This window comes from Balaenoptera ricei, chromosome 15 (assembly GCF_028023285.1).
Source record: "Balaenoptera ricei isolate mBalRic1 chromosome 15, mBalRic1.hap2, whole genome shotgun sequence".
NCBI classification, from domain to species: Eukaryota; Metazoa; Chordata; class Mammalia; order Artiodactyla; family Balaenopteridae; genus Balaenoptera; species Balaenoptera ricei.
This window is the reverse complement of record NC_082653.1, coordinates 49,605,692-49,676,835: the sequence shown is the minus strand read 5'-3', so window position 1 is coordinate 49,676,835 and position 71,144 is coordinate 49,605,692. Positions and strand designations below refer to the sequence as shown.

At 50.9% G+C, this 71,144-nt stretch overlaps 1 protein-coding gene and 1 long non-coding RNA gene across 4 annotated transcripts; both read left to right on the top strand.

The window, feature by feature from the left end:
• Positions 1-671: 671 nt before the first annotated feature.
• On the top strand, positions 672-9,058 carry BANF2 (BANF family member 2). The gene is made up of 2 exons (XM_059898195.1): positions 672-797; positions 8,912-9,058. Exons 1-2 carry the CDS (start codon positions 672-674, stop codon positions 9,056-9,058), a joined length of 273 nt encoding a protein of 90 aa, XP_059754178.1.
• A 40,488-nt stretch (positions 9,059-49,546) lies between these two features.
• LOC132348734 (uncharacterized) lies at positions 49,547-65,275 on the top strand. Of its 3 annotated transcripts, XR_009497537.1 has the most exons (6): positions 49,547-49,655; positions 57,917-58,017; positions 58,645-58,763; positions 59,065-59,239; positions 62,403-62,539; positions 64,008-65,275. It is a non-coding gene; the product is annotated as an uncharacterized LOC132348734 (long non-coding RNA). The 3 variants fall into 3 exon arrangements; XR_009497538.1 differs by lacking the exon at positions 59,065-59,239; XR_009497536.1 differs by having other exon boundaries at positions 58,645-59,239.
• Positions 65,276-71,144: the final 5,869 nt, after the last annotated feature.

Genomic DNA, 71,144 nt, shown 5'->3' with positions numbered 1-71,144 from the left:
CAGTTTCTCTCTCTTTAGAAACTTCTTCTTTTGGGGTTGAGATGTTGGGGGGGGGGGGGCATGAGTGCTGGAGCAGCCATTTCATCACCATGAGGGGAACCAACCCCAACCGAAACCAACACAGGGAAGAAAAGTTGAAAGAATCAGAGAAAAGGATCTGCAACCCTGATGGTACCAGACCCACCCTCACTCTTGGGCTTCTGACTTATATCATGTCTTCTTTAATATTTGAGCCAGTTAGAGTTTTCTGTTCCTGCAACCAAACAACCAGCTATTACAGAATGAGATAAAAGCTAAAATAAAAATATGAAAAAAATGTTGGAGAAGGTAGGTTCACTGGCTAAGAGAAGCAGGCTGTTTCTTTAAGCATTTAGGGTGGGAAGGTTGGCAAGGAACCCATCAGAGCTCTTAGCATCAATCCCACCCTTTTCATGGGGATTTATTGGGCTTATCTGAGACCATCACTAACGTCCCCACCTAACCCGTGCAGGTGGGGATGCGTATGTAAAGCTTTCAGAGCAGGGCGTTGCACCTGGTATCTAAAAGTCCCCAATAAATGTTGGGTGGTGGGAGGATACTCGCCGTCTGTTGGCCCCAGCCCCCCACACCCGGAAGGCCAAGGGAGTTCCCCAGCTTCCTAACCATCTCCCTCCCCATGGCTGTTGCAGAACATGGACCACATGTCTCCCAGGCTGAGAGCCTTCCTCTCTGAACCCATTGGAGAAAAGGATGTTGCCTGGGTAGACGGGGTCAGCCGTGAGCTTGCAATCAATCTGTGCACCAAAGGTTTCAACAAGGTAATTCCTCTTTTCTTGTTTCTCCAACTTCTCTTTCAACCTGTATTCCCCTAATCCTGCCAGATGGCAGCCGGTGCCACGTGTCCCTGCCAGTGGCTGTCAGAGAGCAAAGCTGCCACTTGGCCGGGCGCCACATGCTTGGCCAGAGGCTACTGACCCTGCATGCTTGGGCAGCCGCCAGGGTCCACAGATAATGGGCAAATCGAATCACTGTGGCTCAGGGCAGCTGGGCTGTGCATGATTCACTTGGTGTTCAAACACCCAGGGGTAGACAGAAGTGAGCCGGCCGCCGAAGTCTGGGGCCGAGCTGTCAGGATGGATGATTTGGGTGCACTCCCCACCCCCATGAAGAGACTTGGGGGTCTCTTGTCCTATCAGGCCCTGGCAGGTGGAGTCATAGCAGCCTGGTGTCTACACCAGAGTACGAGGAAGTGAGTTATTCTAAGATGTCACTAGCAGTCCGAGAACAGCCTCAGTGATGGCCAATGGAATCGGAACGTTCTCTTCTATGCAACTGTTTCTATGGTGCTATATTATATAAAGCTGCACGAACCTTAGGAGAGGATGGGAGATATTCCCAAAGAGAACCCAGAGAAAGTGAGCGGGTGGGAATTCACAGGAGCATTGCACACTCGGTCGAGAGAGGCACCACCAGCAGAGGTACTGCTGCTCGTTCCCTTCGGCTTTAAAGTCAGCCCTCACCCCTGGGCGGGAAGAGGCTGCAGAGACGCCCAGGGAGGCGGGGAACCGCTGAGTGCACAGCTGACGGTGAGATTGGTTTGCACCGGCCCAGCTCACGGCCATGTCCAGGGGGCAGCTGGACGACTGGGTCTGTGGTTTTCTGATTGACACGCTGCCCTGCGCCACTTGTTAAACATTCTGAATATCACCCGAATCTACCACAATCTAATACCCAATAGGTGGGATTGTCAGGAGGACGGATTGAGATAGATTTGCTTCTTTCCTCCCAGATAAAGCAGAGAGGACCATTCCCAAGCAGAGAGTAGAGCAGGCAAGCCTGATTAGGGAAGACATTTTAAATTAAAAATTATTTTTTAGAAGAAATGATCGTCCCTTTTACTTTTCTATTGTGGTGTAACATATCCACACTGATGTGATAGGTTCAGCTCAGTGAGTTTTTACATAGATATACATGCATAGATCCACCACCCGGGTCCGGTGATCAGGATCCTCGAGAATTCCAGAAGGTTCCCCTGTGTCTCTTGCCAGTCAACTCCACCCCCCACTCCCAGAAGTCACCGCCATTCTGGCTTCTACCACCATTGGTTTAATGTCTCCATAGTTGTGAGGTTTTGTTGTTGTTCAGCCATACTCATCGTTCAAAAAATATTTTAATTTACATACGGTAAATTTCACCTTTTTTAGTACACAGTTCTGCAAGTTTTGACAAATGCATGTAGTCAGGTAGCCACTACCACAATCGCGGCCTAGAACAACCCCATTATGCCAACATGTTCCCTTTACCCTTCACATTTCCCACCTTCAGCCCCTGGCAACTACTGATTTGTTTTCTGTCCCTATAGTTTTGCTTTTTCCAACTTGTTTCAAGTGACTATAGGTAGGATGAGAGGCATATTAAAGATAAAGGAATGAATGAATAATGGGAAATTTTCAGGCATCCGAGAACTTGCTACACAGAGTCAGGGCTATAGGGAAGGAGGAACTGGCCAGGTCCCTGGAGATCTGCTCCTCTGTGTTTCCCACCTCCTGGCTAGCTGTGACCAGCCCTCCCCTTTTAGGCTCTACTCATTCCAAGGGCCACTCATTCCAAGGGCCACTAATTCCAGGCACTGATGCCAGGGGTTCACCTTTTCCTTTGCTTTGAGCCCCTCACCCACCTGTGAAAGAGATGAGAGGTCACTGTCTCCACTTTACAAACGAGGAGACAGAGGCTCTGGAAAGTGAGTGCCTTGATCAAGGTCCTGAGTGAGGACAAGAACGGCCATGGATCATATGGTCACAAACCACGCAAGAAGATCAGGACCAGGAGGTCACCCTGGCAGGGAGGGGGCTTACACTGAGATTTGGTGATGAGACCCTGAATTGAGTGCTGGAGTCTGGCTGGGCCTATAAAAGTATTCAGGAGGAGACCCCAGTGTCGCAACCTACAAGATGAGCAGGTGCTTCTGGGGGGGCCGGGGCTGTGGGCGGGGCCAGCAGTAAGAGGCAGGCAGATCCCGGCAGGGCGGCCGGCTCAGATGTAGCAAAAGAAACACAGGTTCCTGTAGTGCTGTCCATAGGCTTTATTTTTTAGAGCAGTTTTGGGTTTACAGCAAAACTGAGAAGAAAGTGCTGAGAGGTTCCGTATACCCCTGCCCCCATACACAGCCTCCACATTATCGGCATCCCCACCGGAGTGGTAGGTTTCTTACGGGAGAACCTACACTGACATGTTATCTCCCCGAGGCGCAAAGTTGACATTAGGGCTCACGCTTGGTGTAGCGCACGCATCCTGTGGATTTGGACAAACGAGTGATGACAGGTATCCACCATGGTGATGTCCTACAGATCGCTTCTCTGCCCCACAATCCTCTGAGCTCCTGGGTTTTCACGCCCTGCCTGCAGGAGGCCTGGGCATGGCAGGCCCCTCCCCAGGCTGGGGGTCCCTGGGGTTTCTTGGCTGTGAGCAGAGATCCCCTCAGGCTCCACTCCTGCTCATGGTGGCTTCCTTGGCCTGTCCCATGGGTACTGGGACTTTCCGAGGACCTGCTGGGATGCAGATGTGTGAGGCTGCCCTCAGCCCTGCCTGCCCTCAGCCCTGCCTGCCCTCAGCCCTGCCTGCCTGGACCCCTCACTCACCGCTCCCGAGACACCGGATGCTGGAACCCAAGGAGATGGGACACCAGCCCCACCCTGGGAGCCCAGTGTGCATCTGGGGGGGTCGATCGTCCCTCTAGGGCTGTGGACCTGGACAGGGGCAGGCATGGAGTCACCTTCTCAAGCTCCCACCAGCCTCTAAATCAAGTAATTTCTCCTCGATGCCTGCCCCACACAAGTCAAACTTTCATTTCTTCTTCTACAGAGGCATGAAGTGCTTGGCGGGGTTGCCCCTATATCTCTCTACACTTTCCCAGAACTTTGTCTGTGGCTTGAACAGTTCTCTGGCTCAGTTGCAGTCCCAACTTTCAAAACTATGGATTCACCCAAGTCTCAAAAGTCAAAAATGTGGCTGCATTTTCTCTGGGTTTTTTCATGCCTGCCCTTCCCTGGGGCTGACAGCTTTGGCCTGACGACCTACATCTTGGCCGTCCAGCACGGCGGCCATGGGCCACTTGTACCTGTTTAGTACCGTCTGAATTGAGTTGTGCTATAAGTATAAAATACACACGGCCACGTTAAAGACTCAGTGCCAAACAAACAAAAAAATGGAAAGCATCTCATCAATAATTTTTTAATTGATTACATGTTGAAATGATAATAATTTAGATATATGGGAAAAAAATAAAAATTATTAGAATTCATTTCACCTGTTCTTTCCCCCTTTTGCCGTGGCTTCTAGAAAATTAAAAATTACACGTGTGCTGGCCCACGTTAGGTTTCTACTGGACAGCGTTGGTCTAGATTTAACGACGAAAGGACTGCAAAGGTGAAAGGAATGACCAGAAGAGGGAAAATACATCGTGCTCAAGATGCTCAAAGTGTCTGCGCCGGGTCTAGCTCCGCCTTATATTCTTCTGTCCCTCCACCCTCACCCCCATGCTCCACCAGACTGTTCATGAACCACAAACACATGGGGACCACCCTCCCGCGGACCCAAGGCCCCTCTTAAAATGAACTTTTGTCTCCTTCATGGGCCCACTCATGGCCCACCCCCTCCAGAAGCAAGCCCTCCTTCCGCCCACCCACTCTGGCCAGACAGGCTGCTGTTTCTAAACACTGAGTACCCGGTGGACCCCTTGCTGTCACATCCAAACTATTGATTGTTTTTTCCACGCGTTCTGTTAGAGGCACAGCTCCCTTTGGTGTCCTCCCGTATCTTCTCTGAAGAAAGGATTGTTCTGGGTTTCTTGTACTCCTCCTCTCCCTATGAAAACCCAACGGGAGGGGGGTGAATTTCCAGGCGCTCAGTAAATTCAGAGTCATGGGCAGTGCCCTGTGGGGTTACTCCAACAGCGTGGAAGTAAGTTTCACATCCCACAGAATCTGATTTGGCTCAGTACTCTTTGAAGACCCTACAAAGTCATAACCATGAGCCTAAATCTTCCTTCTGAAAGTTACTTGGAAGATGAGGGAGCAGCAAATGTTCTGGATGCCCACCTGCTCCCCGAGCCTCTCTCACCTAATAGAACCAGCACCTGGCGTTTGCTCCATGTCAGGCACTGATCTGAGTGCGTTACATATACTTATTTCATTTAGTTACCAAAACATCCCATAAAGTATACTATTTCGTCTCTATTTTACCGATGAGAAAACAGGCACAAAGCAGCCAAGTGCATCACTCAAAGTCACTCAAGATTAGAGAGACAAAATCTGAATCTGGCAGACAGGCTCTGGGGTGGGCAGTAGGGCAAGGGACACCCCCCCCCCAGCCCTGCCTGATGCCCAGACCCTACAAGGAGTCAGTCACAGAAGCTTGGGGTTACCCTATGCAGGGTTGCCAGGTAAAATATAGCACGCTCAAATTAAATTTGAGTTTCAGTTAAACAATGTCTTAGTGTAAGTGTGTCCTAGGGAGACAGGCAGGAGGAAGAAAGCACAGTGGATTGAACATTCACGCTTCAGCCGAGGAGTTTTACACTGGAAAGACTGACAGAGGCTGGATTTGCGAGGTTGTCTTTGGCACTCAGTGGCCCTGAAGGCTGAAGAGTCAACGTCCAGTTAGAGAAAAAGAAAGTTGTTCATCACACAACGAAGCCTGGTGGTGCTGTAAAGTCCATTCACCACGGGCGCTGAGGGGATGGGAACTGGCAGGGGGTAAGCTTGACAGTGAGGGGCCGAGACTACGTGTCTCTGTTTGAAAGGCCGGGTGTCATAATGGAGGTGGAAATTTTTTTTTTGGCCGCTCCACGCGCCATGGGGGAATCTTAGTTCCCTGACCAGGAATTGAACCTGCGCTGCCTGCAGTGGAAGCACGAAGTCTTAACCACTGGACCGCCAGGGAAGTCCCTGAAATTTTTAATGAGCGTGGACCAGGACCTAATCTGCGGGCCCAGTGCAAGATGAAGATGGGCGGCCCCTTGTTGAAATTCATCAGGAATTTCAAGATGGTGGCAGCACAGCAGCAAACCAAGTGGGGCTCTGAGCGCAGGGCCTGTGTGACGGCATGAGTCACTCACCAGGGACCCCGGACTCAAATATCGCTACTGTTTCGCAAGGAACAGGCACGGCACACCGGAGGCTGGTCCAGACCTGTTCACGACTGGTATGCGGAGTTGACGGAAGTCTTCCCTCGAGCTGCCATCCTGCCACACGGGCAAAGGCTGCCTCGGGAAGGAATGAACGTCCCTGGCCAGGGTGGCGGGAGGTGGGGACCGTCTGTCAGGGTATCTGTGTCACTCTCCCTGCAGCCAGGTTTTTGTGAGCTTTGGCCCGAGGAGGCAGAGGGTGGCTCCTCTTCCTCCTGGTTAGGGGCTCGCTCTCTAGAGCCCGCAGAGAAACCCAGAGGGCTTCCTTCCCTCAGGGCCATGATGGGAGCCTACGACTCCTGCTTCCCTGGGGAGCAGGGAGAAGCAGGCCGACTTCCCAAGAGAAAGGGCGGACGGCAGCATCAAGTTGCCACTTGGATCTGGAGGCCCTCTTGCCTGTGGCTTTCCTGGAAAGTTTGCCTCTGGTCCTGCGAGCCACGAGGTCCCTGGCATCCTGGCTGCGTGGAGGGACGTGGAAGCTCTGGTTACCAGAGCAGCCGATGCCAGACCTCAGGATGGCGGAGGTGCCAGGCCAGGCCGTGGATGGGTGGGGTGTGCTGGAATGGGGCCGAGGACAGGAGTCTTACCTCCAGGGTTCTCAGTGACCCATCTGGAGAATGGACGGGGCGCACGTCAGGATCCGAAGCAGGAAAACATATCAGGGGTCTGAGCCTGCCCACGGTGCTCAAAAGCGTCACTTACTACTATTATCATCGATGTTCTCTCTCCTGGGACAAAGCTCTGCACCTCCCATACCTACTGCAGCAACGGGCTCAATCAACATTCAGTAAATGTTCATTTTTTAAAACGTTGAATTAAAAAACATCTCAGGGACTTCCCCGATGGCGCAGTGGTTAAGAATCTGCCTGCCAATGCAGGGGAGATGGGTTCGAGCCCTGGTCTGGGATGATCCCACATGTCGCGGAGCAAATGCGCCCATATGCCACAACTACTGAGCCGGCACTCTAGACCCTGCGAGCCACAACTACTGGGCCCACATTCCACAACTACTGAAGCTTGCGCGCCTACAGCCCATGCTCCACAACAAGAAAAGCCACTGCAATGAGAAGCCCGCACACTGCAGCGAAGAGTAGCCCCGACTCGCTACAACTAGAGAAAGCCCGCGTGCAGCAACGAAGACCCAGCGCAGCCAAAAATGAATAAATAAATTAATTAATTAATTAAAAAAAAACACACACAGTAAAATCACCCCTGAAAAGACGAGGATGCTGACAAAGTAAAATGAGATCATTCTAATCAATTACACCGCTTTTTCAAAAAGATGATTAAAGTAGCAATTTAAAATGACCATGAAATCCTAGCTTTTGTCTCTTTTCAACAACTGGATCTGGACTAAAATTTTTTTAAAACCCCAAACTCCAATGCTTGGGTATATTTTATGACTGGAATTCAGCTTTTATTTAATTTGTCTTTTAAAAAATGCGTTCATTTTGGTTAAGATGAAGTTTGCTTGGTTTTATGTAAGTGAAATACATAGACGCCAGTGGGTTTTCCTGGAGGGGGCCCAGGACTCAAGGCCTGGACACTGTTTCCCATTCATTCCAGGCCGGAGAGCCGGGCACTGAACGTGGCCTTCCCTGTTCATGTCCCGGCCAGTCTGTGGCCTTGGATGTCTCTCTCTCCTTGTGGCCCTTGCCCCTCATGACTATCAGTGATGAAACAGCACGAGAGGAATGAAAAGCTGTGGGACCAGGACTCAGAAAACCAGAGAACACTGTACGACTTTGACTTGTGGGGCACTTAATCTTTACATGTGTTTTTCATCCAGAGAGACCCTTCAGAAGGGGAAAAGGGGCAAGGTTCAGCATGTTTGATACCTTGTCTGCTCCTCCCACAGGGCTGCGTCTTCCAGGACAAAAAAGGAATTTGCATTTCTCCACTGGTCTCACACTGAATTCACTTAATCCAAATTGCAGGGTGGGGCGGGGCAGATGAAGGGCCTTCGGAAGATGCAGAAATTGAACCCCATGCTCTGCAGGTTCTCACTTCGGGTTAAGTGAGTTGCCTGGAGTCACACGGCGGGTTTGCAAAAACAAACTGATACTAAGGTGCCCTTCACCTGCCGGTCCCAGGTGCAGTGGTTCTCAGTTGAGGGAGATTCTGGCCCCTGGGGGACGCCTGGCAATGTCTGGAGATGGTCATGATTGTCACAATTCAAGGTAGGGGGTGTACTGCTGGCATCTAGTGGGAACAGGCCAGGGACGCTGCTAAACTTCCAGCAGTGCACCTGAACACAGAATTATCCCAAATGCAACAGTGTCAAGGGTTAGAAACCCTGTGCTTGAACCATTGAGAAAGTGGCAGGGTGGGGAGCACCTCTAATTCCTGTGTGTGTTTCAAAGAGAGAAATATTAGATCCAAGGCCTGAAGGGAGCATCAGAGGTACACGAGGCTCTTGCTACTCAAAACATTGTTCCGGGACCAGCATTAGAAATGCAGAGTCTCAGGTCTCACCCCAGACTTACTGAGTCAGATCCTGCCTTTTTAACAAGATCTCAAGGACATGTTCAGGTTCCTTCCAGGCTAGACAGCCCCCCAAAGCCACCTGTAGAGATGGACATTAAACTTGACCTCACATCTCACCCAGGCCAGTGTCCGAATCCTCTTCGCCAGGGTCAGGGTTTCAGGGATAGCCCTTCTCCCTTGAATCTGACCTGTGCCCCCTCCTTTGATTTGCCAGGGGAGGAAGAGCACAGCTGAGTACGTTTCCCGTGTTCCTCCATGCAGGCCTACACCCTGTTGGGACAGTTCCTTCTGATGCACAAGAACGAAGCCGAGTTTCAGAAGTGGCTCATTTGCTGCTGCGGTGCCACTGAGTGTGAGGCCTGGGAGAGCTCGAACTGCCTGAAGGAGTGGTGCTCCTGCTTCCTGTAGACCCTCCCCCGGCACTGCCACTAGGAAATGATACCTCTGCACTGACTCTGGGCTCCAAGTCGTTATTTTTCTTTTCCACTTTATTGACACACACTTGTTATAAAAAGTAGTTCAAGAATGTAAAGAAAAAAAAAAAAAAAAAAAGAATGTAAAGAAGGACAAACACAAGAAAAATGACCCCCAGATTCTACCACCCAGAAACGGCCATCATTCACCTTATTCACCAATATCATGCCAACTGTCTCTTAGCATAAATTTATCTAAAGGAATGGATAATTTTATTTAAAAATAGGAATTAAATTTTAAGTCAGCATAGCAGTTATCTATTGCTGCATAACAAATGAACCCAAAACGTAGCTGCTTCACGCACACAATCATTTTGTCTCGCTCAGTTTCTGAGGGTCAGGAACTGAGAGATGCTTAGCTGGGTGGGTCTGTCTCAGGGTCCCCTGTGAGGTTACAAACTGTGGGCCGGGGAGCAGGTTGGTGGGGACTAGGGGACCCACTTCCAAGGAGGCTCCTCACGTGGCTGGTGGCCCAAGGCCACAGCTGGTCTCCGAGTGGGCCTCCCTCGGGCTGTGATGACCTGGCATCTAGCTTCCCCCAGAGCGGGTGACCCAGGAGGGAATAAGAGAGCAGGAAGCTGCAGTCTTTCATGACCTAGACTCTGATTCACACAACATCAGTTCTGCCTTGTTCTAGTTTTAGAACCAAGTGCCTACATCCTCAAGGGAGAATTAAACTTTCTTGAAATAGCAAATAGTATGCAAACATTTTTAAGAGCATCACAGACAGATTTTTGAGGTATAATTTACATATGGTAAAACTTGCCCTTTTTAGGTGCATAGTTCTATGAACTTTGACAAATGCATTGTCCTGTAACCGCCACCATCATGGAGATAAACAGCATCTGCGTCACCCCAGCGAGTTCCCTGGAGCCTCCCTGTAGTCATCCCTCACCCCTCCCCAGCCCTTGGCAACCAAGGGTCTGTTTTCTGTCCTTAGACTTTGGACTTTTCCAGAAAACTGTATAAATGGAATCACACAACATGTAGCTCTTTGAGGTACATTGTCTTCTTTCACTTGATGTAATTCAGTTGGGATGAATCCATGATACAGGCTTCTTAAACTTAAGAAATGTAACAGGTGTTGTCGGTGTCCAGCCCATATCCTGGTGGCATTCACTGTTCTAGGAGAGTCTGTTACTTCCCTCAAAAGCACCTGAATCCCCTCAGCTTGAGGGGTTCTCTGGCTGCAGGAGTGGGGTCAGCCCATGCACAGGGCAGGGAAGAAGTGCCTGGGAGTTAACACCCAGGGGAGCCGTTAATCATGGGTGGAGGTTGATGGCCAAATGCCCCAGGTCCTCTCCCTGTGGGTGGGACAGCTCTGAGGCAGTTTTCCCCAGCTCTCCACTGGGGCTAAGCCGAGCTCCCCGTAAAGAGTGGCCCCTGCTCTTTAACACCCGGCCTTGCTTCCTTCCCCTCCTTGCCTTGATTTCCCACTCCCCTACCAGGGCTTCCTGGGACCACCCTCTATACACAATGAAATACTCAAATTTTAGAGTCTGCTTCCAGAAGAACCTAACCTAAGACAACAGTGTTAAGATTTAATTTTATTTTAACAGAAGGAAAAAAGTGGAACTGAACTGAAAGGATTGCTGAACTTCAGTGAATTTTTTTCTTCATCACTAGATATAGTAATTTCTAAATCAATTTCTTCTGAGTTTAAAGAATAATGTGGAGAAAACAGTAAGAGAGAAGTTAGTACCATTAGGCTTATTTTAAACTTTGTTTTTCAATATTAGATGGTATAAACTCCTACCAAAGAAAGAAATAAAAGTAAAAAGAAATGAACACTTTTACTTCTTCCCTCTCATTTTTTAGTTGGTTTTATTGTTACTTTTAATTTGTGAAGGTTTAGATAGCATATGCATTCTTCCCATAAGCATACCCCCTGCAGTTACTTAGTTTCAGTTGTATATTTAAGAGCTTATCATTAATCTTTGTATCATTATTTTAAAAATCATAGCTTTGTCATTCCTGAATTCTTTGTTTTGATACACCACTTTGTTTGTCGAGTTGGATCACTGTATCAGTCAGAATAGGCCACAGGATGCTGCTATAACAAACAAACCCCCAAATCTCAGTGATTTAGCCAACCAAGGTTGATTTCTCTCTCATGGTACATGTCCAGTATATGTCATCAGGAGAGCTCAGGAGCTGAAACGTCTGTGAGGAAGAGGGGTCGACACTGACTCTTGGCCCAATATCTGTAGTCTGGGGGCATCCATGACTCAATACATGATTTCAATGAGTATTTATGGAGTGTCTAAGGTTCTGAGCATGGTTAGACACTGTGGGAAAAGCAAGGGAAATAAATATGAGTTTCTGTGGTTTCAAGGAGCTTACAGCCCAGAAGTGATGGGAGAGGGGAGGGCAGAACAGCCCAGAGGTGGTGGGGGAGGTGCAGGTGGGGGTAGGGGGTGTGGCCAGGGGGCAAACAGCCAGTAAAGGGGTCTCTGTGTCAGGTGCGGGTCACGTTTTATCACTATGGGCAGCTGACCTCAACCCTGCTGGGGACTCAGGAGTCAGTGTAGACACGTGTTAATTCACCCCACCCTGGGGTGTCCATCACACATTCTATCATTTGTTGAGGGCTACTCCCCCAGGAAGTTAATCACTCAGCTCCCAAGCCAGCCGCGTGGTGAAAATGAACCCCACTGAGAAGGTGTTCAGGCCCAGAAGGGCAGGCACGGGCAGCCAGGTGGCGGCCAGCCGCGTGCACCCAGGCAGCGACGGCAGGGCACACGGCGGGGCAGGGCACAGCTCTGCCGCAGGCGGGGTCTGGAGTAGCCCTGGCTTGGAGAACAGAATCCACCCCTCACCACTAGTTCTAAGACCTTTGGAAAGTCAACCTCTCAGCCCAGCTTCCCAGCTGTCAAATGGTGATAATAACAGTATCTACTCAAGTGTCCAGAAGATTAAAATTCCTGCACCTGGTAAGAGCTTCATGTGTGGTAGCTCTAAAAACCTAAGTTTTAAAATGTGCAGCACTGACTGTGTATCGTTACTGAAAGAAAGGGGAGGTGGGTATGGATGAGTGTGGCCAGGGAAGGCTGCTAGGAGGAGGTGTTAAAAGGGGAGGTCAGGGCTGAGTGAGCTGAGGATGGAGAAGAGGGAGGGGAGGAAGCAGGGGGGCCGGGAGGTGGGGAGAGAAGGAGCTACGAGGGGAAAGACCAGCCCAGCTGGCCCAGAGTGAGTGAGCTGAGGACGCTGCAGGAGAGGTAAGGGGCAGGGCTGTGGGCGGCCGAGTGCGAGGCTCCCCCGCCCCTGCCGTTTCCCCCAGACAGAGGCTGAGTGTGAGCTGCTAGCCGGCCCCATTTCAGAAGCCTCCGTCTTGAGGAAGGCTAGTGCTCTCAGCAGTTGGCAGGACCGGGACACATCTGGGCCGGTAACCCAGGATAATGGACCCTGCTCCCACCCCTAAAGAAAGACACTGTAGCAACTGATGTGAAAAATACCCACAACCCTCCGCTCCTCCTGGTACCCACACGCTTCACAAAGACTCTGCAGCTCCGCCTGTCAAGAGTCCATCTCCCTTCCTGCTGCATCTGGACTGACCCTGTGACTTGCTTTGGCCAAAGGCATATGGCAGGGGTGACACCGTGACAGGTGTGAACCCCCTGTGACCACCACGCAAACAAGCCTGGGTTCGCTCGCTGGAGGACAAGAGACACGTGGCCACTGCCTCGGCCAACGGCCAGCCAACCCCTCCAGACATGCAAGTGAGGCCTTCCTGGACCAGCCCACCCATCAGCTGACCTCAGACCCGTGAGTGAGTCCAGCTGAGGTCAGAAGTGCTTAGCCCAGATGAGAAAAACCACCCAACTAACCCACAGACGCGTACAAATACATCTCACTGTTTTAAGCCACTGTGTTTTGGGGGCAGTTTGTAGGGCAGCTGTAGCTAACTGATAAATTCCCATGTGAGGCCTGGGAGTGTGGAGTATCTCCAGGTATAAACTGAGAACCTCCTACTTTACCTATATTTTAGAAAGCTTCCTGATGGCATCCTGGTGGGCGGTGATAAGGAGAGGGGTCACCACGGGTCACACACAGAAGCCAAGCGACTGTGATGGGGGTGGAGCAGGAGAACAAAATATTTTTTTAAAAGTGTGTCTTGGGGTGGGAGGAGGTGGGACAAAGCTGTGACAATCTCAGGGCGAGAACGGAGTGTCCATTGTGTGACCAGCTGTGGGTGGTCTGGGGTGACTGATTCCTGGACACCTCTGAAAGGAAGCTGGAGACAAACATTTAAGCAAGTGTTTCTGGAAATATATATAAATTTTAACCGATAGCTGCTCTAAATCTTTACAAGTAGGAATACAAGGGGTTGATTCAGCACACACTACACCAGCACTTCACTCACATTCCCCAAATCCTCCTGGGGTGAGAAGGCGGCATTTTCTCTGTCTTACAGGTGGGGGCTCTGAGCAGCAAAGAGGTTAAGTAACCCGGTCACACTGACGGACTGGTGGTTTCAATCTGGGTCTGTCTGAAGCTGTGCCTGCTGCCTGCAGAGCCGCCTCGGGGGTGGGAGAGGGAGTGTATCTGGTGATTTCAAAGTGCTCTCAGGGACTCAAAGGCGGCATCTACCAGGAACAGACAGACATTGGAAGGAGTGAGGGAGACCTGTTCGAATGGCCATGCAAAGCTGACGATGAGGTAGTGGGGGAAAGAGGTCACTGAGAAAGAATCATTCAACTGATGTTTGCTGGGCACCTACTCTGTGCCAGGTGGTTCTTGGTACAGGAGAAAACACAGCAGATGAAACTATCTTCTAATGGGAGAAGGTGGGAAACAAAGGTGAATAAGTAAAATATATATTAATCTGAGTGGTATGAAATTGACATGGTAGGGGTCAAAAGTGGTTGAATATGGACAATTTTACGTGGTTCAGCCTTATAAATTAGTTTCAGGATGAGTGAAGAAAAGAAGGCAAGGGGGACTTCCCTAGCGGTCCAGTGGTTAAGACTTTGCCTTCCAATGCAGGGGGTGCGGGTTCGATCCCAGGTCAGGGAGCTAAGGTCCCACATGCCTCGTGGCCAATAAAACCAAAACATAAAATAGAAGCAATATTGTAACAAATTCAATAAAGACTTTAGAAATGGTCCACATCAAAAAAAATCTTAAAAATAAAAAACAGAAAGAAAAGAAAGCAGGGGAAGGGGGTCAAGACTGTTAGGGAGATGGGAGATTTTAAACAGGGCAGCCAGGCCAGGTAAAGGCCTGGAAGGGATGAGCTGAGAGCTGTGGGAAGCCTGGGAGGAGGCACTCCAGGTGGAGGGAAGAGCCGGTGCAAAGGCCCTGAGGTGGGGTGCGCCTGCTGACTTCAGGGAGAGGAGCGAGCCAGGTCAGGGGCAGCAGGAAATGAGGTCAGATCGTGTGGGCCTTGTGGGTCATCAACAGGACTTTGGCTTTAATTGGGATAGAGATGGGACCCCACTGGAGAACCACGTGGTCAGACACACGATTGAGAAGATCACCCTGCTGTGTCTGGAAGAGTCTCAAGGGGCCAGTTAGGAACCCAGGTGGGAGGTGATGGTGGGTCACCAGATCTATCCTGAAGGTAGAGTCGACGGGGGTGAGCGACGATAGAAAATGGGACTGGATCAAGGGTTGAGAAGGCAGAGGGATGAGAGAGAGCTACGAAGGGATGGGGCGGGATCACCCCAGAGGTTGGAGGTTCCTGATGCTGCAGGAAGGCGGTGTTTCCGGGAATGGCGCGGGGTGGGGGGGCACCTGTGTCAGATGCTGCCGACAGGTCAGGTGGGTGAGGATTGGGAATCAGGGCCGGAGAGAATTTTTGCACGCTGTGCAGAAGACCCCAGAGAGGGGAGCCCTGGGGATGCGGGAGAGAGAGGGAAGCGTTGCTGGCACTGCGTCCTCAAGCAGGTGCTGGGTGGAATCCAGGGCACGGGAGGAAGGACTGGCCTTGGCTGGGAGCGCACAGGCTCCTCTGCAGAGGACCACAGGAGGGGAGGAAGAGCAGGGGCCTGACGCAGGGAGGTGGGAGATATGGAATCTCTCTTCCCACAGCCTCTCTTTTCTCAGTGCAATAGGAACAAGGCGGCAGGCTGCTGACGCAGACGGGGTGGAGTTAGTTGTCTAGGACAGTGGAAGGATGGGTGGGTTTTATAGAGGGATTCAGTTGTGTACATAATGTAGACAGATAGATGGATAGGAGATCAGATAGATAGGTAGATAGAGAGATAGATAGATAGATAATCACTTGAGCTTTTTATCAGTAAGTATTACTTTTGTGATCAGAAAAAAACCAATAAAAGACATTCCATTTTGGAACACAAAGAACGAGAGCTCTAGACACAGGTGGACGAGGCCCTTGGGACAGCCATCCTGTGCATCAAACGCCCCGTCCTTCCCCTGGATTCTCCCACATGGTTGGTCTCACATCCCGAGCTCTGTCCTTCTAGGCAGAGAGAAAGCTCCACTTAGAATTCTCCAACTTGGGGCTTCCCTGGTGGCGCAGTGGTTGAGAGTCTGCCTGCCAATGCAGGGGACGCGGGTTCGAGCCCTGGTCTGGGAAGATCCCACATGCCGCGGAGCAACTGGGCCCGTGAGCCACAACTACTGAGCCTGCGCGTCTGGAGCCTGTGCTCCGCAACAAGAGAGGCCACGATAATGAGAGGCCCACGCACCGCGATGAAGAGTGGCCCCCACTTGCCGCAACTAGAGAAAGCCCTCACGCAGAAACGAAGACTCAACACAGCCATAAATAAATAAATAAATAAATAAATAAATAAATAAATAAAAGAACATGAATTTCTTAAAAAAAAAAAAAAAAGAATTCTCCAACTTGGAGACTTTGGGACCTTCTTTTTCACTCACTTCCCCTACTCTCTAGTTCCCACTTAACTTCCTAAGGTCAAGGTTACCTTGGAGAACTGGAAGAGGGTAGTTGTCTTTCTGGATCCATTTCTACCAGATTCTCCATAGCTGTGCATTGTTTTCCCCTCTGGTTTATTTTAAGGACAAACCTTCCTGCACAAACTATGCTCTTTGATTGCTTGGCCTAGTCCAGTGACTGGATCTTCTCGGACCAGACTGAGGGTCTGCTGTGGCCAGGACACTGGGCAGAGATTCAGAAGACCTGGATAATGCCACAAGTGGGTCTGAGACCACAGCCAAACCCCTCGACTTGTCTGTGAAATGAGGAAAATATCTGATTCTCCTATCTCTCAGCTTTGCTTTAAAGAGAATGCAAAAATAGACAGAAAGCCATCTGAAGTGGAAAAGGCGCTGGGGTGCCCTCCGGCAGTGCGGTGTGTAGCTGCGGCATTACTTTATTGCGGCAGCGGCTGCAGGCTGGCGGCGGCGACAGCTCAGCTCTCCTTGTTTGCGCACATTGGTCAGTACCTGCTAGGTTGTGCTGTGACAACAGCAACGACAAACAAGAGCTCGGTGGCTGAAAACAATCAAGCCTTGTATCTCAGCCACATCACAGGCCCATTGCAGGTCTGCTGGGGACAGGTCTGGACGGCCCTCCCTCCAGGACCCGGGCTGACGGAGCAGCTCCTTGTAGAACATATGAAGGCTGCTGAAGCAGAAAGAGAGCCCTGGGGGTGTCACACCGGCAATTACATGGGCTGGCTCAGAGCTGACAGGTCCCTTTCACTAACAAATCATTGGCCAGAACACATCGTATAGTTTCACCCAGTGCCCAAGGGGACCAGGCAGTGCTGTCTGCCGGCAGAGGGGAGCGTGGAAAATTGGGGCAAACATCTCAATTCACTGCCACGGAGTCCTTCTGGGGAGGGGGTGAGATGCACAGAAAGTCCTCCAGAAGGCTCTGTTCCATGCCATATATGTCCCTTTTCTTTGTTTTTTTGAAAATTTACCACCATTACTCAAATATAGGAGAATTTATAGGAGAAAATTCATAACTCTCCCCAAAAAACTATCAATACCGTCCAATATTTTATTGTATTCCTTTCCACTCTTTCTTCACTGGCATAGGTATACATTTGTTAATAACAGCTTTATTGAAATATATTTCACACATCATAAAATTCACCTTCCCGAAGTGTACAGTTCAGTGGTTTTTTAGTGTATTCACAGAGTTGCGCAGCCACCAATGCTATTTAATTTCGGGATATTTTCATCACCCCCAAAAGAATCCCCATTAGCAGTTCCACTAGCGGTCACCCCCCACCCCCCAGTCCAGCCCCTGGAAACCACTAATCTACCTTCTGTCTCTATGGATTTGCCTACTCTGGACATTTCATAAAAATAGAATTGTACACTCTGCGGGCTTTTCTCACTGGCTCCTTTCACTGAGCATAACGTTTTCAAGGATCATCATGGGAGAGTAAGTGCATGTGTCCATTTAAATCAACAGATGGAGATTCTATCAAAGATCAGTTATCCTGTTTCCTTCATTTATATGTTTTAAACATTTTCCCTCATTATGAAATCTTTGAAAAATAGTCTTTACTGGTTATATAACAATTCATCAAATTTATGTGCAATCATGTATTGAATAGTGCCCCTAGTTTTGGACTTCTAGGTGGTTTCTGTGAGCAGGTAACCATGTTTTATTGAATGAATGAATGGAGGCTTAAATAAAAATCTTTGCAGCATTCGCCATCTTTCCTTCAGGAAGATGCCTAGAAATGGATCTACAGTGGGAAAACGGACATCTTCAAAGCTTTTGATTCTCACTACAACTGCTTTTCTGCCAAGGTCGACCCAATCTGCTGAATGGGGCTTTGAGGGGGTCTGACCACATCTCACTCCGTTTCACTCAGGGCAAAACCAGATTCCTTATGTGGCCCAGAATGTCCTGCAGTCGGGCCTGTCCCTCCCTCATCCCTCTGTCTCTGCCTCACTGGCTCTCACCGTCCGGCCAGGCCAGCCTCCCTGGTGGTCCTGAAACACATCGCACCCTCTTGCTGGCAGGGACTCTGCACGGCTGTTCCCCGAGCCCGGAGCCCCTTCCCCACTCCCCGCCCGGCTCACTGCTACCCTTCAAGGCTCTGCTTTCGAGACCCTTTCTAAGCAAGGCCCTCCTGTTAGAAACGTCACCCCCAGCATCTCCTCTCCCAGCTTTATTTTTATGTTTCCCCAGAGCATTTATCACCTTGTAATATACTGTATAATTTGCTTATTTTGTTTATTGTTTCAACCCCCTAAAATGAACAATTAGGGCCTGGCCCAGGGCCTGGCATGGGGAGGTGCTCAAGAAGCAAGTGTTGAATTGAGTTGGCGGCCAGCACGAGGGTCTCCCTATAAAATTGGGGGCCGTCCCGACCTCCTCCTCTGGATGTGAGTGCAGGCTCTGGTCTCCCCTCAAGTCCTAGTCAGCGTTCTTTCTTGATTCAGCTCGGGAGCCAGGTGGACAGGCGGCTGGCTTGAGGGCTGTTGGGTCTGCCCTGGAGTGAAAACTGGAAGGGGTGGCCCCCGACAGACTAGCCCCCGTGACTGGAGAGCACAAAGGCGTGTTTGGGGAAGGAGCCCAAATCTTCTTGTGTCCACACAGAGCAAGCCCATCAGTGACCCACCCGGCCCTCAGCCCTGGAGCTTTGGCCTCACCAGGCCTCCAGGGAGCAGGGTCCCAGCCTGGACACAGACGGCAGCCCCCGTTCTCTGCAGAGCAGGCGGTCTCCTGCACAGGCAGCGGGCACAGCACAGTGAGCGGGGAGAGGAAGCTCCCGCGGGAAGCTGGGACTCCCCGCTCGGCCAGGCTGGCAAAGCAGCAGGGCGTCCCTAGGAGCCTCCCATTTGGGGCTACTTCTGGCCAGGCTCCTGGGGCTTCCAGGGCGGGCGGAGGATCAGAAATGGCCCCAATCCCAGAGCTGCCCCCAGGTCACCTCCACCAGCAGGCTGGGCCACCTCAAGGGCCAAAGGGCTTCCCTCCTGATCTGCCCCATGAATCCATTGCCCACCCAGACCCCTGGGACCCAGCCACTGTAGGGGGGGGGGACACCCAATCCTAGCCGGGAACATTTCTGGAATTCTGCCTTCAGAATGACTGTTAACACTTAAAATGTTCTCTTAAATATTCTCAATATGTCAAATCTGTGTCTTCTGAAGGTCCATTTGAATTTTGGGAAAAAGTAAAGTTACTTAAAGTCTTATGAATACAATGGGTGATCGAGTCATGGAACATGGTCTTTTAAAAATTTTTTATTGACGTGTAATATACACACAGAAAGGTGCACGAATCATAAATAAGCAGCTTGGTGAGTTTTCAGGAATGGAATACCAGCCCAGGTGGAGAACAGGGCACTACCAACAACCAGGAGGCCCCTAAAGCCCCTTCAGACAGGTCCACCTCCCCAAGGCTATCCTGACATCTAGCAACAGAGGTAGCATATCCTGTTCTTGAACTTGATGTCACGGGAGCATGCAATGTGCACACTTCTGTGTCTGGCTCTTTCCATTATGTTTGTAGGATTCATGCATGATATCGCAGGCACAATTCTTTCTTTTTCGTGACTGTATACTATTCTGTTATACAATTGGACTAATTTTTTTTATTGACAAATAGTGCTGCAGAGAACATTCTTGTACTTGTCTTTTGGTGAATGTATTATCATTTACCTTGGGCATATACCTCAGAGTGGAATTGCTGGCTCATAGGTATATGTATATTTAGCTTTCCCAGATACTACAAAACATTTTGATGTGGGATAAAGTAACTTAAGTGTTTCTCAAGGGGCTGGGACCTTGGGAGGAGCATGAATACCTCTCATGCTGGCGTTTCAGGATCTCTACAAATAGTTTCAAACTCCCTCTCTCTCCCTAAACCTCGAGATTCCTGAGCGCCCATCCAGGGAACCCTGACCCCTGGTTGAGAAAGTCTGTCTGATGGTGGAGGGTGAGGGGTGGGGGTGCGTCCTTCCTCCAGAGGGTGTGAGCTGCTGTCCTAACATCCCAGGCAGGCTGGAGAGGGTGACAAGGGACAGCCCCTTTTAGGGGCATTGCCAACGGCTCAGCCCAGATGCGATCACCACTGCTGGACCCCAAAGGAGTGGTCTCCCCTTCCTCACACCCCCGTCCATTTCATCACTTGGTGCTGTCAACCCCAACTCCAAAATGCATGCATGACCTGCCCAGTTCCTGAGCTCCCCGCCACCCGGTACTGCTCTTGTCTGGAAGATGACAATCCCTTCCCCCCTGAGCCTCCTGCTTCCACGTTTGCCCCCCGTGGCTCATTCTCTGCCCAGAAAGATCATTTAAAAACAAGTTTAAAGACCTAAATGTAAGACCAGACACTATAAAACTCTTAGAGGAAAACATAGGCAGAACATTTTATGACATAAATCACAGCAAGATCCTTTTTGACCCACCTCCTAGAGTAATGAAAATAAAAACAAAAATAAACTAATGGGACCTAATTAAACTTAAAAGCTTTTGCACAGCAAAAGAAACCATAAACAAGATGAAAAGACAACTGCTCAGATGGGAGAAAATATTTGCAAGTGAAACAACAGATAAAGGATTAATCTCCAAAATATACAAACAGCTCATGGAACTCAATATCAAAAAAACAAACAACCCAATTTAAAAATGCGTGGAAGACCTAAATAAACATTTCACCAAAGAAGACATACAGATGGCCAAGAGGCACATGAAAAGATGCTCAACATCACTAATTACTAGAGAAATGCAAATCAAAACTACAATGAGTCACACCGGTCAGAAAGGCCATTATCAAAATATCTAGAAACAATAAATTCTGGAGAGGGTGTGGTGAAAAGAGAACCCTCCTGCACTGTTGGTGGGAATGTAAATTGATACAGCCACTATGGAGAACAGTATGCAGGTTCCTTAAAAAACTAAAAATAGAACTACTCTATGACCCAGCAATCCCACTACTGGGCATATACCCTGAGAAAACCATAATTCAAAAAGAGACATGCACCCCAATGTTCATTGCAGCACTATTTACAATAGCCAGGTCATGGAAGCAACCTAAATGTCCATCGACAGATGAATGGATAAAGAAGATGTGGCACATATATACAATGGAATATTACTCAACCATAAAAAGAAACAAAATCGAGTTATTTGTAGTGAGGCGATTGGACCTAGAGTCTATCATACAGAGTGAAGTAAGTCAGAAAGAGAAAAACAAATACTGTATGCTAACACATATATATATGGAATCTAAAAAAAATGGTACTGATGAACCTAGTTGCAGGGCATGAATAAAGACGCAGATGTAGAGAATGGACTTGAGGACACGGGGGTGGTGGGGGGAAGCTGGGAAGAAGTGAGAGTAGCATCGCCATATATACACTACCGAATGTAAAATAGATAGCTAGTGGGAAGCAGCCACTCAGCACAGGGAGATCAGCTCGGTGCTTTGCGACGACTTAGAGGGGTGGGATAGGGAGGGTGGGAGGGAGGCTCAAGAGGGAGGGGATATGGGGACATATGTATGCCTATGGCTGATTCACTTTGTTGTACAACAGAAACTAACACAGCATTGTGAAGCAATTATACTCCAATAAAGATGTATTAAAAAAAAACAAACTAGTTATGGCCGCACCTCCTTAAAGTTGCAGTGCCCTTTCACTGCACTTAAAAAACATCCAGACACCACCAGACTACCCCCCCGCCCCATGTGACCTGCTCCCGTTTCCCTCTGGGACTTTGCACTTCTCTCCCTGTGTCCTCATCAAAACTTTTCTGTTCCTTAAGTTAGTCCAGGATGCTCCTGCCTCAGGGTCTTTGCACATTCTGTTCCCACCTCCTGCTATGCCTTTCCCACGGATATTTGCATTGAGCTCAAAGTCACCTCTTCAAAAAGGCCTTCCCTGATCATTTACCCTAAAGTCCTCTCCTCTCCGTTACTCCCTGTCACATCACCCTGTTTATTTTCTTCCTGGTGCTTGTTTCCTCTAGAGAGATGGTCCTTTACCCTGAATGCCTGGTTCCCAGCACCAACATGTCAAGTGGTGCATCCCAGAACTTCCCGGCATATCTGCTGAGTGAAGCGGAACACAATTCCAGTGCAGCAGGCGTGGTCCTCTGGGTTCCCTCACCTCACGGGCTCACAAAACCCGCGGTGGCATCCCCACCACTGCTCGCAGGCTGCCTCACTCAGGGGCCCATAAGGGCACACGGGCACATTGGTCTTTCCCCCGGGCCTTGGCCACCCCTGGGAGGTGGGCTGCCCCTGCTCACGTGTTTGGGCGGCAAGTCCGTGACTCTGGGGCACCACTCCCCTCCTGCGGACAGTGCCGTGTCTGTCACAGAGCTGGAACTGCCCCCTCTGATAACTGGGAAGCCGAAGCATCAGGCAACGTTTAATGAGACAACTCTGAGTACCTGTGTGCCAGGTGCAGAGCTGGGCACTGGAGTTAGGAGCTAAAGTTCACAGGCCCTGTCCTCGGGAAGCTTACAATTCAGGTGGGGAAGAGAGGGAACCAGACAAGTGCAATGCTATTGGTTCAGAGGTTGCAAACATCTCACAGTGCAAAGATGCTGTGAGATGCCTTGCCCGGATGCCCTCAGCCTGCCTCGGGGTCACCGGCAGGTGCAGTGGACCACCCCCACCCCCCCGGGCACGCTGCGGGCCACTGCTTCTGTCAGCACTTGTGTTGCTTGAGCGCTTGCAAGCTGAGCATGTGGCCTTGCAAGCTGAGGGTGGCCTGCAACTGGGGAGCACAACAGTTGGTGGGTAAATACCCCGGCTTCCCCACCCTTGAGGGACCATCCTGAGGCAGGTTCTACAGTGTTTCCCGGAGCAGCCCAGTGGGACAGAGCCCATTTATCCACAGGCAACCCGGCCATGGACATACCCCTTATTGGCTTCCTTTCTCCCCACCTCACTCCTCCAGCCACTCCTTGTGCTGCTTGGATTCCCTTCCCAAATGAACTACCTGCACCCAAGTTCTCATCTCAGAGCCTGGTTTGGGAGGAACTAAGACAGTGAGAAGCAGCTGGGTGTCATACATTAGGGAGCAGCGGGGAGTGTGGCAAACTGCAGTGTCCACGCCCCTGAAAGGGAGCAGCTGACACTCAGCCATATTGCTAACTCCTTCAGGTATTCAAGAGTTACAGAAATCCAGGTTGTCATGTGAAGGCTCCCAACTTTTTAATGTTATAACAAATGCCAGAAGTCTGAAAAATACAGTAAAGAGCAAAGCACTTCAGTGACTGTAACCTGCCTTCCAGCCAGCAGTTTGCTGGCCCTGGAGAGCTAAACGAAGATGTGTCCAGGGAGCCCAGGGACCCAGCCCAGAGGGTGCAGGAAGGGGAGAAAGCTTTCTGAAGGCGGGATCCCTGAGCGAGGTCTTAAGGAGACAGCAAGGGGACAAAGGTGAGAAAGAAGAGGAAGAGGAGGTCAGGCAAAGGGAGAGGTGATGGGCTGGGCCACACGTGAATAAAAACAGAGCCTTGGAGCTTTGGGGGTGTGTGTGTCTGGAGAGCAGGGTATACGTGGGGATGGGGAGAGAGACCCTAGATTGTCCATAAAGGCGAGAGTCCACTATATGCCAGGCCCAGTATTAAACACTTGTGTGAAGTTTTCATTGCATCTTCAAAAGTTGGAATTACTCTTTGCTTTTTTATGGAGAAAACGAGGCACAGAGAGGTTAAGTTATTTGCCTAAAGTCACACAGCCAGTGTGTAGAGAAGTCTGGACTCAATTGGTTACTAGGTTACTAGCCTTGTTACTAGGTTGGTGGGGCCAGGTCTGTCAACACCTCATGTGTGATTCTTGGATCTTTAAATTTTATGCTAACCACAATAAAATGATCCCAAAGTGCCCGTGAGCTTTGGCAGCAAGGATGCAGCCTTAGTGAGGACCCTGCAGTGGGGATGCAGCAGACTGGGGTGCGCTGGGGAGTGAAAAGGAGGCAGGGGCTGGGGGACAGTGAGTGCAGAAATGATGCCTCACCCAGGGCCCCTGGGCGACCTGCGAAGCTGGAGGCCTCTCAGCTTTCAGGTCTGTGCCATGTGTGATGGGCTCACAGGCCCTGTGCAGCAAAGGCCGCCGGTGATGACCTTTCACCTTTCAAGGGCTGCTCCAGGGGAGGGTGTGGTGAGGAAGAGTCATGCTGGGGGAAGTGGCAACGGGATGAGCTGGAGCCAGAGACAGAAGCAGGGAGACGGCCTCCCTTCCCTCTCCGTGCAGAGACTCCTTAGAACTCAGGACCACCCCGAGGGGCATCTGGGAGGGTTTGCATGCCCTTGCCAGAGGGCCTAACCATCGCTCCATCAGATTTCAGGCTGGAGTTTTAAACCCTCCTGGGAGGGTGGATGGGCAGGGGCAATCTCTGCCAGCTTTTCACTTCCTGTGATGGAATCTAGAACAGCACATGCCCGCTGATAATCAATAACCACTTGCTGGGGTCAGAGGAGCCATTGGTTGTCCGTCCATCATGGGCTGTGTTACCGAGATCGCTGGGACACCCCTCACCCGGCCTGGGAAGGCCCCCACGCGCTGCACCGCTCACAGGTGGTCCAGCGTCTGCTGTCAGTGGCTTGAGCAGGAAGCCAAGGTGTTAGAAAATTCAATGTCTCCGCTCACTGGTTCGTGTCTGCAGCCAGGGGAGCAAGCAGCAGAGCAGACCGCAAGAAGGACCCTCCGGTCCAGCTGGCCTGGAGGAAAAGCACGTTTATCTAAGTGCCATCCTTTGGAGAGACTCTTCAGGATTAGCTTTGACTCCAGTAACCGATACCTGAGACCAATCACTTAAGAGACAACTTAATATAGATTCATCCATTCATCCATCCAACCAACAAATATTTACTGAGAACTACTGCAGATTTTTTAATGGCCACAAATTATTTTATATTCCTCTCATCAAGAATTGGGGTGTAGGCTTCCCTGGTGGCGCAGTGGTTGAGAATCTGCCTGCCAATGCAGGGGACACGGGTTTGAGCCCTGGTCCGGGAAGATCCCACATGCTGCGGAGCAACTAAACCCGTGAGCCACAACTACTGAGCCCGCATGCCACAACTACTGAAGCCTGCATGCCTAGAGCCCGTGCTCCGCAACAAGAGAAGCCACTGCAATAAGAAGCCCGTGCACCGCAACGAAGAGTAGCCCCCGCTCACCGCAACTAGAGAAAGCCAGCGCTCAGCAACGAAGACCCAGCGCAGCCAAAAAATAAATAAATAAATAAATAAACAAAATTTTAAAAAAAGAATTGGGGTGTAGATTCCCTAGTAACTACTTTTCCAACAGAGTGGAAGCTCTTCTTTGTAACTTCTGAGGCTGGCTGTGCAGCTCTGGTCTAGTTCACTGAAAGGCTAATCCGCCAGATAAACAATCTGATGACCCCGAGGTGGCCAGGCTGAGCCCCGCCTCCAGCCATTCCAGACTAGGCACCAGACCTGGGAGTGAGGAAGACCCGTTGGACGTGGACCCGCCAGCCCCAGCCAGTGCTTTGAGTCACCCCCAACCACTCAGTCTTCCCAGCTGAGGCCCCAGACAGTGTGAAACAGAAACAAGCCACCCTGCTGGGCCCTGTCCGAACCTGTGGGCATAATCACATGGTGGTTGTTCTATGTCTCTATGTTTGGGGAGGCCATTACGCACAATAGCTGAGATTATGCTACTGTGTATTAGAACCTGCTATGTATTCGGTGCTATTCCAGGCACTGCAGATAAGCAATAAGCAAGATAGGCCAAGTCTTATCCCGTGTGGGGCTAACACTCCATCTGGGGAAGACGGATAGTGCAAACAAACGCTCAGGCAGTGACTCAATGATTCAGAAAAATAAAACCAGAGAATGTGATAGGGACTGTCAGGCTATCTGAGGTGGTGGTAGGGTCAGGGAAGATCCAGCTGAGGAGGTGATATCTGGGCTGAAAGCTGAATGATAACAGAAGGATCAGGGGAACATCAAACACAAAGGGGCTGAGGATGTTGGAGGAGCAGACCAGCCTGTGAGGGTGGAAAGTGGTGAGGAAGGGCAGGATTGGAGGAGACAAGGCCGAAGTGGCAGGCCAGTCACTCCCGCAGGGCTGTGTGGGTCGTGGCGAGGAGGCTGGATTGTATCCTAAGAGCAATGGCAAGTGACATGGTCTGGTCATTAAAAAGATGGCTCTGGCTGCTATGCAGGGAGTGAATTGCAAGGAAAAAGGGAGGAAGCAGGGACTCCAGGGAGGAACCTTGTGTATAATGCAGGTCTGAGCTGGTGTGGGGAACAAGGAGGTCATGGTGGAGATGACCAGAAGCAGATGGAGTGAGACTTTGTTTCTGAGTTGGGCTAACAGCTCTCATGAATGGATTCATTGTAGAAAGAAAGGGAGAGGGAAGACTCAAGGATGACTCCTAGGTTTCCCTATGTCAAATAATTTTGGATTGTATTCTAGGCATTGTCAATGCTATTCTGTAGAGCCTCTGGATTCTGTTATATTCCTCTGAAGAGTATTGATGCTTGTTTGTCTGTTTGTTTACTTGTTTTATGAAGCAATAAACTTGGCTAGACTCAAACTGCAGATTCTGCCTTTTGGGCAGCAGTTCAAACCTCAGTTCAGTTCTCTTAGCCTCAGCTGGGCTGTTGGACGTCTTCCCCACATGTGCATGGTGCACAGTCAGCTGGAGATTTGGACAGAGTCAATACACAGGATAGGGGGATTTCCTTCCCTGGGCCTCACCTTTCTGAGGTTCTCCTCTCACTTGCCAATAGCTGTGGTTGCCCAGACTCTATCTTCCAGTTCTTCAAGCCAAGAAGACTGCAGGTTTTCTATGGGAGTTTTAGCTGCTCTGCATAGTTTAGTCTGGGAACTGCCCTTGGGCTAAAAGCCAGAAAAATAAAGAATGGGAGATTCTTCCTGTGCCACTCCTTTACGGCCAAGTGCAGAGCCCTTCCAGTTTCTGCCTGCTTTTGTTCACTCTCCAGTGCATTCAGGCAGCTTTTTAGTTTGTAAATTAAACTTTTAATTTTGAGATAATTCATTGGTAAGAAATAATACAGACCGTTTTACTCAGTTTCCCCCAATGGTAACATCTTGCAAAACTGTAGTACAATATCACAGTCAGGATGTCGACATTGATATAATCAAGATACAGAACATTTCACCACCTCAAGGATCCCCCTTGCTGTCCTTGGGTAGCCACACCCACTGCCCTCCCATCTTCACCCCTTCCTTAACTCCATCACCACTGTTGTCCATTTCTAAACTTTTGTCATTTCAAAAATATTAATATAAATGGAATCGTACAGTACGTAACTTTTAGGGGATTGTTTTTTGTTTTGTTTTGTTTCGGTTTTGCTTAACATAATATCCTCGAGATTCGCCCAAGTTGCACGTATCAATAGTTCATTCTTTTACTCCATGGCATTCCTTACTCCAGGGTTTTTTAACCAGTCACCTGTTGAAGAACAGCTGGGCTGATTCCAGCTTTTGTCTATTACAAATAAAGCTGTTTTGAACATTTGTATACAGATTTTTGTGTGGACATAAGCCTTCATTTTCTGGAACAAATGCCTAGGCATACAGTTTCTGATTTGTATGGTAGTTGCATGTTTAGTTTTTTAAAGAAACTGCCAAACTCTTTTCCAGCACGGCTGTACCACTTCACATTCCATTGGCCATGAATGAGTGATGGCCAGTGGTGTTGTCACTATTTTTTATTTTAGCCATTCTGATAGGTGTATAATGATACCTCGTTGTGGTCTTAATTTGAATTTCCCCACTGGCTAAAAATACTGAATATCTTTTCATGTGTTTATATTTGCCATCTGTATATCCTCTTTGGCTAAATGTCTGTTCATTTCTGAGCTTTGTCTTTTGGAAAGCAAAACAACACACGTAGTTCTAATAGCTGTGTTCCCCACAAGGCTCCACATTTGCAAGCTCCCCACCTTCCACCAGCTGATGCCTCCACAGTCAGGGCATTGCTGCTCTAGGGTTCCGGAGATCATCGTGGGTCTAAATCACCCACTGGATGATCAGTGTGGAGGCCAGGGACAGAAGGGGGAGCAGCCCAACTCTGTGGTGCCCTTAAACAGAGAGCCATGGATGGGACGCCTCCTCTCTCTCTCCGCCTCATTCCCCCTTTTCAGATCCAAGCAGAGGCTCCTGACCCAGTTGTCGGGGTCCCATCTCTTCTGTCTTCCTGAGGCATCCTCTCCCACAGCCCTTCTCAAAGGCACAAAACCTGACCGCACTGTGTAGCACATAGTAAGTGCTCCAAAAATATTTGGGTTTGGTGGATTGGGTTTCATTGGAATCCTTGGTGTGCACATGGCAGAAACCCACTGAGAGCTTGCAGGGCCCAGAGCAGGAGTTTGGTGGAAGGAGCCGTTTCTGAGATACTGCCAGTTAGCGTGGGAAGGGCAGGAGCCAGCCTGGGTCTCAGGCGGCTGGAATCCTTAATCCAACCTTGTCACTACCCTCTCTCTGCCTCTCTCTCTCTGCGTGGCTGCTTTATTCTCGTCAACCACAGACTGCAACTTCCCAGGGCAGAGCACACAGTCACCACCAGCCCTGGGGCCTCACATCCACAGCACCCAGAAACATGGGGCCTAGTCTTCGGTTGCAGGTTTTAAAATTCTGGGGGAGGGCAATGATCCACATCGTGGTGGCCAGGGCCACAGGGATTGGCAGTCGGAGGGGACAGTTCCTCGTGGCGGGCAGCCTTGCAGACCCAACCATAGGTGTCCCCGCCAAGTTTACCGCTAGCTTCAGAGGTCCGGACGAGACAGCTGGAAGGCACACAAAGCCACGCCTTCTTTGTTCTTCTCACACTCAGTCTGGAAGTTCTGCTCCACTCCAGCCCAAACCCCATCCAAGCATGACTGACCATTCAGGCCAGCCTTCCTGGGGTTTCTCTAACTCCTGATGACTTCCTCTGTGAGTCAGAGCAAAGCTAGCTGCTGTAACAAATAAGTCCCTGCATCACAGTGGGCCACACAGTACAAGTTTTCTTCTGGCTCACTTAAGAGGCCCGTGTGTGTGTTTGAAGTTGAGGTGGGCTTCCACATGTGGAGATCTAAGTTCTCCTTCCACCCCAGCCTCAGAGTCCTCTGCATTCGGCCAGGAAGATGGGGAGAGATGGGATGGGGAAGACACACCCATCACTTCTAGTCACATTCCCATTGGTGGGAACTGGTCACGTGACCTTTCTGGGATGCAAAGGCTGATGGGAAATGTAGTTACTGGCTGGACAGCTCCTTCCCAGCCACCAGTTTACACCAGGGAAGGAGGAGCACGCATTTTTTGTGGGCTGCTGGCCATCTTGCCATCCCTCCTCCTGCCCGTGCACCAGGCACCCACAGATGAGGCCCTCATTTTCCTGTTTCCTGTCTGCCAATCCCAATGTCCATAACACCTGGAACCCTTGTCTCTGCTGCTCCCAGGGACCCAGCAGGCTTCATGAAAGATGGTCAGCCTCCCCCAGTAGTTTTAGATGCCAGCTCGCCCAGCTCCAGTCTGCAGACCAGCTGCCTGCTTCTATGAATTAGGTTTTATTGGCACCAGGGCCGTAAGCAGAGTGAGGAAACGCAGGGTCAGGCAAGGGCAGGACTGGATCTTGCCTTCAGTTAAACTTTTGACACTTTGTTCATCGTGGATTTTTTGTATTACTTTTGATTTTTTTAAAAATCATGTTAAGTTCCTGAGTCTCTTGGTGGCCCCATAAACATGGCGCCCCAGGCAAGCTCCTCCTTGCTTCACTGTAGCCCCAGCCCTGGCCTTGCCTTCCAGTCAAGGTCCCTCCCTCCAAGAGCCTGGCCCGGGCGAGGCGCCCCACCCTGAGTGAGGCTGGGGCAGAGAGGAGAGGAGGGGAGGGGTCTTATCATTGTGTCCCAGAGAAGAACTCCAGTCTCTTCCCTCTGCCCCCACCAGGCCCACAGGACGGGGAGGCCGGCTGTCCGAGGAACGGGGCCAAGGGCAGGTGGTGGGAGGGTCCCCGTTCGTCCCCAGGAGGCCGCCCGCCTCCGGCCAAGGCTCTGCCGCCTCTGAAGTCGGCCAAGGGACCTGGCTTATCTCACTCCCCTGGAATCATTCTGAGTTGAGTCCTGTGAACCTTCCAAACTGAAGCCACATTTCACAACAGTTTGGTAGAAAAACACAATGGTCACCTGTTTGAAGCTACAGAATTTTCCCCAGAGCTGTTCGGTTTCACTTCACAGTCCCCAGGTTTCATTCCTTTTTGCTTTGCAGCTGGTGGTCTCTCTGTCTCTGTCTCTGTCTCTCTCTCTCTCTGGGCAGGTGTTGCTGCTTGGGGCTCAGTTGGGAGGGGCTCTGGCAGTTTCTTTGGAGGTCAAGGTGTCGGGGCAGGCAGCAGCTTTCTTTAAAATGAAAATCAGAATCTTTCCCAGCCAAGTGGGGCACCTTGCACCCCCCTGAGAAGGACCAAATGCCTCAGAAAACCGTATGCTGCTCCTGCCCCCAAGAAAACAAGCCCTGTTCTATGAATTAACGGAGGTTGACCTACCCCTTCACCCCACACCCCATGGTTCCCTCCCACATGTACGCTGAAGGGAACAGCAAAAGAAGGTTCACAGCAGCATGGATCACAATCCCCCAAACTGAAAACCACCCAAATGTCCATCAACGGTAAAATGGATAAATTGAATCAGTAATAACCAATAAATAATCATAACGAATAAATAAACGGATAAATGAATGCCATCCAGTGGAATAGCCTACAGCGACGAGATAAGCAATCTATAACTATATACACAGAACATCACATTGAACAAAAGAAGCTGAACACGGAGCACGTGCTGGATGATTCCACGCATACGAGCCTCTGCCGTCCACCCCCAGCAGCTGCCTCACAGGGTACAGGCTGGAGGGAGCGTGGGGCTCTGGGGCTGGCGTTATACTGGTTCTTGATCTGGGCCTTTTCCATCTGTGAAAACATGGCAAGCTGTACACTTATGCCCGTGCACGTTTTATTTATTTTTTCGGTCGCGCCGCACGGCTTGTGGGATCTCAGTTCCCCAAGCAGGGATTGAACCCAGGTCCTTGGCAGTGAAAGCCCAGAATCCTAACCACTAGGCCACCAGGGAATTCCCACACATGCACGTTTCTATGTATCTGTTACATTTAAATGAGTCAAGAGCAAAAAGCAGCTGTCCCCGCTCCTGACTGCCCTCTTGGACTTGATGAGCCGTGAGGAGGCGCAGGGAGGGGAGAGGGTGCCCCTAGGCCCCTGAACGCTCCCCTTTGAGGGGAGAGCCCTCCAAGCTGCCCCACCTCCCCGACCTGTCCCACCCCAGAGTAGCTAAGCGAGGCCGGCCACACGGACCGGGACGCCCTTCTTGCTCCCGGGACTCCAGTCCAGCCGGAGCCCAATGTAGGTCAGTAGATGCTGGGGGGGTGGGGGCAAGCCTGCCTCTCTAGGGAGGAGGGCCTGAGCCCTTTGAAGCAGAGCTGAGACAGGGCCGATGTCACCTGCCTGCAGGGCTGTTGGGCTCCAAGGCCAATGGCACTCTTCAGCCAGGTCAGCTCAGCCCCCTGTGGCCACCCATGTTCCTCACAGCCTCTCCAGAGGCCAGAGGGACAGGGGGCAGCTTTCCTCGATACAGTCAGCACGTGTGTCTTGAGAACCTCTTGTTGGCCAGACACTGTGCTAGATGCTGGCAATCCACCCCTGTCCGCACAGCACCAGCACATGAAGGGCAAACAAGAAAATAAACAAGACGATCAGTTCAACAGGACAGTGGACAGCAGACCGTCCCCTAATATCTGTGAGCCCCAGACAAGAGCTCACATGGAGGTCACTGGCCTACAGCCCACCCTGCTTCTCTCCCTACACTGTGCTCTTCCTGCTGCTGAAGGGCCCTCACAGATGTGAGCAACCCCAGTGCACACCCCCCTTCCGCCCCACCTCTGCACAGGTGCACACACCTGTGCTGTGATCCACCCGTGGGAGAACAGACCCAGAGATGAGGGAAGCGGGGCGAACAGCATCGCAGGAAGAGGGAAACAGTATTACAGGAGGAGGGAACAGCATCACTGGAGGAGGGAACAGCATCACAGGAGGAGAGGACAGCATCACAGGAGGAGGGAACAGCATCACAGGAGGAGGGAACAGCATCACAGGAGGAGGGAACAGCATCACAGGAGGAGGGAACAGCATCACAGGAGGAGAGGACAGCATCACAGGAGGAGGGAACAGCATCACAGGAGGAGGGAACGGCATCCCAGGAGGAGGGAACGGCATCCCAGGAGGAGGGAACGGCATCACAGGAGGAGGGAACGGCATCACAGGAGGAGGGAACGGCATCACAGGAAGAGGGAACAGCAGCGCCAAAGCCCTGAGGCAGGATGGAGTTCACAGAAAGAGGGCCAGCATGGCTGGAGCAGAGGGACTGGGCAGGGCAGACCACACATTTCTTAGAGAGATGAGTGTTTTACTCTCAGGGCTGTGGGGACCCAGCGGAGGGGTTTTTCTTTCTTTTGTGTCATATCTGCGTAACTGACACACAGTAAATTGCACCAATTTTAAGTGTAAGTGTCGATAAATTTTACATACGCATACACCCGGAAACTACCACCAGTGCAGGACAGAGAACATTCTGGAGCCCTAGAGGTCTCCCTCGTGCCCCTCCCCTTTATATCACCAAAGATTTGCTCTGCCTGGTTTTGACCTTCATGTGAACGGAACCGTATGGCCATGTACTCATTTATGTCTGGTTTCTCCCACTCAACGTTCCATCTGGGAGATTCACTCGTTTCGCCACATGTAGGAGCAGGTCATACTTTTTCACTGTTGTGTAGTATTTATGCTTTTGTGTAAATTTACCATAAAATGTTTATCCATTCTCCTATGGTTGGACACTTGGGCTATTATGAAGGAAGCGGCTGTGAATGTTCTTGGCTAAGTCTTCAAGGGTCGTGGGTGCCCCTCTCTGTTGGGCGGAGACTCAGGCGTGGAGCTGCTGGGTCTAAATCCTGCCAGCGGGTTTTCCAAAAGTGATCTGAGATTTTGATGAGGGCCTGGCGTGACCTTATCTCTGTGGATGAAAGACCAAGTCTGCCGCTTTGTGGAGGAGAGCTGTGAGGGTCTCAGTGGAGGCGAGGAGACCAGTTGAGGAGGTGGTGGAGTGGTCCAGGTGAGCAGGGACAGAGCCGCAGGTAAGGCTGGTAGCAGCGGGAACGAAGCAACGTCATCCCACTTCAATGAGAAGGACGCAGTGAGCCGACTCGCCTAAGCCCCGCGACTGAGCACAGAACCATCCCTGCCGCCCAGGGTTCACTTAGCCCAGCAGTCTACCTCCGGGGCCTCTCCTGGGCTCAGGGCCCCATCCCCTCTCCAAAGCCCGTTGAACTGTGGTTCTGCAGCCACGAGGGCTAACAAAGCTGGCACCGGAAGCCTCAGAGAGAAAACAGGCCTGCTGGGGACAAGCAAACAACTGCCCTCCCTCCCAGCCGGGAAGTCACTTGAAATCCAGTTGTTTTGCACATTTGTTTATGGCCCCCGCTCAGCTCCCCGAACACCCCATCTCCTGGGCTGCTCCCTAGGTTTTCTCTGGGGTTGGGACCCCAGTAGCAAACACCCAGCAGTTTCTCAAGCCTTCTTCACGCTCCACCCCAAGCTGCCAGCTGCAGTGGGGGACAGGGGGCACAGGCGTCCCCAGCTCACCCACCTGGCACCTTTGGGCAGCGTTGATGGTCGCCGCATCCATGCCTCCCAGCATGGAGTGTGGGGCATGACAAGCCTCCTCCACCCCTAAAAAACATATCTGGAAACCCAAGCACATGTGTGTTTCCTGTAGGGACCAGTCAAAATTGGCCAACCACCTAGTCAGCAGTCTAATTGGAAATGAGCCACCTTTATTACTCACTAGGTGGGGGTGAGGGCTGTCTACGTGTGGTTGGGTCCTCTGGGAGTGTCAACACAGCGTATCACCAGGACTATTTGAGATAGGAACAGAAATCCAGTTCCAACTGGGTTGAACAGCAACACAACAAATTCATTGGGTTATGCACCTGAGAGGTCTTGGGGTTTGGCTTCAGGAATAGCAGGCTCCAGGTGCTCAAAAATATCTCAGGCTCAGAATCCTCAACACAGCACTCCAGATGAAACTAATCATCATCCTTTTCCAATACACCACCTCCCCCCAGAACCTGCCCTCTTCCCCAGTACTGCTCAGCAGAAGTGTGTTGACTAGGTACCTCCCATGGGCTACCCCTGCCCTGGGAACATTTGAACAATCAGGTTTTAATGAAGGCCATCTGCTGCTGTTCCCCTTCCCTCTGCCTAAGCTCTGAGAAGTGTTGAGAGCAATCTGTTTCCAGAGTGCATCCACAGACATTTAAGAAGGAAGGTCCATGCTCTTGTGGCCATCCCAAGACAGAGACCCTACAGCAGTGGCCCAAATTTGCCACCCCAAAATGTGTCTCTTTGGCATATTATTTTAAGCTGGTTATTTTCTAAGAAACAGCAGGCATGGGGAAAACTGAAAACCAAGTAGGAGTTACCCTTTTGTAAGAAACAAAAATCTCCCTTTGTAAGGGTATCTCCCTAACTGTACCAGGAGTAGGAGGATGACCAAACGTCCAGAAACTCTTATCAATGGAGGAGACATCGATTTAAATCCACATAACACCCATACCCCTGTTCACTGTGCCTCTCCTGGGAACCTCTCCGAACTGACTCGCCCTCACCTTCAACATTCTCTTTTGCCTTTAGCTGAGGATGGTATTTAAGGTGAGCGCTTTGGCCATTTTGGTGAGTTACTCAGTCTTCCCAGGTCTCTCCCATGTATACACGTCATTAAACTTTTGCTTGATTTTTCTCCTGTTAATTTGTCTCACGTTAATTTGATTCGTAGTCCAGCCAGAAGGACCTAGAAGGGTAGAGGAAAAGTCCCAATCGGTAACATTTGCCAACTTCCATGTTGTAAATCCTCCCACTGTAGCCGATTTCAAGCTTCCAGCCTGATGTTGCTGAAAACAGAGTTGGGAAAAGATGCACACGATCTGCCCTCCAGAGCTGATGAGAGCAGCTCCAGCACCCCAGTCTTGGAGTACATCCTGCTTCCCATGCGATTCTAGAAACACATCAGAGTTTTCTTTGAGGCTGAGATTCACCAACAGTCACTCAAGAACACTTGTTTACAATCCAGGACAGAAACCTAAATTCTCTTCTGGAACTTAGAGCTACTTCCAAAATGGCAGTTAATGTTACTTTAGGTTCTAGAATGAAACATGCAGGGAGAGGCCTTAGCTGACCGTCTGTCTGCAGAGCCTCCTCTGGGCACTGGGTCCTTCAGTCACTGGGTTCTGCTCTCATCTGGGATGGTCACATTTAATTCCCTAGTTCACTGACAAAAGTAATACCTTTGTAAATTTTCCCACAAAATTTCACTATGGAAAATGCTAAACATGCACAAAAATCGTACATGAGCATCGTGACCCAACTTGAATTATGATGAATTTGTGACCGATCTTGTTGCATCTCCCCCGACCCATTCTCCACCTCCCGCGTTACTTTGAAACAAATCCCAAACAACCTATCATTTTACTTAGAAAGAGCAGTCAAAAGCAATACCGTTTTAACCTGGAAAACTCATTTAAAAGGGGGTGTAAGTAACTGAGAGGTCTAAATTGTCAGCCTTCACTTAGTGGTATTTTTAACTAGGCCAAAGGTGAAGAATGATGCAGGGATGGCGGTGCCCAGAGCGTTATTTCCCCAGCGGGGAGGTGTGGGAGGGGAAGTCTTGGAGGGGGCTGCTATTGGTGGGCTGTGAACCTCCACCTGTTCACAGCCAGTCCCCCTCACCCCCCCACACCGCTCTCAAGGCCATTCTCGTTACTACCCTCCATCAGATTCTCGCGCAAAAGGGTATTTGAGTTCAATTCAAAGAATGCTCCAATTTTGTTCCATTCCCCTAAGTTTCACGTATATAGATCTGGATCAGATGGATTCATTAGGATTTTTTACCTGCGGGTGGAGCCAGGCGGAAGCACCGGCCGCTGCTCTGAGCTCTCTGGCTCTGCAGACCCCTCGCGCTGTTGGGAGGCCTCCCCTCCTGGACACCTGGGAGGCAGCCCCTTGGAGGGAGGGCAGCCGGGTCTTGCCCTCCACCCAGCAATCTGGAGTCCGCATGCTGCATCTCAGGGCTTCAGCTTGTTCTGTTTGGCTCTTGTTGCATTTAGAAAATGTGGGGGTCATTTGCAGACACTAATCAATTAGGAGGTTTTGCATAAAAATCCCTTGGGGACCACTCAGCGGCTTCTCTCCCCAGCCTCCAGCAGTGAAGATGGGGCCTCACTTCCTCCCGAGGAGTCTTCAACCAGTGACAGGATGTTGGTGGAGTAAAGCCCCAGCATCCTTGCCCTGGGGTGGGCACCTCTGAAGTATGGTCCAGGCAGGTTCCCTGGGCCCCAGCACTGCCTATTTACACTCTGCCCACCTCCTTCCCATCCCTACTCCTTCCCACTCCCCTAATTCGTGCTTCCAAGAATCCCCTCCAAATCCTCAAATCCTCTGCTGGCAGGCAGTACCGTCTGCATCTAGGAGATTTCATCCCAACCCTCAGCCCAGTCTTCCCAGTGATGGCTTCTGGGCCCGGCTGGGCAGATTCCTGCGGAGCCGGCTGTGACCCATCCTTGCGCAAGAGCCGCCACACAGACCTCCAAGAGGCCTCTGCATGTGGGAAAATATTGGGCCAACAGCCTGTCATTTCAGAGAAGCTCGAGTACAGCCTTCCCCAGCTCTGCAAGTCCAGCCTCTCTCTACACTCGCTTTAAAGGCCCTGCAAGCAGCTGTTTACTCTCCAGCCTGGGCAGCTCTGAAGGGCTCATTCTAAATACATCTGACAAACTCACAGCCCTCCGCGGCCCAGATATGTGCTTGTCAGTCACCCCTGAGCCTGTGGTCAAGCGGCGCCTAGAATGCCGCCGGGCAGAGGCTGCGGTTCAAAGCGCTGCACCCTCCTCTGCGCCCACCCTCCCTGGGAGGAGTTTCTCAGGGAAGAAAAATGGCAGGATGTTGAGATTCATTGTAAGGCTGGCTCCAAGGGCTTTGTAGAGTTTAACAACAGGCCTGGCACTTAAAATATGCACCAATAAATATTTGTTAAATAAATTCTGAAGCCATATGGGTGGGTCTCTCTCTCTCTCTCTCTCTCTCTCAGCACGAAGTCTACACATGATGTCATTGCTTGCAACAGGTAACAACTAAAACCGACCTTCGCATCCAGGGAGTGGGAGGATTAATTCCTATGCTCTCTCCACCTAATGGAATATTCGACGCCTTGTCATAGGGAAAGTGTCATGCTCTGAGCTGGAAGTACCTCCACGATGACGAATTGTTAAGTGGAAGAGGCGCAGGCCGAAGACTGCTTGTGAGAAAAGGGAAAAACTGCTCTTCACTGTGTGAAACACCTCTGGAAAGATAAACACTGAAATCAGGGGTTGCTGGTGGGGAGAAGTGGAACACAGCGGGTCGAGGTGAGAAAGAAACTTCACTTTGTATATTTTATAATGTATATATTATAAAAAATACACACACACACACACATATATATTAATGAAACAGCACTAAAAACAAAAAGAAGGCTGTTTTCTAGTCTGAATACACTAAGCACGGTGTGTGTCCCAAGATGGGTTTCAGGATCCCGTGCCTGCCCGCCCAGCACTGGCTCACAGCAAACAGCCCCCAGTCTGTCTTGATAAGGCCAGGGTGGCCCATGTGTGGCCCCCTCGGAATCAGACCCGCCACCTTCGCCTCCTCCAGGCAGAAACAACAACCAGAAGAAAGGGTTCTAACGAGGACAAGGCAGACGCTGCTTCGTTCATTCTGGACCCATTTGCTGAGCACCTGCCGGGTGCCAGGCAGTGTGCCAGGCTCTGGAGACACAGCAGAACAAGACGTAAAAACCCCTGCCCTCCCGGGGCTGGCACTCTAGCCGGGAAGGAGGGGGGACAGAGGATGGAGAAGTTAAACAGTGACAGAGGCAGTGTGGTAAGTAGTGGCGAGGGCTAAGCCGGGGGAACAGCAGGAAAGTGGACCAGAAGTGGGGGGTTGCTATTTTAGGGGGGCGGGGGAGTCCCCACTGAGAGGCCAAGGCCTGAGAAGGTGGGGGCTGGACTCTGAGACACGGGTGGGGGGAAGCCAGAGGGACCAGCGGGTGCAAAGACCCCACAGAGCTCCACAGGGGACCAAGCCCCTCCCCCATGTGGCTAAGGGTCTGTGTGCCCTGGAGCTCCCGAACGCCCGGGGGGCCTGACTCCATCCCCACTGCTTTGTACGGATTTGCGCAAGTCGACCCAGTGCTTAGAGCTGGGTGGAGCCAAAGCAGGAGCAGGGGCGGATGGAGGGCTGCTGTGCTAGAGAGAGAGGGGGTGGGGGGGGAGAGGTGGGGCCCGATCTGGAGAAAACAGGCCCCCAGGGCCCAAAACAAAAATAAGTATTCCAAGGATACTTCATCCTAAATCTTCCTCTACACAGACTTTCCCAGCATGGGTTCTTCAGATCACTTGTCCTGCAAAACGATCCACTGAGAGAAAGAGGGCCTAGGGGCCCCTTGGAGATTCACGGGGTAAGAAAACCTGTCTCGCTTTGTCCAACTGGGGGAGCATCTGGGCTCACCAGACAGGCAAGCACCCTGGTATCGGGGCGACCACCCATCTGTGGGAGCACATGCAGCGTAAGGGAGTCCCACCTCCCGCCGCCCCAAAACCTTCCCTTTCGGGATGGGGATGAGGGGGTGGAGGGAGGCGGAAGAGGACTTCCTGAAAGTGCAGCCTGGAAACCCTGCTGGGGGAGGGGGACGCCCACATTGCTGCATGTGAGCACCTGTGCATGCGTGGGGACAGTCAGGCAGCATCGTTCACGGTGGCCCCAGACTGGAACTAGCCCAGCCCCCCATCAGCAGGATACATGGAAGATGTGCGTGTGTTCACAGGATGGAACACGACACAGCAAGAAAAAGAATCAACTACACAACACACAGCAGCAGGGATGAACCTCAGACGTCTCCCTGAGCAAAGGAAGCACGTGCTGTACGACTCCATTTACGTGAAGGTCAAGGATGGCGACAGACAGGTCAGAGTGTGGCTAATGCGGGGGTGACTGACTTGAAGGGGGCGTGAGGGATGCTGCTGGGAGCCAGGGCTGCCCCGCACCTCGATCTGGGCCGTACAGCCGGGCACACCTGGAATGTCTGCCCACTTACAATTCCTGCGTTTCACCCTCTATGAGTTATATGCCGATAAAGAAGTGAACAAAGTGAAAAGTAAAAACATAAAAATAAGGGCTGGAAAAGGGGGAAGAGGTAGCCTAGAGCTATCCACTTTTCTAGTCCTATTAGGGATGCCCTGGGTGCAAAACTCCAGACACAGCCAAGAAAGAACCTCTACACGTGCCGCTTGCTAGAGCAGAAGGACCCAGCTCCTGTCTGAAAGCCAGGTGCCAGAGTGGTGCCTGGCAGATAGTAGCTGCTCAATAAATACACAGCAAATAAAGGAATAGATTGCAGGCCCGTTCTAGGAGATGGCCTCACAGTGAGCACACGGACACTGCTCTTTGGGAGGAGATCGCAGCAAGATGATTTTAGACACTAAGTGCACTGAAGAAAATGAGTGGGGCTGTGTGTCGGCGGGGACGGGCTGTGGTGTGGGGGTCAGGAAGCCCCTCTGCACTGAGACCTGAAGGATGAAAACATGCCAGCTTTGGGCAGGTGAGGAGCTGTGTCCCTGACAGAGGGGATGGCCAACACACACACACACACACACACACACACACACACACACACACAGAACAAGCCCCGCTTATTCCAGGGTAAGGCAAATAAGACAAATAATAAGTGATAGCATGGAATAAAGGGTAGAGCATATGGTTAGGAGTCCAGCTTTGCCACTAACTTCCCGTGTGACCCTGACGGGCATTTCTCTCTGGGCCTCCGTCCTTCTTGCTGTGAAACGAGGGAGTTGGCTGGAATGGGGAGTGGTGTTTGCTAGCGCCTCTCACACCCGCCTGTGACAACAGACCATGCACATCTCTCCCCAGCTCCATGGGCAGTGACGTCACATGGGTGGGCTGAAATGGGCCATCGAGGGACCATGTACACCATGGACGTCGGCAAACTGCTGCAAATCAGGCCTTTTTTTTTTTTTTGAGAGCTGGTTGTTAAATATTTACCAGCACACACTGGACTAGATGGGTGCTTCTTACACTCTTGCTAAAGTCTCCTGGTGCAGAGTAGAGCTTGTCATACCCCAGAGGTCTGGGAGCTCAGCATCTTAGGAGAGCTTTCCTTAAAAACTTCTCTCGTCGTTTTTAAATTCACAGTTTTACATTCTATGCCTTAATGTAGCTCTGCTTCTTGCTTCCTCACATGCTCGAAAGTATAAAATTTTATTTTCCTAACCTCGGGGAGACACTTTTCTTTATTCCTTCCAAACCCCAGGTCCCAGACTTGAACTTGGGTCCTGGGGGGTTGGGGGGGGGCTAGCGAGCCAGCCCTGTCCGCCCACTGGCGAGTGCGCACGTGGCCTTCGGCTCAGGACACAGGCTGGCAGGGTCTGCCCTGGACAGTGGCCCGGGTTGGTCAGCAGACGCCAGCACCTCTCGTGAAGGAGCAGCCGCCCTGCTCCTTGCAGGTGGCCCCACAGACACTGCCAGCACCACGGGCATTTCCCCGTGGACGGAAAGGAACGAGGACTCCCTTTTCCTCCCCTGGCCCTCTGCAAGTGTGTGGGCTCAGCTTCTCAGGCTGCGGCTGGGCCAGGAGATCTGGTTTCTGCGTCCCAGACCCGAGGCTGCCGCCGGCTTCCTGGCTGACCTTGGACAGATGGCTGTGTTTTGTCTGTGACTCTTTTTGCACCGTCAGCTGCCCTTACCTCACTGCTGGGGACGCTGGGGGCGTGTCTGGGGCGGCCTCGAGAAGCAGACAATAGTTCCACACACAGAGCTGGGCACATGGGCTGAGGGTCCATATCACTGAGAGAGGGGCCCAGACCCCCATCCAGGGATGCAGCCCCTGGGGTGCTAGAACGTTCATCATGGAAAATTCCAGAAAAACTGTTCCAAAGCAATGCTATCGCCCAAAGGGGACCAGAGACCTCTGTGGAGGGGGGCAGAGTGCAGTAGGAAGTGGGGGGGACACAGTGAAGACACCCTGTCCTCCCTCCTTCTCCAAGCTTCTCAGAGCCACCACTCCCACCTCCCGCCTGCATTCTCCTCCCCCTACCCCGGACCTCGGGAACCCCTGCCCCCCACTCCACCTAACTGGTGCCCAGGAGGTCACCTTGTCATTGCAGATCCAAGGGCCACTCCCCAGAACGCAGCTCACCACCCTCATCCTGCCGCTTGGACAACCTTTGACCTCTTTCACTCAAACGCTCTGCCCCACTGGGGTCTTAGTTGGGGTTCAGCCAAGGCAGAGCCCCGGACCGGGACTGGGGGCAGGCAGTTCACACGGGAGGAGGCCCAGGAGGCAGATGGGAGATGATGGGGGCAAGGAAAGAGCACATGTTCTTGGGCACCTGGGGCTCACACCCCCTGCACCCCTCCGAGCAACGTGCAGGATGTGCCCTAGGGTGACCTCTGCAAAGGACAAAAGCTGGGGCATGAGCTGTGCCCCCACTGTCACTTCTCCAGGGCAGGAGGACGGAGAACCGCTGCGTGTGCTTGCGGGGGGAACCCACCTGCGTGCACGGGAAGCGTCCACGCCGCAGCCACGGTCAATGGTGGACCAAGGGATGACTCGGGGGACACCAGGGTGTCCCCTGGCCTTGGCCTCCCTGACAGCTCGCCCCCCGTGGCCCTCCTCCTGCCCTGCGACACGCCTCTCCACCTCTTTCCAGGGCCTCTGAGCCCCGCCCCTCACAGGCTCCCTGACCCACCCTGCTCCCCGCAGCCTCCCGCCCTCTTGCCTGTCCATCCAATGCCCTTGGCTTGTTTCCTTGGCTGCACTAAGCACATTGTGTGAACACTCTTCTGTTTGAGCTTCTTCCTCCCCCAAGAAACTTCTTAAAAGCAGGGACAGGCCTTCCTCTGGTGGCCTGTTACCTAACACAGTGCTGGGCACATAGCAGGAGCCGCTCCAGGCAGCATCGACTGAGGGCACCAGGCAGCGTGTGCAGAAAGCTGGGCAGGTCTGTAGCTCAAGGCGCTCGCTGACACATCTAGCATTTTGACGGGGGCTCAGCTGAGGCCGTCAACCAGAGCGTCCACAGGGAACCCCCTCTAGCATGGTGGTCTCAGGGCAGCTGGACTTGCCACACAGAGGCTCAGAGGTCCAGCCAACCAGGAGGAGGCTGCGGGAAGTCACAGAGCATCCCTTTCGTCACACTCCACTGGTGGGAGCAGCCACGAGCCGACGCAGATTCAGGGAGAAGGACACAGACCCCTGCTCCTTCACGGGAGGAGTGTCAGAGTTTGTGGTCATGTTTTTAAACCTCTCCCGTTCTGTGTGGTGGGGAAGGAATACAGGAATAGGGAACCGAAGGGGCTTCCCTGGTGGCGCAGTGGTTGAGAATCTGCCTGCCAATGCAGGGGACACGGGTTCCAGCCCTGGTCTGGGAAGATCCCTACATGCCGCGGAGCAAATGGGCCCGTGTGCCACAGCTACTGAGCCTGCGCGTCTGGAGCCTGTGCTCCGCAACAACAGGCCACGACGGTGAGAGGCCCGCGCACCGCGATGAAGAGTGGCCCCCGCTTGCCGGAACTAGAGAAAGCCCTCGCACAGAAACGAAGACCCAACACACCCAAAAATAAATTAATTAATTAATTAATTTAAAAAAAAAAAAAAAAAATAGGGAACCGGGGCTAAAATAAAATAAGTAAGAAATTCTATGTTGAATGGTGGCTCCATTCAACATGACTAATCCCAGGAACCTATGACCATGACCTTATTTGGCAAAAAAAAAATCTTTGCAGAGGAAATTAACTTAAGGCTCTTAACACGAGATCATCCTGGATTAACCGGGTGGGTCCTAAATCCAATGGCAGGTGACTCCATTAGAGTGAGGCAGAGGGAGATTAGACAGAACAGGACGACACACAGGAAGGGCCACACAAGGACGAGGCAAGGATGGACTCATGCAGCCACCAGTCAAGGAGCGCTGGGAGCTGCCCAAAGCCGTATGAAGCAGCGGGGCTTCTCCCCAGAGCCTCCAGAGGGAGCGAGGCCCGGCAACACCTTGGTTTTGGACTTCTAGTCTGAGGATCTGTGAGATGATAAACTTCCGATTTTTAAAAATTATACTTTATTCAAGTATAGTTGATTTACAGTGTTGTGTAAATTTCTGCTGTTCAACAAAGTGACTCAGTTATACATATATATAGTCTTTGTCATATTGTTTTCCATTCTGGTTTATCCCAGGATATTGAATATTGTTTCCTGTGCTCTACAGTAGGACCTTGTTGTTTATCCATCTTATACATAATAGTTTGCATCTGCTAATCCCAAACTCCTAATCCTTCCCTTCCCCACCCCCTCTCCCCATTTGCAACCACAAGCCTGTTTTCTCTGTCTGTGAGTCTGTTTTGTAGATAAGTTCATTTGTGTCATTTTTAGATTCCACATATAAGTGATACCATGTGGTATTTGTCTTTCTCTTTCTGACTTACTTCACTTAGTATGATAATCTCTAGGTCCATCCATGTTGCTGCAAATAGCATTATTTCATTCTTTTTTATGGCTGAGTAGTATTCCATTGTGTGTATATGTATATATATATATTTATCTCACATCTTCTTTATCCATTCATCTGTTGATGGACATTTAGGTTGCTTCCATGTCTTGGCTATTGTGAATAGTGCTGCTGAGAACATAGGGGTGCATGTATCTTTTTGAATCAGAGTTTTGTCTGGATATATGCCCAGGAGTGGGATTGCTGGATCATATGGCAGCTCTGTTTTTAAACTTCCAATGTTTGAAGTCACTGGTTTGTGGTAGTTTGTCACGGCAGCCCCAGGAGACTAATACAAACTGAAACATAATAATGTAACAGGATTTTTTTTAAAGGGACTCTTTCCATCTTTGTTTTGACTGAGACCCAAAAGCCAAGGCCGACAAAATAGGTGGTAAGATGTCAGCACAGTGAGGGGCCCCGGACCAGACGCACAGAAACCAGGTGCACGATCCTCTGTCTCCCAACCACCTCAAGGTCATGAGGGGCTGAATCTCAAGAGGCCAGAGGGGCGGAGAGTCCTCTGAAGAAAGTGGCCAGTGGGTGGGAGGCCTGCCGCCCTGGGAATGAGTGGGGATGCAGCCGCCTTGCCTCACGCCTGGGAATCTGAAGGCAGGAGGCTGTGGCCATTGGCCCACCGTGAGGGTGAGAGAGGCTGGGACCAGAGCCACTTTAGCTCCTGTCAGGACCTGGCCCCTCCCTGGCCTTCACCTCTCCCCTCTGGACTTCCCACGTGGAAGCTCCAGGGACAGCCAGGTGAGTGGTGAGGAGGGTGGGAGCTCAGGTCTGAGAAATAGCGAAAGAGCCGCCCTTACCCGCTCGCCCACCGCTGGCAGTGCCCACCTGAGCTGGGCGGGACCACCACATGCAGAGTTTGGGTGATTACACTGCACTGGGCATATCAGGTGTTAAAATGAGTAAATTCTTCCATCTGAAAAGGGGCCAGAGGACATTTTGTCACCTAAGACTGAGCAGATGAGCAGACACCAGCTAGAGGTTTCTTCCTGGGGCCCCATAGGGCACATGGGAATGGTCCCGGGGCCAAGAACAAGGCGTGGGGACCACGACGGCTCCAGTTACAGGGACAGGAATATTGTCAGCTACCGGGCAGGTCACACCACACCTGGCTGGCATGCTCGCTGGCTGGGGTACTAGCATCTACCTATGTGCTCTCTCTTTTTTAAATTTTTTTTTTTAATTGAGGCAAAATTCACATAACACAAAATTAACCATTTTAAAGCAAACAATTCAGTAGCATTTAGTATTTTCACAACGTTGTATAACCACCACCTCTGATTCCAAAACATTTTCATCACCCCAAAAAGAAATCCCGTACCCATTAAACATTTGTCCCCTATTTCCCCTGCCCCCAGCCCCTGGATGTTTCATATAAATGGAATCATACACTGTGTGACCTTCTGTGTATGGGATCCCCACCACATAAACCACCTGCACCAAGTCCAAGCTCAGCTCTGCTTTCGAGGAACCCGACAAAGACTCCCGTCAGCATCCACAGCAGAGGCCTCAGTTCAAGCACTCCAGGCCCAGGCCACTGCCCCGCTGACGCGATATCTGACCTGGAGGCCAGGAGGGGCCTCTTACCTCTGCTCCGAGCACATCACAAGAGAAAGCAAATCACCCAGTTCATCCTAATGTTGCCAAAACCCAAGACAAGAATTCCACCTCAAGGCGCTTCCTTTCCCAAGAACACACAGGCAGCTGAGCTTCCATGGAATCACGGTCTCCAGTTCCGGACACCCAAGGCTTTTTGCCCCCAGCACCTTCCCTGTGCGCAGACATCACTGAAGGAGGAACCCGGGCTGCACTCTGCCTGCTCCAGGGTTCCGTTTACTCACGTTTGTCCAGATGTGCATGACTCAGACCAAGGGACTGCCCTGAACTCCGCCTCCAGAAACCGGGAGGGTCCCCACAGCCCGACAGCCGGGATATGTGAGCGGCTACAGCCTAAAACCCCCGCAGGCCCCAGCTGGCTGCCCGCTCCGCCCCCTCCCTCTGCCTCCTCCCCCGCAGGATCCTGATTGCCTCCCAGCCCTGCCCCCACCCGCTTTCCAGGTTCCCAAGCTGCAAGGGTCCAGGGCAGTGTGATTGTGTCACGTCTGGCTTCGCGGTTTGGGGTCTTCCAGGCATTTACTGGGCCCACCGCCCTTCCCGGGGCCAGGCTGATGGAGGGCCCGGGCCTGAGGGTGCTGACCTCATAAAAGTGGTCACTCCCCACTTCTTTAAGGAACCTGTCCTGGTCTCCTTTTCCTACCCGCCCCATCCCTTCTCGCCTCCACTCGCAAGGGAACACACCCCTGCAACACCACCCTCTACCTGCTGTCACCCCTGCTAGACCCCAGCTCTCCATCTGCAGAGACCACCTAACACGGGCGGGGCTCAGCGAGTGTCTGTTGACTGAACTGCACGCGCACCATACACACAACACACACGCACGCTCACACACACATGCACGCACACAGCACAACACACACGGCCCACATCACACACAGCAGCCCTCTGTCTCGGCTACACGGTGGAAGCACCTGAGGAGCTTAACAAGGCACTGAAGCCGGGTCATCCCCGGGGATCCTGATTCGGTGGGTCTGGGCTGGCTGGGCTTTCCGAATTCCCCAGGTGAGCCCAGTGTGCGGCCCCAGGGGTTCTCAAGCATCAGGATCACCTGGCGGACTTGTTAGAACACAGGCTTCCGGGCCCCCGGCAGGCCTGCAGTGGGGCCCTAGGACCTGCGCTTCTCATGGCAGGGGCAGGGGGTGGGGGACCCTCAGGACACGGGGTAAGTGTCTTCTCAGGGCAGAGCTGGGAGCAGAGGGGCAGGGACCAGGGACATGGAGGGTCCCGGGGAGGCGAGGGGCCGGCGGAAGGCAGAGGACAGGGGAGGGGGTTGGCGGGGCAGTAAGCGCAGACCCCACGGGATTTGAGAAGACAGATTAGAGGAGGTGGCCAACTTTGCTGCCATGAGGCAGTGAGTGAGCCCAGGTGTCCTCTGCCCTCGCTTCCGGTGCCCCTGAGGCCTGGAGTGGGCTGAGTCAGCCACCAGCATCTTCCCCAGACGAGGCACAGCCTCCGCACCGGCCTCCCCACCAGCCTCCCTGCCTCCTCTCTGCCCCACCACCGTCCCTTCTCCACTCGGCAGTTCCAGTGATTGTCCCATAAATGTCAGCCAGGCTGTGTCCCTCCCCTTGCTTAAAATCCTCCCAAGAGGTCCCCCAGGGCACCTGAACTAAGTTCAAACCCTATGTCCATTGGCCGTGCCCTTCTGCAGAGGCCTCGAGACCTCCGCACAATTGAAGGGGCCCCGGATGTGGGCTCTGAAGCCACCGCCACTCATTGTGCAGAGTCACTGCCTCCTGAGGGCTGCCCCCAGCCCATTCCTGGGGCACATGGGACCCTCTTGCGGGCCATGTTGGCACCAGGGCTCGCTGAAGGCCTTGCTGAACCTTCCAGAGATGCACGGCATCTAGGACACACCCACCCTGCCTTCCCTCCCTTGGGGTTGGACTTACATAAACCCTGGGGAATTTCAGCCAGCCTTCGCCTTCGTTAACTGATCTTAATATAAGGAGATCCCCTAGTTATACAGGAGCTACACAGGAGCAAAAGGACACCAGTTCTGTTACCCTGCTAAGTACTCCTTTCCACCCACGGAGAGACCCACTGTCTGAGGGCAGCTTCCCCTGTGCCAAAGATGTGGGGCAAGTGATTGAATAGGGAAGCATTCCCAGGGAAACTGGTCAGGCGTGAGGAGCAGGACGGGGAAGGGGCGGAGCTGGCAGGGATGGACGTCAGCTCCATGTCATCTGGGTGTGTGGGATCTTCCTTGAGGCACCCTGGCGACCTCGCACATATCCAAGCGCCATGGAGGCAGAGGCTTGAGCCACAGCTGATCTGAACGTGGTGGGAAGGCAGAGTAACGCCCCCAAAGGTGTCCACATCCCAATCCATGGAACCTGTGGATATGCTGCCTTCTACAGCAAAAAGCACTTTTCAGGTGGGATTAGATAAAGATTCTGAGATGGGAAGACATCCTGGATTATCTGGGTGGCCCAACGTGATACAAGGGTCCTTGTGAGAAGGAGAAAGATTCAACCATGAAGACAGGTTGCAGTGGCCTGATTGCCATGGGGCCGCGGGCCGGGGGAACGCAGGTGGCCTCCAGATGTGGGAAAAGGCCAGGAGAAGGATCCCCCCCTCCTGAGACTTTAGAAGGAGTGCGGCCCTGCAACACCTCGATTTTAGCCCGGAGGAACCCACGGCAGACTTCTGGCCTCCAGAGCTGTGCGGTAATAAATTTGTATTAAGCCACCAAGTCTGCGATAATTTGTGAGAGCAGCAACAGGAATCTAACCCCGAGCCTAGGGGACGCCTTGATCCTCAGAGCAGGAGAGGGCGGAGGCCCGGAAGGAGGCTGTCCTGAGGCCAATCCTCCTGGGGTCCCGGGTCCGCAGCCCAGGAGTGTCTCCTCAGCAAGTCGCACTGCGGTCATCCGGCCTCTGGTGTTGATGTCCCCCTTTTCTGGTGTGTGGGACAAGGGCCCGGGGGGCTAACACCGTTGGCTTCTCTTCTCGCTGTCTATGTGAGTAATAAACTGTCGAATCTAAAAGTGGGTGGCTGTGTATTCATTAACCCAGTCCCTGAGGGCTTGGTGCTGGCCCGGCCCGTGTGTTTGAGAGCCTGACCCAGGCCCAGCCTCAGCAGACCCACAGGGGACTGGGCAGGAGTTACAGCTGAAGGCAGGGGAGCTGCCCAGCACAGAGACTTAGACCCCCAGGCCCTCCAGGCTCTAAGCGGGGGCGGTGTGGCCGCAGTGCCCCAGGGCAGGCGCCTGAAGCCGCAGGTATGAGTATTAGCAGCAAAGCACACACGTGTTGGAAAAGGGATCCCAACGGCCAGGGTGGGAGGTGGGGGGGGTGGGGGGAAGAGACGAGGCTGTAGAGTTTACTTCACCCCCCGAGAATTACGGAAGACTTGCCTCGGTGATGCACTTGGACCTCACGGACTGAGAGTGGACGTGCAGCCCGTCCTGTGTAGCTGTAGGAGCACCACCGAGGTCCCCGCTCCCGGGCGGCCGTCAGGGGTGCCATTAATACTCCTGCCAACGGCCAGGCAGGCGACGGGGGTTGTCCACAGACCAGGAAAGGTGGTTGTTTCCTTCAGGAAACAATACAAGGGCCCAGGCTGCACTTTTCATGCCAAACTACTCATGGAAGCCAGTGGGCAGCCGGCCACCCCAGGGTTCTCAGAGCCCAGAGCCTCAGAAGGTGGGTCCACCTGGATGCCTGGCCCAGCTCACAAGGGTGACCCTTCAGTGACAGCACAAAGGGGAGACCTCTGCTCTCTCGTCTGGATGCAGCTTTATCTTTTCTTTCACTAAACCCAGCTCCCCCCGACCTCCATTCACCACCCGCCCCCGCCGCCCCCTGGGAGGTTTCCATCCCCTGTATCTTCCCTCTGGCTTCTGTCCTTCTCTCCTTCCAACTCAGGGATGCCGAAGCTCCCAGGCACCTGGAGCACGCTCAGCCACAAACGACCCTCAGGGACGATGAGGAGTTTCACTCATGATCTGGAAGAAAAGACTGGAGAGAAGGAGGCGGGTTTAAATCAGAAGGTGGCGAACCTTTTTTTGCAAAGGACCGATGGGGACTATTTTAGACCTCACAGGCCCTAGAGTCTATCACAACCAGCCAACTTTGCCGCTCGCTGGAGCACAAAAGCAGCCACAGACAATATGTAAACAAGTAGGTCTGGCTGGGTTCTAGAAAACTAATTACGCAAACAGCCAACGGGCTGATTTGGCCTGCGGGCAGTTTGCCAGCCCCTGGTTTACATGTTCACAGAATCCAACAAGTTAAAATTAGAAGGAACTTAGCCATTCAGTCCAGGGATGGCAGATGGGCTTCAGCCCACCTACTGACTCTGATTCTCAGTCGTGGCTCCTGGCACACTTGTGTTGAGAAGGATTCTGAGGCCAACACTCAGCTCAGAGGTAAAGGGTCATAATTGAATAGCATCCTATGCCATGGGCAGGGAGGGGGCAGTGGTAGCCCCAGTGCCTTGTATTGACCACTTGATTAACTAAACTCCTGCATTTTGTATGTGAATAGCTAGACCCAGAAAGGTCAAGTGACTTGCTCAAGGCTGCACAGCTAAACCCAAGGGAGTTGCTTATTTTTTTTTTAATTTATTTATTTATTTGGCTGTGTTGGGTCTTCGTTGCTGCATGCAGGCTTTCTAGTTGGGGCGAGCGGGGGCTACTCTTCATTGTGGTGCACGGGCTTCTCATTACAGTGTCTTCTCTTGTTGCAGAACATGGGCTCTAGGCGCGTGGGCTTCAGTAGCTGTGGCACGTGGGCTCAGTAGTTGTGGCTCGTGGGCTCTAGAGTGCAGGCTCAGTAGTTGTGGTGCATGGGCTTAGTTGTTCCACGGCATGTGGGATCTTCCTGGACCAGGGCTCAGACTCGTGTCCCCTGCATTGGCAGGCGGATTCTTAACCACTGCGCCACCAGGGAAGTCCAAGGGAGTTGCTTATCAGCCGGTTTCTTCATTTTACTCTGCAGCAGAATGGCAAGTTACATTTATCCCATTGTCTCATCTTCACATCTAAACCAAAGAATTCCCCGAGGCCCCTTTCTACCAAGTTTCCTAGCCTGGCCTCTTGAGAGCTAAGTGACAGAGCCCAGGCCCCAGCTAGTCCTTGATTTGTGAGAATCGACGTTCTGGGGGCTTTCACACCCATCAAAACATCAAATTCGTGATGTTTGAAACATTGAAAGCCACTCCCATGGAGCGCTGCCTGCAGGGTCCTTGTTCATAGTGGGGCATGAAGTGGCCCCCATGATAAGCGGTGGTTTCCCTTCTTGGCAGGAAATATTTCACAAGGTGGACCACTATCTTGTGGTCCCTGCTGGGCTGAGGCTGATCTTGAGCCCACATCCACATTCTGAAACATCAAACTCTGGTATTTCTCACCCGTGGGTCTATTTCCTGAGATTCTAAACGGTTATGAGTATCAGATAATAACAGACAGGGTCTTTATTAATGCCAGCTAGTAAGCAACTGCAGTAACAAACTCAAAACAGGATGCAGGTCGAACTTTTGCAAGAAACTTTTACAACGCCGAACTCTGTCAACGAGGTTATTTTATTTAAAAAGCGGATTGGCCACTGTTACTGCACATCTGGTATCAAAGCTTTGAAATTGTTTGGGCCTCAGTGTACTTGGCTGGTAAATGGAGTAATACTAGCCCCGTGGCCGTTACAGTGGTCAAAGATGTAACAGACTGCGGCATCAGCCCACACCCCCGGGCCGCTCTGAGAGTCACTCATGGCCTCGGCGGACAAGGCTTCCTCCCTCCAGCACCCACGGCTCCCCCTGCCCTGCCCCAGCACGTGCGGCCAGAAGAGCCGGGGAGAGACCGCCCGCAGGTGCAGCCCCCAAGCAACGAGGAATGATGGAAAGGACCCCGGCGTCCTCGCCCCTCAGTAGACAACTCTGTGGAATCGTTTGGTGTGTGAAATTTTATACAGTCTCTCAGAAGGTCCCCAAGGGTGCTTAAGCCCTATTTCCTTCTGTCATGAACACACCCTTCATTGGTTCTCTTCTCTCCTGTCCCATTTATTCCCTTCCTCCCCATGTGTCCTGGGGTCATCTCTCAAATTAACTACCTATACCCAAATCTTTGTCTCGGGGACACACTTATCCTTAGGCTGGCATGAGAATGTGTGTGCCCCCGACCCCACCCTGACACCAGGAAAGGGGTGAGAGGATTAAGCCCTGTGGGCAGCCGTGGGGGGCACCTGGTAAATCCCATGTTGCACTATCAGAGTCAGTGAAGATCAGGAAGCTGAAGTGGGCAGTAGCAGTCATGGCTTTTGCTGTTCAGCATGCTTTCCTAGCCTCCATCTGATGGTTACTCTGGGAGCTCCCTCTCATCCCATGGTCCTGGTGGGGCTGATAATCCCTTCACCACCCCCCTCCTCCTCAGCCACTGCAGTGGGCATGTGACCCAGGGTAGCCAATCAGAACATTTCATCCTCCTGGACACTCTGATGAGCCCAGGCCAGTCCAATCAGAATCCTCCCTGAGGTTAATATGGGATCCTGGGAGAGACTGGATACAAGGCTTGCAAATCAGAATTGTAAACTGAGAAGGTACCCCTGGAGTTGGGGATGCCTGGGATTCCACCTGCCATGAGAAGAGAGCTTGTGTGCAGAATGAGGATAAATAGAGTCAAGTTGAATATGAGAGACAGCCCACATCACCAGAGCCACTGGATCCAGCTGTACCTGAAACCATATTGTCTTTGGACCTTGTGGTTACTAGAACAAACATAGTCCCTTTTTTACTTAATTTGAGTTGGATTTCTGTCACTTACAACCAAAAGGTTTTGGACAAGAGGGAAACATTTTTTAGCTGTGCCTACCTGTGTTAACAAACCAGGTTTGTCTTGACCGACGCACAGCAAGCCAAAACGCTGAAATGCTGAGGTTTGCAGCAAAGAGAATGTTTATTCACAAGGCAGCCCAGCGAGGAGACAGGAGAACAAATCTCAAATCTGCCTTCCTGAACGGAAGGGGCTCCGGGTATTTATGGGATAACGAATAAGGAGGCAGGGTGGGCTGAGGCATGGGGAGCATGGGGAAAGGCGATTGGGAAAAGGTGCAGTAATTGTCATTCTCCACAGGCGTAACTAAGCTACAGGCCTATGCACATTCTGAGGGTGGAGTTTTCAGCCCTCCAATGTCAAAAGGTCACTGAGCCGAACACTCATGCATGCCTGGTTGGACGGAGGTGGTCCTTTCCAGTCTTAACCAGCTCAGCTAGAACTAGACGCAGCTGACCCCAAGTTTCTAAAACACAACTCTTGCAAACATCTTATTGTTTAGGCTCCATGCCGTTTGGAGGACATGCAAGTTTTAAAAAGACCTTGCTTAGTGAAGGCTGGTGAAATGGATTTGACTCATTACTCACAGTTTCACCTGGAAGGATTTCTTTTCCTGACAAAAGCCAAGCTGTTCTGCACTACCCTGTGCCCCTTGCCCCAGCTTCTACTAATGGGCACTGGAGGAAAACAATGTCCTTTAATTTCCAGCACTGCTCAGAGCTAAGTTGGAATTTATCAACTATCTAGTCAATTAGTCAATACTTTATTAGGGATCTTTAAACAATTGCAGAACTGCAGACAGAAGATCTGAGAAGTTAAACAATTAGTGCCAAGTAACTTTCTAATGTGCAATCAGAGGTCAAAAAGAGAGAATCCAGGAAAACCCAAAATAGATATCCATTAGCCACAAGGGATAAGGATATCATCAATTACTTAACATGGAGAGACTGAAGTTACACCCATCTGTATATCCATTCAGTCACCCATTCATCTATTTATTAACAGATATTTATTTAAAGGTGTTATTTGGATTGTGTTTTATTTTGTGTCCCCTCAAAGCAAACCCTGAGACAAGGATTCAAATGCAAGAGGGTGGTTTCTGGTGACTTGCACAGGCCAGCTCTGCCTTTGAACTTCTCAACCATTAATTCCTTGGTGCTGTTTCAGGTGGAACTGTTTTAACCGCAAATATCAGGACACACAAGTAATGGTGGCCTAAGAAATAGTGACACAATTATTTCATAAAATAAGAATCCTGTGGATGTGACAGTTTTGGTGTAGCAGCCCACTGACACCAGGAAAGATCATAGATTTTCCCAGCATTCCTGCACCACCAACCTCAGAGTGTTGGTTTATCACCCTCTTGCTTATCACCTTATGGTCACAAGATGGCTGCTGCAGCTCCAGACATCATAACCACATACAAGTGGGGGAGGGACAATACAGCAGATGGTATTCGAGTTGTTCCAGTCTCCTTCCACTTTAGCACTTTAGTGAACTCCAGCCAGTTTCCAATCGCCTTTACCTGAAGACTTTTTCCGAAAACCACAGAAGGCTACTATACCCATGAGCATCAGATCAGAAGTGACAAAAACTTCATATTCCCCAAAGCCACCCCCAATCAATGACTGAGAAGGAGTTGGTATATAAATACCCTAGCTCCCTGGTCCCTCTGAGGGATGACTCCAAAGCAAATGATTTACACATTTTCCAAGACTTTCCCTACATGATCAAGCTTCAGTCACCCACAGTAGTGCCTATAATGCACCCTTTGTTAGACACCTTCCCTTCCCTGACTCAATTCCCTGACCGCCTACCAGTGTTTCCTGTGATTATTGTACCCGCAAAACTACTTTCCCTCCAGTTCTAATCTCAGGGAATGTTGGGGTTCCCCAAAGTGAGACAGATTTCCCACTTTATCAGGGAGGGAAGATCTTCCCCCAAATCCCCTGGTAGCCTTCCCCTTGGCCAGACTTGGGTCACACGCCTCCCCCACCTGCCTCCAGCTGCCCCAGGGGGAGTTGAAACAGAATCTGACAAAGGGAAGCAGGACAGTTATGCCTCCTGAAGTTGGGCTCACTGCCCCCCCCCCCCAGCCCAGATCAGGGTTTTGTGAGCAAGATGAACAGAACAGGCAATGATTGTTGAGTGGGCAATTATGCAACATCGGGTTCTATTCAATAGTTTTAAATCAGTGCCTGAGACAATAACACAGAAGTCACGCCTGGAATATTTACAGAAGACAGGACACCAGGAGGTGTAGCAAGTGTGCTGCACAAGAGAATAAGGAGCCTCCATGAACCTTACAGAATGATGGACTGTTTAGTGGGGTTAGTGAGGTTTAGTGGGAGTTAGTGTAACTGCCTGTAGCTACGGCCAAAACCAAAAACAAACAAAAACTAAGAAAACAAAAATACAAGTGTTGGATGGAAAAGTGAAGCCTTATCAAGAACACAGTGACAAAGGTATAGGGGTAATTCCGTGTGTCGGCTGCCGGTCTCCACCAAGATCACAGGCTCGCCCCACAAAGAATGATGTTGAGACAGAGAGAAGTGAAAGTCCTGTGCTCCTTGTCCTGGACTGGCATAGCTGGGGATTGGGCACCACCTGTGACATCCCTTGAAATAAGCAGTAACCAAATGGAGTGTACTCAGAGGAGAGTGGCCAGGATGAAGGCAGACCTGGATGCTGCATCACAGGAAAGGAGGCATCTGCTGGAGGGCACGGTGAAGAGAAAACTGTATTAGTGCAGGTACCGGAACTATACAAAGATTTATGCCTCTTCCCGGTGACAACAAATATTTGGGCTTGGCTATATTGTCCTCTTCCGGTCTCAATACTCAGTGTCCAGACAGAGAATCAGGAACCTCTTTAGGTATTTCCAACAGGAGAGATTTAATACAGGGAATTTGTTACAAAGATATTGGAAGGGCTGGAGGTGCAAACAGGGAGAGATCAGGATACCCAGAGAATAATACCTGCAGGAAGCCATGATTACCTTTGGGGCTGGAGGAACAACAGGGAAAATGGGATAACCCAGAGCCCCTGGAGCCACCTGAGCAGGAATCTGCATTATTGCTGCTTCTGCTGGAGGCTCAGTATGCAACAGAAAGAATAAGATTAGCTTCCTCTTCGGCTGCTTTTCTGTATCTGTCCATGCCTCCCCTTGGAGGAAACTCATCAGAAGCCTGCCGGTAAGAGAGCCTGGGAAATGGCACTTGCAGAATTCCAGCCCCTTGGACGTGGCGCGTCAGGTGGTTCACAGAGCAGGGTGGAAGGTGTAGAGAGGATGTGTGGGTGGATGTAAGGAACGTTGTGTAATGGCAGAACTGGACGAGAGAGAGAGAGAGAGAGAGAGAGAGAAAGGACAACCCCACTCTTCCGTGCTGTGTAACGGGCGTTCCAACATCTCACAGGTCATTGGACAAGATGTCCTATAAGGTCCCTTCAATGCATAAAAGTCTCAAACTCCAATTATGTATTATCCACATTCACGTTTCCACAGCTGTCTTCCATGGCAAGGTTTTATGCGTTTCACGGGGTGTGGGGGGTGATTATTTGGCTCCCAGTAGACACCGATCTCCCTGGGAACTGGGCTCACAGCGAACTTCTCATCCTACTGCCTACCTGTCTCCCGGTGCTGCCTTCACCAATGTCATCGCTAGGCTGACGGGCTTCTCTGTGTGCGGGGCTTATTTAAAACTCCACTCTGCTCTTGAAATGCGCCCAGGGTCTTAAAGGAAAGATCCCTTCCAAAAATTGGACAGGCACCAAAATAAAGTATGCAGAAAAATAAAACCTTTTTCTCCTGCACAAAAGAAATTTAAGAGCTCATTAGCCTTAGGAATAAATAGTATTTTCTAATGTGTGAGGCCAGTGGGCAGAACCATGAATATTCATGAGCAATCTCCCTGCCCCTCCATCCTGAAATGAATGTGTTGGAATTCATTCATCTGAATGTGTTGGAATGAATGGTTAGGTACCACCCATTTGGGGGAAAGATATTAACTATTGGTAGGCTGATTGACCAAAAATGCTCTATAAACAGGATTTCTGACATTTTCGTTAGAACTTGTACCACTTTCTGACACAAGTTAATTCCTGGCAAATGCAGTGGAAAAAACTGGCCAAACTACTGATTTCAGATCAAAAATCTGGATCGAGGAGGCTTCCAGGTAGTTTTATAAACTCTACTGTCCACCCCACGCCCCTCCCCACTAAATAACAACTCTTTCCACCATGGCTTTCATGCTGTTCCTCTATCTCCCACCATGTGAGCAGAAAGTCTCATGGGAACCAAACCAGTGTGGCGAGCAGAGCCTCCTAAAGTCTGATTAGGAACATGCCAGTCCTTGTGGACAAAGCCTTGGGGTCTTTCCCTCCCTGAGGGTCTTCTGGGTTTTTTTCAGGGTTGGATTAAGCCAATGGTTCTCAACATTGACTGCATATTAACATCATCTCGGGAGCTTTTCTGTATCGTGATACCCACACTGCAGACTCCCAGACCCAGCAGTGTCTGGGTGTGCACTCGGGGCGCAGCACTTTACCACCTGAGCAATTTCAACGTACAGCCAAGGTCTCTGTGGTGCCTGGTCTCTAAGACACTGCCATCAGTCCCCACCCTTCCTCACACAGCTCCCCCACAGGGAGGGGCAGCATGTTCCTCCACCCCCTGAACCTGGCGGGAGTGATGCATGCCACTCCTGGTCTAGCTTACCAGGGAAGTGGCAGTTTCTGCTTTCTTCCCCCTGGAATGTTTGCTCTTATGACGGTTCCCACTCAGAAGCCGGCTGCCATGCTGTGAGATGCCCAAGCCACACAGAGAAACCACATGGTGGGGAGGGGGTGTCAAGGAGACAGCTAATCATCAGCTGCCATCCACGTGTGGCAACCCTCTGGGGGGTCCAGCCCAGTCAAGCCTTCAGATGCCCGCAGTCCCTGTTGACATTGACAAGACGAAAGTGAAAGCGCCCTGCTGAGCCTAGTCTATCTGTAGAAGCGTGAGAGGGAATGAATCATTATTTGAAGCCAGTAGGTTTGGGGTTATCGTCTGCCAAACAGCAATGGTCAGATGGAACCACTGAGAACCACAGAATCAAGGGGCGCCATCCACAGGTAGACACTCTCCTAAGATACCTACTGTCCCCAGGGCAGGAGGACACCGTCTGCATCTACAGGGCCCCAGCCCCATCCACACCCTGAATCCCGCCCACTCCCACAGCCTGCTGGGGCAGGGGCAACACAGAGAACAGAGGGGAATCACTTCTGTCCAGGGAGAAGCTAACCAACAGGTGTTCCCTTCTGGTCCAAAGATGTATTTGGTCTACTTTTAATTTTACTACCAGTATTATTAATTTTTATATAGTGTGTTATAATTCATAGAGTTCTCGATCCCACTGGGTCCCTCCTGATACTTCTGGAAGGGAAATACGATCAACAGTCAATTTTGCAGATGAGGGAGCCAAAGGCTCTGAGAGATTATGTGACTTTGCCCAGATGGCATAGCCGGTAAGTAGAGGGATTGGCCTTGAGTCCAAGCCAGGGCCTTTTCCCACTATGCTATACTGCTTCTCTGTTTTGGAAAAAACAAACATAAATAACATTTGGAGTGTGTGGTAGAAAGTGCTGGTTGCCATTCAATATCTGTTCTCCCTTTCTGGCACAATAACAAAACATTGATTATATTCAGGGAAAGAATGTATCCAGACAAACTCACATTTCCCCATCTCTCTTGTAGCTAGGTGTGGACATGTGACTAAGTGAGATGTAAGCATGGGTGTTGGTGGGGCTTCCAGGAAACCTGCTTCAAAGACACTTGTCTCAATTAAGAGAAATACCTCTTTTACCTTTTGTCTTTCTTCCAGACTACAGTTCATACAATGGTTGGAGCTCCAGCAGCCATATTGGACCACGAAGACACTCTGAGGGCAGAAACTACTTGCTACAGACAGTGGAGCAGAAATACGTAACAAGCTTGGGTTCTGCCCTGGGTTGCCTACTTCTAAACTTACTAAGTGAAAGAACAAATGCTTGGGGATTTAAGTCATTATTTCTTAGATCTCTGTTACAGTCAACTGCAATTTCAAGTTTATAAAATTGATTGTTAAATTCTAATTGAAGTTACAATTTGATGGTACAACTAAATCTTAGGGCACCAAAAGTCTATATTCCATCCTAGGGCAACAGAGCCTTTACAGTAAGGTTTTGATTCCAGCAGGCATGTGTACACCACAGGGGGAAAGGTGGGTCTGCCATAGAGTGGATGTGCAATTTATATTTGTTAGATGGACAAAGACTTCTGTAGACATCAATTGTGCCCATTTCTGGTCACCACACCTCTGTTCCCTGGCATCCTTTTAAGGACTTGAGAAATGTATCACATGAGTGACTTTGTTTTTGGCCCAGGGAGAGCAAGAGCTAGGTTTTCTGGAGAAAATCAGCCTCAGCCCTCAGTCCCCAGCAGCCTTATCTCCTGTCTCTCCTGGTGGCCTTGAATTTGCCTTTGAACTTAATGTTATACTCATGGAGATTTTTAAAGATGCTTGCATGATTGCATTCCTGTGACTTTCCGTGATAAGAGTTTGCTGTTTAGGTTGGGATCCGCAATGAAGTCAAGAGGAGCATCCTGAACCCAACCAGAAGCTCAGCCCAACCACGCCCAGCCAAACCCACTAAAGATTAAGCAACTGCAGCCAAACTACTGTCTCATGGGTATGAAGTTAAAAGGTTGTTGATGTAAACCACTGAGATTGTGGGGTTGTTTGTTATGCAGCATCATCACAGAAGTGGCTGACTCATACACCATCCATTCAGATAGCTGTGCAGGAAACCTGAATGCCACCCTTCTCTCCTGCCTCTCCCGCATGACTCATATCCAGTCCCCAAGCCCTAAATGCTCTTCCAAGCCCTCCCAGCCTCTCCAACCCTTCTACCCTAGACCAGGCCACATCTCTCTGCACTAGAGCTCTTTTCCAGTGGCCTTCCTGCTTTTAAACCACCCCTTTCTCTCTAGATGCCGGTGAGGTGTCTGAAGTGCACATCAGATCATGGCCCTCTCTCACCTGTGATCCTTCTGGGGGTTCAGTTGGGGCATGACCAGGGACTTCTGTGAATACATGCCATCCCTCTTCCTGGGATGCTCTCCACTCTGAACCTAATCCAGCTCCAGTTCCCACCGTGCAGAGCTGGTGAGCTCCTTCAGACACTCTCCTTGACTCTGCAGTGTCTTGCTGAGCGCTGTCCTACCCAGTGCCCCATCCTGATCCCCAGATCACCCTTTAGGACACTGTTAAAATTGCCTGTGGCTTGTCCAGCTTGCCCATAAACTGTGAACTCCCTGAAGGCAGGGCCTGAATACATTTCCCCAGAATAAACTCTGTGAACATGTCCAGCCCAAAGGCTTGAGCCACTGCCAGCAAAGAGCCGATCCAGCATCATCTCGTTCTGGAGGAGGCACCAGCCCTCCAAGGCAGTGGCTCAGCTCTGCCTGGAAGCAGTGGGTCTGGCTAGAAAACTCGAGGCAAGAGGGGGGGGAGGAACCAGGGAGTGAGAAAAAGCATATTTCGGGGGAAGAGGGAAAGACAGAGAGAAGAGGAGGGGCAAGAAGGAGAGAGTGAGAGGGCAGAGCTGAGGCTACAACCAGAAAGAGCGGGAAATATAGGCGGGTTTCCATATCCTCGGGCTCTGCTTCCGAGATTCAGCCAACCGCGGAATTCAAGGCTGGTGGGTCCGTGGATGTGGAACCCGCGGATACGGAGGCCAGCTGTCCTACATCGTTTTATATAAGGGACTTGAGCATCTGCGGATTTAGGTATCCACGGGGGTCCTGGAACCAGTGTCCCTCAGATATCAAGGGATGACTGTATAAAGACGGTCATGAGGACGTTTGGGGAGAGAGAAGAGCCGGCAGGAGAGAGGCCTGCTTCGTGGTCAGTCTCCCTTCCAGCTCATGCCTCTCAACTCCCCCACAGAACTGGCTCAGGCCATGAGTGCAGTTGGCTCGGGCCTCCAGTTCTGGTGCCAGAAACATAAACCAGAGAGTGAGAGAGGCTGGGGCCCAGAGGAGGCGGGCTGGGCGCCCAGCACAGAGGATGCAAGGCCATGGGGCTCTTCTCCAGCTGCCCCTGAGGTAGGCCAAGAATTCTAGTCTCCCAAGACCAGGAGAAGCCAAGGGGACATCAGGACAGCCGAGGGCCCTGGTGCAGAGGGCTGCACCATGGCAGGAGGGGCTCCAGGCCAGGCCCCGCCAGGATGTGTGAATCCAAGCTGTGTCCTGGGAAGGTCTGGACCTGCCAGAATGTATTTGCAGAGCCCACATCTCAGGCAGCTCAGGACAGAAGAGGTTTTGTCCCTTAGGAGACTCTGAGTCAAGCTGCTGGACCGTCCCAGTGACTCAGCCTGGGGGCTCGAGAAGCACATCTCCGAGGCACACCTGGCTGGAGTGTCCAGATCCGTGAATCATCAGAACCACCTGGGGGTTGGGTGCCTTCCAAAACTACAGTCCCGGGCTCCACCTTGGAGACCCCGAGTCCACAGAGCTGGGGAAGGTCTGGCAAACTGTGTATTTTTTTAAACCTCCCAGTGATTCCGAGAGGCAGCAAACTCAGGAATCATTGATCTAGAGCAGGGATCACCAAACTTCTTCTGTCAAAAGCCAGACTGTGAATATTTTAGGCCTCCCAGGCCAATGGGTCTCTGTCTTAACTACTCAGTCTGCAGGGTGGTCCCACAAAAGCAGCCACAGGGCTTCCCTGGTGGCGCAGTGGTTGAGAATCTGCCTGCCAATGCAGGGGACACGGGTTCGAGCCCTGGTCTGGGAAGATCCCACATGCCGCAGAGCAACTAGGCCCGTGAGCCACAACTACTGAGCCTGCGCGTCTGGAGCCTGTGCTCCGCAACAAGAGAGGCCGCGACAGTGAGAGGCCCGCGCACCGCGATGAAGAGTGGCTCCCGCTTGCCACAACTGGAGAAAGCCCTCGCACAGAAACGAAGACCCAACACAGCCAAAAATAAATAAATAAATTAATTAATTAAAAAAAAAAAAGCAGCCACAGATGATGCAGAAATGGGTGGCACTGCTGTGTAAACTTTATTTATGGACCCTGAAATTTGAATTTCATAGAATTTTTACATGTCATGAAATTAAAAAAAATTTTTTTCCCCAACCACTTCAAAAGTAGAAATCACCCTGAGCACAAATGAAGTGGTGGACAGGACTTGGCCCAAGGGTCGTAGTTTGCAGACCCCAGCTCTAGACCAGAGCTACTATGAAGAATTACATGTAGATGTTGAGAGCAAGAGTTTAGAAACTTTCAGAGCAGTTTGGCGTTGCTGTGGCACCCAGGCGTAGTGTGGAGGGCTCTGAGCAGCCGGTGGGGCGATGGCGAACACGCTGGTGAGCTCACGTGGCACGTGCTCCTGGTCTCGAGAGGGAGGACCACCTGTGGTCAGGGGCAGGTGATGGGTTGGAATGTTTAAAAACTGGTCCTTCACCCCAGAAGTTTTGAAAAGCAGTGATCTAAATTATTCCTTTGACTTCAGGTAGGATCCAAATCCTCCTTAACCTTTACCGAACCATGATCTCTAAGTCCCCCTAAAATCTGCGGCCACCACTACAACAGACAAAACAAATCATGCAAGGAAAGAAAGAGCTGAAAAGGAATATAACAAACGGTTAGTGAAAATTCTTGCAGCAGAGTGACAGTACATATTATTTCTTTGTATTTGTCTGTTTTCCATGTTTTCTGTAAGGAACATGTGTGAATTTTATCATTGAGGGTTTTGGGGGTTTGGGTTTATTTAAAATAAGAAATGGCTTTACAGAAATTCTCTGGAGACTAATCTCTCCATTGGACAACCCTTCACAGTGTCTACCAGCCCTTCAGTCAGGAGGTTCTCTGTTGTTTTGTTTGTTTGTTTTTGTTTTTTAAAATTTATTTATTTATTTTTAGCTGTGTTGGGTCTTCGTTTCTGTGCAAGGGCTTTCTCTAGTTGCGGCGAGCGGGGGCCACTCTTCATCGCGGTGCGCGGGCCTCTCACTGTCGTGGCCTCTCTTGTTGCGGAGCACAGGCTCCAGACGCGCAGGCTCAGTAGTTGTGGCTCACGGGCCTAGTTGCTCCGCGGCATGTGGGATCTTCCCAGACCAGGGCTCGAACCCGTGTCCCCTGCATTGGCAGGCAGACTCTCAACCACTGCGCCACCAGGGAAGCCCCTCTGGTTTTTTATTTTTCCTTAAATTTTTAGTGGAGTCTAGTTGATTTACAATGTTGTGTTAGTTTCAGGTGTACAGCAAAGTGAATCAGTTATACGTATACATACATCCACTCTTTTTTACATTCTTTTCCCATATAGGTCATTACAGTGTATTGAGAAGAGGAAGTTCATTTTTATATTTAATCCACGTCTAGAGAATCAGGGAAGAGAAAGAAGAAAATGGAAAACACATGCTGTCCCTCTGACTGCAGAGATCCAGTTCTTGTTATTCTTTGGTATTTTTACCATGAGGTTCATGGGTGGGGAGCAGGTGGGGTCAGAGTAGAGATGCCGCCAGTGGTCAGGAGTCCACGACTGTGAGGCCCGAGGGAGCAGAGAGCTTCCTGCGCTGACCATCTCAACCCCAGGGCGTCTGCTGGACCCTCCCCAGTGAATGCCTGTCAGGAGATCTGAGAAAGAGTGTGCTAGAAAGTTCAGGGCAACACCACCTCCTTCTAGGGAAAAACCCAAATGCTGAGGGATCACGGGCCTCCGTGGACCGGGGTTCAAACCCTGACTTGACCACTTTTTTGCTGTGAATTTCAGGCAGAGCAGTGGAGCTTGCCGAGCCTCAGTTTCCCCCTCCAAGACAATGGGGGTAAATAGTGCGACCCCAGCTCCTTAGCAGGGAGTCATGGAGAGCAAACTCCTGACACAGGTGGGCTCGGAGATGCTAGTTGATTGAGGTCAAGGTCATTACCCCAGGCAAAGGGCAGGACATGATAACTTCTTCGACTTGAACTGGCTCTTCGAGAAGACATGAGCTGGGAAGAAGATGCTTTCTTTCTGGGCTCCAGCCCTGCACGTGTGTGCACACATTTGACTCTACCTATACGGCCGCGAATACCGCCAGAGTTCAGGATTTCCTTTGCTCAAGATCTGCACAGTCCAATTTTGTAACCACATGTGGCTACATGTAGCTATTTAAACGTAAACTATTTTGATTTAAATGAAATTAAAAAATACTGTTCCATGGTTGCACTGAGCACATGTCAAATGTTCAGTAGCCACATGTGGCTGCCATCGTGGACAGCACAGATGAAACCCTGCCCCCATCCCAGAAGATTCCATTATTCAGAGCCGTGCTAGTGGCTCAGCGGGACCCCAGAGGACAGCCCCTAGACAGTGAAGGATTCTGGTGACGATTTGTGCTCTCATTTCTGCAACAGCACCTTCTCTATTTGAAAACAAAAATCTACAGAAGTGCCATCTCGTGTCTGGCATATTTGGGGGATGAGCAAGCAGACCCCCGGGTGGGTGAGGTTGGCGACCCCTGCAAGCATCAGGCCCCGAAGCCGAAAGAGGCTTCTGCTCACGGGTTGACTGCTCTTAAAAAAATAACCAATAAGGAGGTGGTGCTTTTGTTTTTTTTAACAGAAATATTTTAAGGAATCTGTTTTCAAAATGGTTTGGTGCTATTCACAGGAGGGAAAGAGAAAGGGCGGCTCCAAGCAGTGAGGACGCTGAGCCACCCGACAGCTCAGGGGCCAAGACGGCCTCCGGACGTCCCCAGATCCTCCCTGGGGCCCCAGGTTCTCTTGGCTCCAGCTCCAGGTTCTCAGTGGTACCCGGACACGCTGGGGCTCCCCTGGACAGTAGGATGGATCCAGCTCTGCTTCTCCAACCTTCTCCTGAGGGAGCTTGGGAATCCTGATTTCTAATCCTGATCTCAGATGTGGTCTGTTCCTCCCTCGGGACGTGTAGGTACTGTCGGCGTCCTCAAGCTGTGCCACCCCTGGGAGCTCCAGCCACACCCAGCTGCCAGCACCAGCCCAGCTGAGCTGAGCGATGTCTCTGGCTAAGCCCGTTCCACCCACACTCAGGCGTGGCCATCAGAAATGTACAAATGTTGTTCAACAGTGCACAGTCGTGCAAATACCCCGCGCCCTCGCCCCCTGGGCTGGGGGTGGTGGTGTAGCTCTGTGGACCCGTCCCAGATGCCCCAGCGTGCCTGAGCTCAGCTGCCCACCTTGGTCACTGACCAACCCCACCCCCTTCGTCACCTCCCTCCCTCTCTGTCCCCCTGCACACAACCCTACCGCTCTGTCCTGGGATCACCTCCCAAATAAACGATTTGCCCTCGAAACGTTTGTTTCAGGGTCTGCTCCTGGAGAGCCCAACCTAAGGCAGAGACCAAATCCCCAAACAGTTCAAGAGCAGCACCAGAAAGTTCTAGAATCAAGAGAGAAACGTGTGATTAAGATGGAAGGGGGAGGTGAGAATCCACAGAGTTCTGAGCGATTTCTCAGCGAAGGAGCCGATCATCTGGGATTCCCATGGCTCAAGGGGATCCCCGAGATTCAAATATATCCTTCTAGACACTCCAGGGGGTTGAAAGGAGAAAGGGACCCATGCGTCTGCCCTGGAGGATCAGTTTAAACGCCCTCCCCATGAGGGGCCCAGATCCCTAGCACAGGCCCAGCCCACCGAGCCAGGTCCAGTCAGCCAGGTTAGGGGAGACCCTCACGAGCCTCCGTGGGCACAGCACTCACTGGAAACCAGAAGGGACAGGTGCCAAACGCGGGACAGTGTAGCCCCAGAGTCAGGGGGTCACGGGAAGGAAGGAGGCCACGTCCTGTCCTGGTCCCTGTGCAGGGGGGCCAGCGGGCTGCCCTCGCCCTGTCTCCTCTCCACAGAGAGACGACCCCCTTGCTGGGTGGGGTCAGAACACCCCCCAATGCCTGCACCCCAGGGCACAGCAGGCTGGCAATTGGCAGAAAGGCCTCCTCACCAGGCGCATCCATAGCTCGAGAGCAGCCGTCATCTGACGGAGAAGTGAGAGCCTAAAACTGTCCTCTATGTATGAAATAGATAACTAATAAGGACCTACTGTATAGCACAGGGAACGCTCCTCAGTACTCTGTAATGGCCTATGTGGGAAAAGAATCTAAAAAAGAGTGGATATAGGTATATGTATAACTGATTCACTTTGCTGTACGGCAGAAACTAACACAACATTGTAAATCAACTATACCCCAATAAAAATTTTTTTAAATAAAATAAAACTGTCCTCGTCGGCTACATTTTGGTGTTTCTGCAAAAGCATTCAGTGAACCCAGGGTTTCCTCTTGCTGCAGAGCTGCATTGTTATGTCTGGTCACCCACGGACTTTTCCAGACTGTCTGCGTCCCTGCTTCCAGAGTGGCCTGTGGGAGGAGCTGGGTCAATGGCACGGACAGCTCACTGCCTAGATTATTGGGCTGTTCTGGGTTTTAGCTTTGAATTTTGAACTAATTTTAGACTTAGAGGAAAGTTGCAAAAAATAATACAGAGAGTTCCCGTATGTGCCTCATTCCGCCTCTTCCCACGTTAGCGCCTCACATCACCCAGCATGGTTGTTAAGGACAGAAAATTAGCATCAGTGATTCAAGTTAACATCTGGTAACTGAGCTGCTGACAGTACTAAATTTCACCTTTCTTCCAATAATGTCCTTCTGGTGCAGAATTTTATCCACGATCCCACATTTCATTCAGTGGTTGTTTCTTCTTAGTCTCCTCTAGTCTGGGACAGATATTCTGTGTTTCCTGGTCTCCAAGGACCTTGACACTTAAGAGTACTGGTCAGTTATTTTGTAGAATGTCCTTCAACTTTGGTTTGTTCAATGTTGTCTCATAGTTGGAGTGAGATTATGCATTTTTTGGCAAGAATTCCATTAAAATGATCTTGTGTCATCATGTCAAAGGATTCATGATGCCAATATGTCCTAATACTGGTGATGTTAACCTTGATCACTAGGCTAACACTGTGTCTACCAGGTTTCTCCGCTATGAACGAAGTTGTATAAGATATACTCTTGGGCGCCTGGCTTTTTTTTTCTCAATACAATAACAAGTTTTTGAGATTCAACCATACTGTTGCAGGTATTATTTGTTCCTTTTCATTGCTGTAGAGTGTTTCATTGTATAAATATACCACCACTCCTCTCTACCTCTAGGAGAGATGGGAAGCATCAGCATCTCCCTCTCCATTGCCTGCAGCACTTTTGGGGTTGGTGCACTGAGTACAGTTGTACAGTGCACGACCTGTGCAACTGGACATGGCAAACTGTGATCCAAGGACTACCTGAATTACAATCCAGGGCCTCTGATTTCTTTACCCCAGGGGATTCTACTGCATAATATTATTTGGAAACTCAAGGTGAAGCTCATGCTCTGGCATAGCAGTATGGTATAGTGGTTATATTCATGAACTTTGAAATCTGACTCCTGGTTCAAACCTTGTTCTTGACACTCATGAGCTAGGTAAACTTGAACGAGTTATTTTTCACTGTGACTGTTCCGTCAGTCAAAGATGTGATGTTGGTAGTACCTGTCCTATAAGCCTATTCCAAAGATTGAATGACATTTTTTAAATAGATCTTTATTGGAGTATAATTGCTTCACAATACTGTGTTAGTTTCTGTTGTACAACAAAGTGAATCAGTCATATGCATACATATATCCCCATATTCTCTCCCTCTTGAGCCTCCCTCCCACCCTCCCTATCCCACGTATCTAGGTCATCGCAAAGCACCAAGCTGATCTCCCTGTGCTGTGCTGCTGCTTCCCACTAGCTAACTATTTTACATTCAGTAGCGTACATATGTCGATGCTACTCTCACTTCGCCCCAGCTTCCCCCTCCCCCTCTATGTCCTCAGGTCCATTATCTATGTCTACGTCTTTATTCCTGCCCTGTCACTAGGTTCATCAGTACCTTTTTTTTAGATTCCATATATATGTGTTAGCATATGGTATTTGTTTTTCTCTTTCTGACTTACTTTACTCTGTATGACAGACTCTAGGTCCATCCACCTCACTACAAATAACTCGATTTTGTTTCTTTTTATGGCTAATATCCCATTGTATATATGTGCCACATCTTCTTTATCCATTCATCTGTTGATGGACATTTAGGTTGCTTCCATGACCTGGCTATTGTAAATAGTGCTGTAATGAACATTGTGGTACATGTCTCTTTTTGAATTATGGTTTTCTTAGGGTATATGCCCAGTAGTGGGATTGTTGGGTCATAGGTTAGTTCTATTTTTAGTTTTTTAAGGAACCTCCATACTGTTCTCCATAGTAGTTGTATCAATTTACATTCCCACCAACAGTGCAGAAGTGTTCCTTTTTTACCAGCATTTATCGTTTCTGGATTTTTTTGATAATGGCCATTCTGAACAGTATGAGGTGATACCTCATTGTAGTTTTGATTTGCATTTCTCTAATAATTAGTGATGTTGAGCATCTTTTCATGTGCTTCTTGGGCATCTGTATGTCTTCTTTGGTGAAATGTCTAGTCACCCAAGTCCAGGACAGAGAGAGTCCCATACAGGATGAACCCTAAGAGAAACACACCAAGACACATACTAATCAAACTAACAAAAATTAAATTCAAAGCAAAAATATTAGAAGCAGCAAGGGAAAAACAAGCAATAACATACAAAGGAATCCCCATAAGGTTATCAGCTGATTTTTCAGCAGAAACTCTGCAGGCCAGAAGGGAGTGGAAGGATATACTTAAAGTGATGAAAGAGAAAAACCTACAACCAAGAGTATTCTACCCGGCAAGGATCTCATTCAAATTCGAGGGAGAAATCAAAAGCTTTTCAGACAAGCAAAAGCTAAGAGAATTCAGCACCACCAAACCAGCTTTACAACAACTGCTAAAGAAACTTCTCTAGGCGGGAAACACAAGGGAAGAAAAAGACTCACAAAAACAAACCCAAAACAATTAAGAAAATGGTAATAGGGACATACATATCGATAATAACCTTGAATGTAAATGGATTAAATGCCCCAACCAAAAGACATAGACTGGCTGAATGGATACAAAAACAAGACCTGTCTATAAGAGACCGACTTCAGACCTAGGGACACATACAGACTGAAAGTGAAGGGATGGAAAAAGATATTCCATGCAAATGGAAATCAAAAGAAAGCTGGAGTAGCAATACTTGTATCAGATGAATGATATTTAATTAGAAGAAAGCATGGTGTCTGGCATATAATAAACACCCAACAAATATTGTTATTGTTGATAACATCATTGTTGTTTTTATTATATATGAATTAGTAATAATATTATAAGACTTCTCACTTGCTTTGCAACCTCCATGGCCTAGCCAAGTTGACACAATTAACCATCACAGTGGGCTACAGTTTGTGGCTTCCATTCACGTAGAGGGTCTCAAAACTCAAAATCCCTGCAGCAGCCAGTGCAGTGACTAAATGAGGGAAGTAGTCAGGTGGGGCTTCCTCCTGACCTTGGGGAGGAGTGGGGACTGTTGCTAACTAGGGAGCCCATGCTTTGCCCCAATCCACTCTCACGTGGGAACATGCACCACCCGGAGTGCCAGACACACCAATTTTTTTCCAGAAATATTGAAATACGGATTTCTATGTGAATTCTTCTATTTCTTTAATGATGGCAACTAACTAATTTTTTTAAATATGCGCAGGCCAAACAAATCCAAGTGTAGAAGTACCCTTCGGCAGCTCATTTGCAATCAGAGTCACAGGATCTTGCTGGATCTGTCAGATTCCTTGTTTTACTGATTCATGGAACTTTTGGTAAATAAAGGGTAGCTTTGTAGAGGAGGTAGTAAGTTCTTTCAAAACAGGATTTCTCTGAAAACCCAGAGCATTTTAGTGATCACGTTTTAGTGTGGATCAGAATCACCTGGAAGGCTTGTTAAAACACAGGTGCTGCGTCCCACCTCTCATCTCTGCTCCACTGGATCCAGAGTGAAGGCTAAGAATTCGCATTTCTAACAAGTCCTGCTGGCCCAGGGGCCAGACTCTGAGAACCACTGGTCTAGAGGGAAAGGAGAACATGGGTGGATGTCATGGCAACATGACAGGGTAGAGCCTGCAGTGGGGGCAGCTGGGTGGTCATCCTCTTCGAGGTCACTAGGTCATGGCGGTTCTGGGCTGTTACTTTGGGTTCGCTCGGTTCTCAGTCCTGCCCGCCTCCCCCTCTGGGGTCCTGTTCCTCAGAGCTCCGTAAGGAAAGGTGAATGGAGGAAGGTGAGGTGAAGGCACCTCCTACAAGATTCTCCCCCCCTCCCCGTGAATGATGCCCTGAGGCCCAGGGGCCTGAGAATGAGCCTTCCTGGTCCATCTCTGATGGTTGCACAACAATGAGTGTACTTAATGCCACTTAAAAACAGAAAAATAGGGGTCTTCCCTGGTGGCGCAGTGGTTGAGAATCTGCCTGCCAATGCAGGGGACACGGGTTCGAGCCCTGGTCTGGGAAGATCCCACATGCCGCGGAGCAACTAGACCCATGAGCCACAACTACTGAGCCTGCGCGTCTGGAGCCTGTGCTCCGCAACAAGAGAGGCCGCGATAGTGAGAGGCCCGCGCACCGCGATGAAGAGTGGCCCCCGCTTGCCGCAACTAGAGAAAACCCTCGCACAGAAACGAAGACCCAACACAGCCAAAAATTAAAAATAAATAAAAAATAAATAAATAAATAAAACGGAAAAATAACCAGGAAAACGATAAACTTTATGTTACGTATATTTTACTACAATAAAAAATATACACGTGTGTGTGTGTGTGTGTGTGTACTTTTCTGACAATTTGCTATAGCAGCCCAGGGAAACTAATACACCTTCCATGAATGTTGGCCGAAAAATAAAGGGAGAAGGGGAAGATGCTTTAGCAGGTGATGAGTAGTAGAGAAAAAGCTCTGACCTATGTCTGTGCGTCTCACACCTAAGCCAGCCTCCCCAGCTACGGCGAGGTGGTGTCTCCTGTACTAGAAACCCTCATCCCAGCCTCCTCCAAGTCACTTGACCCCGTGGCTCTTGGAGAGCTGGCTGGGGGACAACTCCGGGCCCCCAGGAGGCCAGGGCTGGAATTCGCAGGTCGCATTCTCTGGGTGGGCCCCATAGCCCCCACAGGAAAAGGAGCGGCAACCCCCTCAGAGTCCCTGCACGTCGCAAGAGGGTGAGGGTCCGGCTCTTAGCCCACCGACCCGAACGGAAGCCGAGTGCCGTCTGCCAGGGACACCGCAGCCACTGTCGCCCCGCCCCGCAGGGAACAGGGCCTGCCTCCTGGTCGCTCCTCCCTGGACGACTGGCCCTGCCTTTGCTGGTTTGGGTCCAGTGGAGGCCTCTCTCCGTGGCTGAGAAACGGGAGGAAGGAGATTCACTCCAGCTGTTCTTAGATGCCGCCAACAGCTGTCTCCCCGCCGTCTGGTCTAGTCTCTGCCCCCTTCCCCTTCGGGGGCATGAATTAGGGTCTCTGCAGCTCAGCCAGGTGGGCTGGGTCTACCCGCGCTCATTCAGGCCCGGGCACCTGAGTTAGGAGGGGCCACAGCCACCGCGTCACAATGACCAGAAAATCAAGAAGAATGAACTCGGAGCCTCTCAAGAACGCCCCCCCTCCACTCTGTGAGGAAGAGGCCGCATCAGCAGGGACAGAGGCTCCGCCCATGAGGTCCCTGGCGGAGCCGGTGCCCTGGCAGCCCCGCTCCACACGCTTTACCTCATGCGCTCAGAATGTCCTACCGAGAGAGGAGAACACGATCTGGAGTCCACCTCTGGCCACAGAGAGGACAAGCGTCACTGCCACGTGGTTCCCCAGAAGGCTGGAAAAAGCTGGGGCTCCAAATGCCTACCGCCTCTCCCCAAGGCTGACTTCGGAAAGAATCTCCCACATCCCGAGCTCCTGTCTCCCTTTGATTCTTTCTTTAAATCATAACCAAGTATTTCTTGAATTTTTCCTTTGGCCAAGAAACACAGGCCTCCTGACCAGCACCCCAGCCCCATCCACCCCTCTGGCCTGGGCCCCAGCCGTCCGGGCCCCTTGTTAGCTGGCAACGGGGCAAACAGACCCCTTACATGTGGAAT

Excerpts from the sequence above, each read along its gene's own strand:
- BANF2 (XM_059898195.1), top strand. The coding sequence starts at position 672 with ATGGACCACATGTCTCCCAGGCTGAGAGCCTTCCTCTCTGAACCCATT. Across the intron at positions 798-8,911 it reads GCACCAAAGGTTTCAACAAG|GCCTACACCCTGTTGGGACA; the intron begins GTAATTCCTCTT and ends TCCTCCATGCAG.